The sequence below is a fragment of the Mytilus galloprovincialis genome, chromosome 2 (genome assembly GCF_965363235.1).
Source record: "Mytilus galloprovincialis chromosome 2, xbMytGall1.hap1.1, whole genome shotgun sequence".
Taxonomy (NCBI): Eukaryota; Metazoa; Mollusca; class Bivalvia; order Mytilida; family Mytilidae; genus Mytilus; species Mytilus galloprovincialis.
Window position 1 is genome coordinate 112,360,333 of NC_134839.1, and position 68,854 is coordinate 112,429,186.

The window sequence follows — 68,854 nt, forward strand, 5'->3', positions numbered from 1 at the left end:
TTATTGATTTTCAAATTGATAATACATATATTTTTATGGGCCAGCTAAAACCCGCATCCGTGTATGGGGTTTTCTTTGTTGCTCATTTTTGAAGCCGTACGGTTACCTATAGTTGTTAATTTCTGTGTCATTTTGGTCTCTTGTGGAGAGTTGTCCCTGACAATCATACCACATCTTCTTTTTTATATTTTCAAACCGTTTATGAATACTTACTGGTTGCTTTGTCCTGTTTCTTCTGTTTTTACCGGGTTGTTGTCCCTTAGACACATTCCCCGTTTCCATTCTAAATTGTATTTGGGCCGAACTGACTTCCTATAAGAAATAATATTTTTTTCAAATTTCTGCCTTTATCTATAATCAAAACAACATGAATCTAATTTGGATTTTATGTTTAAATTGAAGTTGAAGCCTCTTTAGTAAAGTTATGACACGAAAATACAATAAAATGTTGAATGCTGTGATCTTCGTTCACTTGTTAATATATATGGCCTTCAAAAGATGGTGATACAGATACAATCAATGCTATATAACAATTCATAACATAATAAAAAAAAACTAAACATTAAAAACTAGAATTGAAGCGTAAAACAAACAAATCAGGTTAATTATTATCTATTGTTTTCTTAATCCATCATTTAACCCTATACTTTTAGGTAATATACAAAAAGAAATATCTGGAAAACAAGTATTTGTATAAAGCGACATCTCCGAGTAGTAACTATCTTCAGATAAGAACAAGAAGTGGAGTAACTGTTCAGGTTCGTTGATGAAAGTCACGTGATAAACGTATACAAGAGTCAGTTTAATTAGATTTGAATATATAGATGCAGTTTTGACTTTATTATGATAAATTAAGTGAATCGCCACCTAAGTAGCAATATTCCAATTTTACCTGCTTTTGGTATATATTTCCCAACTCATTTGGTATTCAAGAGCTTGCAGCTGCTATTTTATAAAATTTACCAGTGTCTAGGCTTAAAGTTGATAAACCAAGGTTTTGTCAAAGAACGTCTCATCCTCATTCCAAAAAAGTTCATCGGAAAATACCAAGACTTTGTTGATAAATATTCCGCAACTCCATAAATAATAAACGATGGACTTGAAATATAGCTTTTATGTACTGACGATGTTTGTCATCTTAATTCAGTGCTATAGTCAGGAACATGACAGTTGTTATCCATTTATTTGATGTGTTTGAGCTTTTAATTTTGCCATTAGGTACTTTGCGTTTTGAATTTCTCGGAGTTCTGCTTTTTTATTATTGTACTTATTTAGGTAGTACTTACATAATTAATTTCAGCTATCCAGATGGATTTACCTTTTTTTTACTTATAAAATCGAAACAAGGTACAATTTATATTATCATTATATTTGTTTTTCAGCCTGGAAGTATTCTACACATTATTATTCAAGTTACAGAGAAAATACATTATTGTAATTACCAGGTAAAAATTATTGTAATAAACAGGTTTCAACAATGCAAAGTTGTGACTCTAGGTCAAATTGCTGTATACCACCATCTTGGATTGTAAAATAGCAGTACATAAACGGTTAAGTTCTTTGCCTAAATCTGCAAATTTTGAAACAAATTTGTAAGTTATGTGTTATACTTTTGAATTGTATAAAGAAGATAACTGATAACTTGCAGTTAGGGATTTGAGGGTAAAGCCCTTATAGTGACAGTTTTATACAGGAATGATAGTGAAATCTTATATTTTTACTTGTATCAAGAAATTGCGTTCGGTGGTACCATTTAATTTTCTTAAAGCACATTATAAATATTACCTTTTCATATTTCATTTTAAAATTCTATCCTATAGAATTTTTTAAGTCCCCAAAAAGTGAGTTGTTTTCTTGAACAATCCTTGCAACTTGTAGCTTGTAAAATAGCAGAGTGACTGACACTTTTTATTATGCATAGTAAAATTTTCATTTAGGAAAAGCATAAGAAAAGTCTATGTACGGAAATATATAACGATAAACCACCTTACAAAGCCATATATAATGCTCTATATCAATTTAAGATGAAACATATCTAGCATGTACTGCAATTAATAATATTACCCACTGAAAAAAAGACAAAAGAAAAACTCTGACGACCTTGCTATATATCTATATAGCTTTTTATGTAAACGATTTTATCGTTTATTAATACAGATTTTTGCAAAAGGGTCACTTGTGGACAGTGGACTTTTTAATATGAAGATGAGGTATTCAAGGAAACACAAGGTTTCTATAACATATGCTATGACACCGACGGCTAAGATGATTGTGTATTACGTTAGAGCAGACGGCGAAATAGTTGCAGATGCCGTTACATTTTCTGTACAGGACGTGTTAAAAAACAAGGTAAATCTTTAAAATGTAAGAATGCTTTCAAAAAATGTTTACAAAATAAAAATTTGATACTGTCACAGTTTACGTATTTTGTTTGAAAACACTTATATTCATCATTTTACTCACAGAGACTTTTTAAAGGTTTCATCAATACTATTGACGTTTCACGTAGTCTTAAATTACAGATATAAAGATATATGCACTTTTAAAACAGCTGTAATTTGAAGTTTTGTGTTTAATTCTCAACAGGTTACGATAAAATTTGACAAAAACATGGCTGAACCTGCTGATCGCGTTGTCCTTCATGTTACTGCAGACCCTGGGTCATTAGTGAATGTTCTGGCGGTTGACAAAAGTATTTTATTATTGAGATCAGCGAATGACATTACTGCAGCAGACGTATGTATTATTCCCTGGCTACTCTTTTCTATATAGCTCTACCCGTCTCAGAGCATTATTGAAAATTTATATCTAATAAAAGCAGGCGTTTGCTGGGAATCAACTGTGAAGAACCTAACTTTGAATAAAAAATTCTACGTGAAAACACTTTTACTGATAACATTTGAAACTCTTGGATTAATATGAAGATTATGTACATTTTCTTTTAAACAAAACATTTGATTCAAAATCTTTTTAAGTTCAAAGGGAAATATTTTGATAATAAACACATAATGAAAAAGAAATTTGTGTGAATAGACTTTTCAATCATCAAAGTATTCTTGTCATATCCTTGGAAGGAAACAATACTCTTTTATTTGTTTATAGGTGCTGTCGGAATTAAAGAAATATGATTATACCTACTCGCCATCGCTCAGTAATTGGGAAACTCTGACAACAATACCTGATAATGGACGAGATTCAAATGCAGTGTTTTCCGTATGTATTACAGTATTCCAATAATTTAAGAAGTAAGAACATAAGATTGAGGTACAGGGGAGGTAATGACTGTGCTAACGTATGATGTTATTTTCGTGACGGGAAATTGCCAAATATCTTGAAAACATGCATTTTTCTAGTCATTTTTACCATTATCTTGAAACAAGTATATGGAAGGCCCTTTAATAATATTTGACTTGATACCGTTGGAAGATGTTCTTCTTGTCATAGAAAGATCACCGATGAGTTTTTTGAATAAGTAGAGTATGCATGTAAATGCCGTTTTTCTTAACTTAAAATCATAATAAAAAATCTTCATGTGTTCATCTTTGGAAACAAGAAAGTTAAGGTGGTATGGGAGTCTTCATTAAAAATGATAGAATTTGTTCATACTTTGTTAAAACGTAGGATATATTCTGATATGTTCAGAAAAGCAAAAGAAGAGATATGATGTCTTTCGCCGATTGTAACATTGTAGAAAAACAAGGTCCAAATTTATAATCAAATCAGTAAAATGTATTCAGTTCAGAAATGCAAATTACTGATTTTCTGAAAGAGTTGTTTAAAAGATATCTAGAAGGATTACCGACAAATAAAGGCAACCGTAGTTTTCCACTGTTTGAAAGTCATAAATTGATTTAAAATAAATCCCAGGTTACTAACTTAAACTGAGGGAAACACATCAAATTTTTTAATAAGTTATTTTGACATGTCCAAAGCTGGAAAAGGGCCTTTTTCAATTCTTACACATATATACCGAATGATATAACCACATTAAGAAAGATAAACAATTGTGAGGACTGATTTACACAAACAGTGAGATTTAAAATAATAATATATTTCTATTTCTGTGCTTTACAGAATAGTGGGATGTATGTTTTAACAGACTGTAACTTAGTCGGAGCGCCACGTAAGTTATTAACTGATGAATAGCGAGTTATTATAATACGATTTAATGAGAAATGTTCAATTTCTGACAATCACGTTATTGATAATGGATAGGGCCACCTTTCGATGTTTATAATTATAGTGACTAATATTGTGATGTGTGAGAACCTAGAGGTAACATGATCATGTGAATGAATGTGTGAGAACCTAGAGGTAACATGAGCATGTGAATGAATGTGTGAGAACTTAGAGGTAACATGAGCATGTTAATGAATGTGTGAGAACTTAGAGGTAACATGAGCATGTTAATGAATGTGTGAGAACCTAGAGGTAACGTGATCATGTGATTGAATGTGTGAAAACTTAGAGGTAACATGAGCATGTTAATGAATGTGTGAGAACCTAGAGGTAACATGATCATGTGAATGAATATGAAAGAATCTAGAATCTAGCAGTATCATGAGCATGTAAATGAATGTGTTAGAACCTAGAGGTAACATGATCATGTGAATGAATGTGTGAGAACCCAGAGGTAACATGAGCATGTGAATGAATATGAAAGAATCAAGAGGTATCGTGAGCATGTGAATGAATATGAAAGAATCTAGAGGTATCGTGAGCATGTGAATGAATATGAAATAATCTAGAAGTATCGTGCGCATGTGAATAAATATGAAATAATCTAGAGGTATCGTGAGCATGTGAATGAATATGAAAGAATCTAGAGGTATCGTGAGGATGTGAATGAATATGAAAGAATCTAGAGGTATCGTGAGCATATGAATAAATATGAAAGAATCTAGAGGTATCGTGAGCATGTGAATGAATATGAAAGAATCTAAAGGTATCGTGAGCATGTGAATGAATATGAAAGAATCTAGAGGTATCGTGAGCATGTGAATAAATATGAAAGAATCTAGAGGTATCGTGAGCATGTGAATAAATATGAAAGAATCAAGAGGTATCGTAAGGATGTGAATGAATATGAAAGAATCTAGGGGTATCGTGAGCATGTGAATGAATATGAAAGAATCTAGAGGTATCGTGAGCATGTGAATAAATATAAAAGAATCTAGAGGTATCGTGAGCATGTGAATGAATATGAAAGAATCTAAAGGTATCGTAAGCATGTGAATGAATATGAAAGAATCTAGAGGTATCGTGAGCATGTGAATGAATGAATAAGTATATTAAGGTGACGTGTGTCTGTTCTTGTAATCTGAGATAGCATGAGCATGTCGATGATGTTTTAACTTTCTGTATATAGTATATATGAATGATGTTGTAATTAATGGAGGTAGCATGAGCATGTCGATGATGTTTTGACTTACTGGATATAAAATTGGTATATGAATGATGTTGTAACTTAAAATAGTTAGAGTTTGTTACAGCTATTCGAACGTCAAGTAATGTCAAGTCCAGGGATTCATTGTAAAAATCAATGCCAAAACTGTGCGCAGTTGGGTTTTTACTTATGAAATGGCTGTGTACGTGTGTGTAAATAGTGTTTAGTTCGTGAGAGAATTCCTTCCCAAATCATATCATTAATTGTGAAATATTTTGAAAAGTATTCAGATTTCCACTCCTTTATATTGTTAATTAGGGTATAAACATGAACTGAAATGATTTGTAACAAATTGTTCTAAAATTGTTCTTTTATAAAAAAAAAAGTAAAAAAAAAAGTTTTAAATCAGGCAATGTAATAATTTTCCTATCCCTTTTTCCCGCATGTGACTTGTATAATTAAATTTATCATCGGGCGTGTACCTAAAAGGGTACCGTGACGGATGTCACATGTCGAGTAGGTTATGTTTATCCTTCTAAAATTCTATATTCCCCCCATTTTTTGGTAGGTTTAGTTTTGCAAATATTTGAGTTTTTAAGTTATTTTTGTACTGTTGTTTTCTGTTTTGCTATTTTCTATTTTATCCATGGCGTTGTCAGTTTATTCTTGCCTTATGAGTTTGAATGTTTCTTTGGTATGTTTCGCCTCTTCTTTGAGAAACTAAGATTTCAACACCCTCGGTCCAAGTTGACTGCACATGAATTCGAATTATATTCTTAGGTCCTGTTTTTATCAGATATCTCTTCATCCATTTCGGTTCTTATTTATCATTGGCTTAATTTCCAATTTTTGGCCTTGTTGAGCGTTACTGAGAAGGTAAATCCAGATAATTTCGGACGAATGGAGTTTATAATGTATTGTTTGAATCGTCAGTGGACGTTTATCGTGAAACATTTTTTTCCTTGAAGTCTTGTCACAAGTAATCAATTTCTTTTGTAATACCAGATCGTCTACCAAATATTTTCTACAAATGAATATATTTCAGTAATAATAAAATTAAACATCATGAATATATTTATATTATTAAAAAGAAACTTTAATTAAATGCATAGTGAATAAAACAATTGAACATATTCGCAGTACTGTTACTTTTTTCCAAAGCACAACGATCTCGAGTAACAGCTCCTCCAAGGCGATTTGGGCGACGCACAACAACAGGAGTGTTATCAACAATGATGATGATGTCAGAGGCAAGCACTATGATGTCAGGTACAACAGTTCCGTCGGTCTCAGGAGACACAGTTACATCAACTCCTTCGTTAACGGAACCTACACGAAAAAGATCAAAGTTCCCAGAGACATGGTTATGGATGAATACCACAACGAGGTTTATAGCAAATTTAAGCGTCTTTTAAGAAATGTGATTAAAACTTAAATTTAAAAAAGATTTTCAGCGGATAAACTTTAAATACGACATAGTTATGATAACTACATTATCGTACATATTTAGGGACCAGCCACCTGGTTTTAAAAGGGTGATTGGAGGGGATAAGATATATATATATATACCCAAGTATTTTTTAGAACTCAGTTCGCAAAACAAATTAGTTTAGTTTTTGCTGCTCACTATTTATTTTTTATTTTTGAAAATACAACTTGTTTAGAATCCTTCCCCAATTAACAATCATTGCCCGTTAAAGCTGCTGTTGGTTAGCACATTATAAATTCCTTGCAATGTTAATAAACTGATCAAGCGCTCAAATGGAATGGATTTAATAAATGTTAACAGCTTTTGCTAATTACAACCTTTAAACTTTTTCGTGAGATATCGAAAACATTTCTGTTTTTTGCTTACTATTCAAATGCCAGTATGAGCTTTTCCAAACAACTTTTCTTGTACATTGTGGTCTGTTAACTTCTACAAAAAGCTTCTTCTCGAAAACTGTAGAACCAATTTGTGCCAAATTTTTTTACAATAAGTACTGTGGTATATTGTTTAAACAATGTGTCCGATGATGTCGCTTGTTAATCAACATGTCCGGCTTGGCTATGTATATTACATATTGGTAAAGTTCAAGTTTTGTATTTAATCTAAAAACCAAATTTAGATGGTAGTAAAACTGACATGGTAGAAGTCCCAAAAAAGTTGAGGTCTGCCTAATACCTATTACGTAAAATTTGCCAAAAAACATCTTATAGAGCACCTGAGATCACCGCTAGTTTTTGGTTGGGTTTGTGTTACTTATTCTTTAGTTTTTTATGTTGTGTCATGTGTACTATTGTTTATCTGTTTGTCCATTTTTTAGCCATGGCGTTGTCAGTTTATTTTCGATTTATGAGTTTGACTGTCCCTCTGGTATCTTTCGTACCTCTTTTATAGGAGTTATTACTCTCACATTTTACCGTTTAAAAGCATGTTTGACTTTAATATTGAAACTATATTGAATGAAGAGGAGATTTTTTAAGAAGCAAAAACACGAACTTCCGATAAGTCAACTTTGTCAAATATTCAGTCTACTCCTTATCAAATTTATTGCACTTTGTGTATATTTTCTTATTTCTCTTTTGTCTTTCATATATAATATTTAGACATATAGAAAATTTTAAGCAAGGCAACGATTTACAAATAAGTAATAATGCTGAAATCGACTCTTGACTCCTCACAAGGGAATACTACACTTTCGGTGTAATACCACAATAACATAGGTTGCATACTAAAAAAGGTCTAAAACAATATTATCTTGAATTTGTCAGTAAACATATATTGATATTAATTTGGTGTTTCTAAAGAATATTTTGGAAACTTGAGGTAACATAGTTACTAAAATTTGTACACAAAAGGGGTGAAAAAGAGGGACGAAATATACCAGAGGGACAATGAACATTTGATAAGATAACTTTTGTCATTTTGTTTTATTTTTCATTTGTTACATCTTCTGACATCGGACTCGGACTTCTCTTGAACTGAATTGTAATGTGCGTATTGTTATGCTTTTACTTTTCTACATTGGCTAGAGGTACAGAGGGAGGGTTGAGATCTAATAAACATGTTTAACCCCGCCGCAATTTTGCGCCTGTCCCAAGTCAGGAGCCTGTGGCCTTTGTTAGTCTTGTATGATTTTTGTTTTAGTTTCTTTTGTATAATTCTGAGTTTAGTATGACGTCTATTATCACTGAAATAGAATACATATTTTTAAGGGGCCAGCTGAAGAACGCCTCCGGGTGCGGGAGTTTCTCGCTACATTGAAAACTCATTGGTGGCCTTAGGCTGTTGTCTGCTCTATGGTCGGGTTGTTGTCGCTTTGACACATTCCCCATTTCCTTTCTCAATTTTATTCCAGTTATGGTTATGTTCTTATATGCAAAGAGAAATGTTATATGAAATTTAGACTTGGACAGGATAAAAACTTAACTAGTGTCAAGTATTTCTTTATTTAAAACAAAGATAACTTCGATATAAAAGACAACATTTTACATCTTATGTCTGTTTGTTTTGTCATACAAGTGAGAGGTTTAGTTAGCTATAAAATCATGTATAATCAACCATTTTCTGCATAAGAAAATGCCTGTACCAAGTCAGGAATATCACAGATGTTATTCATTTGTTTGATGAATTTGAGCTTTTGATTTGGTCAGTTGATTACGAGCTTTCCGTTTTGAATTTTCGTATAAGTTCGGCATTTTCTTATATTACGTTTTTTTTCTGCTCAATTTTTGGACAAAGACTAATAACGGAAAATCAGTATTGGTATTACACCTTTAAATGACTATTTTAAACACTCACATGTGTGTATACCAATTATGTTGAAAACGATAAGAAAAAGTAAATAGAAGATTTCAATAGTAAAAATGATAAGCAAGATTAGGTCTACGAAAAAGCTTTTTTGCTAAAAGTGTTTATAGACTATTTGTAGAAGTTTTTTTCTTAAATGATAAGTTTTGCCATAAATTTGAATATCATTATGAAATCTATAATAGGAAAAAGTTGAACTCTTAGATAACAAACAATGATCAGAGGGGCACATTTGTTAAAATGATTGATACTGCCATTAAACTCTTTATAGAGATACAGTCTTTGCTCGGACTTTTCTTGAACTGAATTTTAATGTGCGTATTGTTATGCGTTTACTTTTCTGCATTGGCTAGAGATATAGGGGGGGGGGTTGAGATCACATAAACATGTTTAACCCCGCCGCATTTTTGCGCCTGTCCAAAGTCAGGAGCCTCTGGCCTTTGTAAGTCTTGTATTATTTTTAAGTTTAGTTTCTTGTGTACAATTTGGAGTTTAGTATGGCGTTCATTAACACTGAACTAGTATATATATATATTTGTTTAGGGGCCAGCTGAAGGATGCCTCCGGGTGCGGGAATTTCTCGCTGCATTGAAGACCTGTTGGTGACCTTCTGTAGTTGTCTTCTCTATGGTCGGTTTGTTGTCTGTTTGACACATTCCCCATTTCCAATCTTAATTTTATTTAAATGATGATCTTTTCCCCACAAAAGTGGCAATTATTGAATATGCAAGTGACCGACACAAGCTCTATAGAGTCTATAATTAACTGTTACATGATTACCCGATAATTCTACTGGTAGCTTCATATGGGGAACTCTGGTTATATAGAAAATTGAACCTTATGTATTATGAACAAACCATATACATAAACAATAGGCTAATTAAATGTTCAATATTGATTTTGTCTAATGCTTGGTCCGTTTCTGTGTGTGTTACATTGTAGTGTTGTTTCCTTGTTCTCCTCTTATATTTAATGCGTTTCCCTCAGTTTTATTTTGTTAACCCGATTTTGTTTTTTCTCCATGGATTTATGAGTTTGAACAGCGGTATACTACTGTTGCCTTTATTTATTGACCAAAACATTTCCTTTTGTCAGTTTGTTTGCTTGCGTTGCATTTTAGAGTTTCTGTGTTGCACTTCGTGTTTCTGTTGTGTCTTTGTTCTCTTATATGTGACATGTTTTCCTCAATTTTAGTTTGTAACCCGAATTTGGTTTTTCCTCAATCGATATAGGAATTTTGAACATCAGTATACTACTGTTGCCTTTATTTATTGAATTTACTATAGAATTCGGTATTTTTGTAATATATTATCTGGTAATGTGCTGTTTTAACTAGAGTTGAATGTTTAAATGAATAATGATGTTGTAAATTACTAGAGATAACATGGGTACTAGTATGTGAATGTTGCCGTGAGTATTTGGAGATGATAAAAGTATGAGCATGCTGATGTAAGTACTAGTGAATGTGGTTTTGACTTACTTGGGGTAAAAGTGATTGTTACTTGAGATACTTAGTGTTAGTGAACGCTGTTATAAACTCAAATCAAAATTTGTTTAGATCGTTTTAAACCATGTACTCTCAAAGTAATGGTACATTGTTTTTAATTCGTCCAAGAGTTTGTGCATGTATGATATGGGTTACGTGTGTATGTGTGTGCGTTTGTGGATTGAGATGGTAGTTGTCCTTTGGGCATATTGTTGACCCCTTTCATTACATTCATCATTAAACAATTCTATTCAGATCTCGACTCCTTTCCACTATTTCTTTTTAATAAAAGTACCGACAGGTCTTTTTCGTAGTGTTTCCATTTTGTATTGTCAGAGTAAACGTTTACCTTAAACATTATGTTTTCCTGGCTGACCAAGTTATTTTAATTTTAGATAATAACGTATCAATTTATTCATAATTCAAAGAGTTTTCTACATCCTTTTGATATTATTAAGCACATTCGCAGTAATTCAACGTTTTTAAAGCACAAAGAAATAGAGTAACTGCTTCAAAGCGATTTGGACCAACCACAACACTACCCCAATCTTTTGCAATTGAGACCCAAAAGGACCACAGAATTAATGGGGATATCAGCAACCCCGTCGGCCTCAGATGACTCACAAACTCCTTCATTAACAGAAGCTTAACGGAAAAGAACAAAGTTCCAAGAGACATGGTTATGGCTGAATAATACAATGAGGTTAATATGAAAATTTAGTGTTCTTTAATTCAATTGATATCATAACTAAAAACATCATTTAGCATACCGTGAAGTACATTGCACTATCTTCAACTTTCCATTCTCAATGTTCTTTACATGCGAAAGTACAAGACTGCTCACTTAAACTTACATTATTTAGATGCAACGCCCGGGCCTGGTGGAATGGGGTGTGGCATTTATATCCAAGTCGTTTTGAAGCGCAGTTCGAAAATAAATGTTTATAATTCTTGCTGAAACAATTTGCTATTTCATGTTTAATGTTTCAATATCACACTTTTAAAAAAATCCTTTCAACAATTACATTTGTTGCTCCATAAAAGTGATGTAGCTTTAAAGATTCTGAACTTTCTGGATTTCAATCACCAGAAGAGAAGGACTCGAGGAAATATATAGTATGATATCGATTGTAGCGGGACCATTAAGGTAATTTTTAAAGGTACTTTTTGCAAAATACAAATCAATGGAATATAGATGATTGTCCTATAACATTTTAGATGAATTACCCGACTGGAGATTGTATCAAATAAATAATAATAAAAGTCAGTTTTTTTGTTGTAAGCAATACATATTTAACTTTAAAGAAAAAGAAGTGATTTTATTGCAGAAACTTTACTTACACATAAATTTGAAACATAAATAATTTTTAAAGAGTAGATATGTATATGCATTGGAAGTAGCTGTATTTTTTTTTAATATGATCCTAAATTTTATTTGGCACCCTTGTTTTGATTGTGTTCGTTTTGTATATTTGCTTTGTACTAGTACTTAATAATTAGTTGACTTGTTTCTGACTGTTTTTTTTCTATTTGTGTTCTGTGTGTTTTGTATTTGAACTCCACTTATTGTCTTGTCATCTTTATGATGTCGATCATGAGGGCGAAAACCCGAATTTTAATGTAAATAGATATAAAATTAGAAAAAGAACACAGAATGAGTCGACAAATTTGCCAATTGACTCACGAGACATGTACATCTATTTATAGCATTGTCTTTACCATATACTGATAGAGCCAGATCGTTTAAAACTGTCATATTGGTTGTTATTGTATTAAATTTCTCTTGGGTTAATAAAGAAAACAATTCAGTATCAAGCACAATTTTATCCAATTATGTATCATATCTAACCTGACTGATATATTTCATTTGATTTTTTCAACACGAATCAGCAATCAAATTATCATTATCTATACCCACCAAATTGTAGTCTCGCATTCAATAAATGTGGAAAGTATTGAATGATAAAATGAGATATGAATGTCATATATCAGTAAAGCCAATAAGATATCAACTAATACATGTATATACAAAGTCTAATATTCGGTTTAATTGTAAAAGTTTTTTTTTAGACAAAACGGTTCCACGAAAGGCCAACTTGAAAAACAATAGGTATATCAGTATGTAAAAACAACGATAACATAGGTGGGTGAATGATGTCGTAACTGGAGATAACAGATATATTGAGTATGATTGAATGGTGTTCTAAATAACTACAGATTATTTGAGTGCGAAAATGCTGCTGTAACTGGAGTTGAACATGTTGAATGTTTAAATGAATAATGTTGCAATTTACTAGAGATAACATGAATAATAGTATGTGAATGTTGTTGTGAGTATTTGGCGATGTATATGCACGCTGTTGTAAGTACTGTTGAATGTGATTTTGACTAATTTGTGGTAAATGTTATTGAAACATGAGATAGCTCGAGTTCGTGAACCTTGTTATAACTTCAGGTAATTGATTTTTTTAATTATAAACCTTGCACTCTCAAGTTTATTGCACTATATTTTTTTATGTGTGTGTGTTTGTGTGTGTCTGTGTGTGTCTGTGTGTGGTTGTCCCTTTGGAACATTGCTGACCCCTTTCAGGTCATTTATTATTAAAAATTTCTGTTCAGTCTAAGTCTTTACCCTATATATTCTTAATAAAGATATTAACAGCTATTTAGTCAGCACTTCCATTATGCCGTGATATATAACAAACGTTTTAAAAATCAACAGTTTATAAATGTTTGAATAATTTAGAAAAAGAAAATCGCTAGGAATGAAATTAATTTATATAGTGTTGTTTTTCATTTCTTAAATTGTGCGAGTAAACATTTACAGTGAACAGTATGTTTATTTGGCAGTACTGCCTCAAGTCATTGTAACTGTAGATAATAACTCCTGTCTTCTTTATACTTATCATCAAAGTTTTTTCTACATGCAAATATTTTCTAGAATAGATTATGTCAAATCAATTACACTACAACATTAGGAATGCATTTATCAAGTACAATGAAACATTGATCAAATGCATTGCTAGTGATACCATAAAATACATTCGATGTAATGTAACTTTTTTAAAGCACCAAAGCGATTTCGAGCTACAACAATACGCAGCCAAACGTTTGCGATGACCACAAGCAACACAGTTTCTCCGGGGATATCAGCAACCCCCGCGGCTGCAGATGACTCACAAACTCCTTCATTAACAGAACCTCAACGGAAAAGATCAAAGTTCCCAGAGACATGGTTATGGCTGAATACTACAACGAGGTTAATATAAAAACTAAGTGCTCTTATATTAATTAATATCATATCAAAATTCACTTAGCACAAAAAGATATACATAGCTTTATCTTCAACGGTATTCCCAAAACAATTACTAGATTTCATATCTTACCCATTTCCATTCTCAATTTTATTGTCGTATTTCTTAATATCTTTACATACGACTGATTACTTAATCATACATAATCAGGGAGCAACCATTGACTTTCAGGGGCTGATCATAGGGGTCGTAGGATTTATAATCCAAGTGTTAGTTAAATGCAAATACGAAAAAAATATGCTTTTAATTCCTGCTGCAAGTAATTTGCTTTCTGTTTTATAAATCATACTTTATAAAAAAATATCTTCATACAGTAACATACATGTACCTGCTCCATAATACTGCTACGGCTTAAATGATTCTGAATTATTGGGATCTCAATCACTTGATGAGAAGAGATCGAGGAGAGGAAACGAAAGTTTCTGTAATAATAATAGCGGGGCGATTTAAACCAAGAAAATTTGTGCGAAACATGATCTATTTATACTTTGTGATATTATAATCATTAATCTTGTTATGTTCGATATCTTAAAATTTCTTCATTTCAGCTTTCCCCCAAAGGACCAGTGAGAGATTTTTCCTATAATGTTTTATCGGTCGTTTTTTGTCGACTGAAGTCGCCAGTAAGCTTTTACAAAAATCTTCTCTTCTAAAACTACTTGGCAAATTGAAATTAAACTTTGCAACTATCATATTTGGGAATTCTTGTTTAAAATATGTGTCAGATGACATCTTTTTTCAACATACATGGTCCACATCGCTATATATTAGGAAAATGAGTAAAATACAAAAAGAGAGGCGAAAGATACCAGAAAGATACAAGAGCGGCAGTCAAGTTTATCTATTATTCTATAATCCATTATCGATAGAAACAAAATGACGATGTAGAAATGATTGATAAGTTAAGACCTACTTAAATGACTATCACATCAATACTGTCAGTCGACTTCTTATAGCTAGTTTTGTCATAGATGACATTTTGTTTGACTATTTAAAAGATGATTTATTAATATCTTTGAAACAAAAATCGTCAATATCGTACCGCGGGTAAATTATGACGTTCTGATTGGTTAAACGGCATTACATGGTGACCCCTTATGAGTAAATTGCATGGGGGGGGGGGGGGGGTTCATGACGTCACTTATATTTCTTAATGGTGACGTAATCTATTAGTGTTGTGTTTTATAGTTTCTTTTTCTACAACCAGTTAAAGTTTGGAACATAAGTCAGACAATAATACATGTACTAAAAGATACCAAAACTATGTTTAATGACCATATTATAAGCTATTTGGAATTGTTTTTAAGGTTATTTGTAAAAAACAGTAATTTTATTGCAGAATGCTTTCTTTATAGATAAATTTGCATCTTATCTGTTTATTTTTAGTATAACATAAATTTATAATAAAGACAACTTTAAATAAGTATACGATTGTTCTGGAATGGGAAGCAGCTGTTTATTTGTTTTGAATATGATTCTGTACATGGACTGCGCACCGTTGGTTTTGTCGTTCAATTTTCTTTTACTAGAATTTGGTGTGTTTTTCTATTTTTTTTTAAATTTGTTTGTCTGTGCTTCATTAACTAGTATATTTAGATCGACCCTTGATATCTTGTTTCAATGCCTCAATACTCTTCAACTTCGTACTTTATTTGGCCTTTTAAACTTTTTTGGATTCGAGCGTCACTGATGAGTCTTTTGTATACGAAACGCGCGTCTGGCGTATTTACTAAATTTAGTCCTGGTATCTATAATGAGTTTATTTTGACCACTTTTTGTTTTCATTTTTTTTCGACTTACATATTTTGTTGAACACTTGCCGTAATTGTCTTGTTTTATCGACTGATAGATGTTGATCTCTGTTGTTATCTCGTTTTATCGATAAATGAATGTTGATCGTCCTTGTTATCTTGTTTTATCGATAAATGAATGTTGATCACTCTTGTCATCTTGTTTTATCGATAAATGAATGTTGATCGTCCTTTTTGTCATGTTTTATCGACAAAAAGATGTTGATCGCCCTTGTCATCTTGTTTTATCGACAAATAGATTGTGATCACACCATGTTATCTTGTCATCTGATTCATTGGTCTAAAGAAGGTGAAAGCTTTTTTTTTGAGAAGGTTACAAAAAGAACTCAGAATGAGTCAACGGGTTTCTTTATGTCAAGCGATGCATGCACTTCATGATTTTTTTTCACAATCTACTACTACATCTAGTTCGTGAATTGATTGTACACCAATTGTTTTTATCTTTATATACTTTTGCGTTTTTAATAAAACAGTTAAAGCCATACATTCGACATATCTGTATTGAAGGTGAGGTTGCGATATTAAGGTCATTTATGAATAATGAGTCCATAAAACTTCAGATAGCACGAGTATGTGAACACTGTTGTAAAGGGAGAAATATGATCAATCGAATACTGTTTTACGTGTAGTGTTCGTTTACTTGTCTCTACTAGTATCGCCATGTAAACTCAATTTGCGACAGTCGAACTACTGATAGACGTTTGCAAAGCTTGAACGCAGAAATCATAACAAAGCAGGCGTAATTGATTTTTTTGGGGAGGGGGGGGGGGGTAATTGAAATTTCATGTGTTTGTTGTTCCTTGAAATAATACAAAAGAGTTTGAACACATATATTCGTATTCTGACTTTTTAAAAGTCTATTTAATTATGTATGTAAAATTTTAAATGAGATTTGAGGCCAAGAATTGTTAACGGGGCAGGAAAATCAAAACTTTGAACATATTCGAAAGCACCGATATTAGAAGGTAGTTTATCAAGTGCTTTCAACGCGTTTTTGACACGCCACAAGTAATTTATTTTACTCATTTGAAAAAAAAGATTATCAGATTTTTGATTGTATAAAGTGCACTAATAAGTACAATAAATTGAACAATATGTTGAAGACGAAATAAAACATTGTTTGTATGTTGTTTTGTGTAAGTTGAGTTTTCATGTTAATCGGTTCTCCTTGATAAGAGGTAGCAGCAGGTTTATGCGGTATCGGTGCCATATTCTATAAATGAGTTTCCGTTTAAATGATGAATTTGTATTTCCTTCAGCTAAATCTCAATATAACATTTTCACAAACAATAAGGATCTATCAGCCGCTTTGTCTTTCTTTTATGTTCGATACGATTAATTTGGCTACATGGTTGTTGTTTTTAGTTAAATGTTATTTAAAATGCTTAATACGAATATTATCTATTTTCATTATTGGATTGAAAAAAAGAGTTTAGGGATTTTTTTGTCAGCTTTTTCTCGTTTTATCCATACAATAAGAATGCAGTGATTCGTCTTACGACACCACTTTGTGTACTAATATGCAATTGAAATGAAATAATAGCTTAAGCAACCAATAAAATACTAGAATAGATCGATTACAAAATATAGCCTTTGACGGACAAGCTTAAACATTAATTAGACGTCTATATGTTAGTACACAAAAAGTTAAATGTCAAAAATACCGAACACCGAGAAAAATTCTAAACAGCATGTTTTTTTTAGCAAATAGCAAAATCGAAAGCTCAAATACAACAAACGAATAAACTGTCATATGAACAAACGATAGATGCCAAAGATACTCACGTTATAGGATTACCTTTTAATTTTTCTGATTTCGTGATATAGGTAACTTTTGTCGCATAGAAACCATTGATTTTCGTGTAGACTTAACACATCATTATTTGAAAATATAGACATAAAGTCGATTTAAAGTGCAATAATGTTTCAAACATATACACTTCTTTAATATACAAATGCGGTACTGTAGTATACAAATTCACTATCTACACAGCTACTTTTGCATAGGTACTATTTCTGTACTAAAAATGTGTAGTACTGGAAATCTACTTTTAATATTCAGTACTATTTTGTTACTCTAAAATTATCGTAATATTTAGGTACCTGTATTTTACAGTACTTTATTTGTACTTGAAATTTAGGTACTACATATTTTTGGTTACATCTGTTACTTTTTCAACATTTTGAAAGTTTTTTCTATTTCAAATCTCTTAAAGTTATGATTTTCAAACATGGAATATTGTATTATTTCTGTACCAAAATATTTAGTACAAATCAAGTACTGTAAAATACAAGTACCTTAATATAACAATAGCTTTAAAGTAAAGAAATAATACTAAATATTAAAAGTAAATTTCTAGTACTACACATTTTTAGTACAGAAATAGTACCTATGCAAAATTAGCTGTGTACAGTATTTTAAAATGTCACTCCTATTAAAGAATTCTTTGTACCATAACAAAGTTGTAATAATGAATTGTTTTATGCTTTGGAAAAAGAAAATCACAAAAATACTGAATTCCGTAGAAAATTCAAAACGGAAAGTCCCTAATCAAATGGCAAAATCAAATGATAAAAAACATCAAACGAATGGACAATAACTGTCTTATACCTGACTTGGTACATGCATTGTCAAATGTAGAAAATTGTGGATTGAATCTGGTTTTATGGCGCTAAACCTCTCACTCGTACGTCAGTCGCATCAAATTTCATTATATTGACAATGATGCGTGAACATTCAGTCCCTTTTAGATATCAATTAGTATATGCAAGATGTTATTATCTTTTAAGTGAAAATGGTCATGCCTCAATAGAGACGATTGTTCCTGATACTATTACACAGTGGATAACATCATCGTTTGCAGTTAACAAAAACACTGGTTTTGGAGTATCAACGAATGCAAATGTAATTATATCATTGTTTCTACAGAATGTTTTATTTCACAGCGCTCCATGTTCACAATCATTATACCTATTGGTCATGGTTATATAGATTAATGTTTCATATCATCAATTACTAAGCTTAAACATATATGATCGTTTAACTGTAAAACTTTTAAGTGAGTGCGCTTATACGGATTAAATTTAACTTTCTATTGTGTTTCAAATAAGTTTTTGATAATATTTGTTGTTTTTTATTTTCTAGAATACATTTTTTAATTGTAAATTTTTTTTCAGATCACAACATTTCAAAGATTCTTCATTCGAATAGAATTGCCGTATTCTGTTATTCGAGGAGAAATTTTAATTCTTCAGACAACAATATTTAACTATATGGAAGAAGATCTTAACGTAAGTCAAAACGTTAAATGCTAATTTGATATTAAATTTGTTATGTGTAATTTTTCCTTTAAGAGGGAAGAGAGGTTACCCTCTACTACATAAAGTATTAGCTGTTTTTATATTGCTGCTCACTGGAAAAAATTAAAAAAACCAGAAATGAATACACTTCTATCTTGTTTCATTAAACATGAAATTTATTTCAAATCAGCAGATTTTATATGAGCGTCACTGATGAGTCTTATGTAGACGAAACGCGCGTCTGGCGTACTAAATTATAATCCTGGTACCTTTGATAACTAGTATCAGATTTCGATTAGCTTTTACAATCGCTAGAACATCGAGAAAAAGAACCATTTAAGTGGAATACCTAGAAATACATTTTCGAACAGTTACTTTATTTTCATTCAGGTACAATTTCATTCTCAAATAAGAAACAGATTATTATTGGGTAAAATCCAGTGGCAAACGTTATTTGATTGGGTTTCTTACTATTTTGATCTGAGCGTCGCTGATGAGTCTTATGCAGACGAAACACGCGTCTGACGAATCAAATTATAATCCTGATACCTTTGATAACTCTATGTTAATTCAGAACGCGAACAAACCAACTATTTATACAATAGGTACGTGTTTTAGCGTCTTTCAAGTAGTTCGGCCTGGATTACAGGTAGGAAGTTTTCAAAGTCTGCATATTGATTACAAGTATACAATTAATGTACATTTCTAATTATTGCAGGTTCACGTCAGCCTGAGTAAAAATGAAAATATAAGTTTTTCGGATAATGACGGACACCTTATGTTCTCACCTGGAAGAGAGTGGACAAAGGTAATAAAATAAAATGCGAAATTAAGAATGTAAATGTTAAATTCTCGAAAAGTATTGTTTGGGCTCGCAAGTGGAAACATAAACGTACCTGTTTTGTGTAATCAGCCCATTAAACATAATTCAGCACATTTATTTATCGTCTGTAGGTTTTAAAAACGAACTAAAATCAGTCAGTATTGATAGCTAAATCTTGGAAAAAAAACCAGATTTATTTATTAGTTTTAAACTGTTTTAAAGTTGTTTACATGGCCTTTTACAATGTTGTTCTCTTCTTTTCTTTTTGCAAAAGCTTTGTCATTCTTTTGTGCTTCGTGCTGATATAATGATATATGCCCTTTCCAACTTATTTAAAAATTTGTTCGTAGGCTATGCTGTTTAATCAATGTAAAGGCTTAGAGAGATTATTGAGCTTTCATAAACGTTTTTAACTCCCCCATATTCTAAGAACGTCTTTCCCATGTAAAGATTCTGCTATTGGTTGATAACGTCATAAATCAGCTGTAATTTTCGTGTTGCCCGAAAATAAGGACTGACAACTTATACTATCATTACTGGATATGTAGGTTTACGTCAATTTGTGTCATAACATATATGTCCAATATTTTTCTAAATTAGGAGCTATTTGTTTTTTATTTTGATAGACAGTTTTAGTTCCGAAGGACACGGTTAGATCCGTTTATTTCCCAATTATCCCAGAACGAATAGGGACATCATTAGTTGATGTTACAGCTAGAACAATAACAGTTGCTGATGCAGTTCAAAGAAAACTTTTAGTGAAGGTACGTATTAGATTTAAATATAATTTCATAGAAGTGCAGCAGTCTCAAAGTTGAAATGTAGAGTTGAAGTAATTTATTTTGTTTTGTTTTTTGAGTTAATTGATATGAATATGTTTGGTATAAGACTGAAATAACGAATCAGGTTTATTAACAACTACTTTCACGGTTTTGTACAACTATCTGAAACCTGATATCACTCGTTTCAAAATTTTCAGTGTTGTTGTTATTTTAGTTTTCACATTCAAAAAGGTACAGTATATAACAATAATGTATAAAAAGTCTATGTCGGATATAGGGTAAAGATCTGGGTGACAGTTACCGAATAAAATAGTCTATAAAATCAAATGCTGAACATGTACATTTACTCCATGTTATGTTGCAAAAGCCTGATAGAAGTAAACCTATGATTAACAACACAAGACAAACATATAAACCCGTGATATGATAAATGGTTTTCTAAGTAGGCATCAATTACTTTAACTAAAAAGGTACAGCAAAATAAGAAAAAATACCTTAAAAAACCCATTAGATTTAACAAATCTGTGATTCTGATTTTCCAATACACTCAATACTCTTATTTGAAACTACATAGTGATATAATTCGTATCCTAACAGGGTTGATGAGCTTAAAGCACATTCAGAAAGATATGTAGTTTAACATTAGTGTCCAAACAAAATTATATAACTCGTAAGAATCAAGGATTCAGTTTTTGTTTTGTTTAAACATACTCTTTCCCTTTATTTTAGCCAGAGGGTATAAAACAGAATTATAATATACCTATACCAGTAGATTTAATTAATGAAAGATCCTATTCGACAGAAGTGGACGTCACATTCCCTCCAAACGTTATCAATGAATCTCAGTTCATCAAGGTTTCTGTAATAGGTAAGAAAAATAATGACAGACACGTATCAAGTTAAAAGATCTATTTTGAGGCAGATGTTGAAGTTTTGTTTTCAATTGAAAAAGTGCTTTTGTAGATGAAACGCGCGTCTGGCGTAAATACAAAATTTCAACATACACAAGAATGAAGGACATTTTCTTTTTTTACATTTATCAGTACACGGGCTATGTCAATGATAAATCTTATACATATTTATCATTGATATAAACGGGTTAGACAACTTCTCAGCATTGTCTTTTCAACTGAACACATTTTTATACATAATTACTCCAACCGTTTACAATCCTATGATGTTCAAACCGTGTCTTATTTGCAAACACAACACTGCGATAACATAATAAGTTCTGTTCGGCAGTTTAAATGGCCAATTTTAACAAGTCTGAGTCTTTGATGACATTTAACAACCCCTTTACTAATTCACAATGTAAACAAAATGAAACAAAAGGCCATTATTTTTATTATTTACTATGAAATGTTTCTGGTTTCTCGCATTGTAATGTCGTTAGGATCTCTTGTATTGAAATACTTTAAAATATCTAAAACATGGACTACATATTTAATAGCTTTATTATTATTAATGTAAACAAATATCTTATCGAAATAATTAGGACGCATGTGAATAAAAATTCTTTAAATTTGCCATCGAGTTTTTTTAACATGTTTTTTGCTAATATAATTAAACAACAATTAATTGTGGTGCTTTACCGAATTGTGTATGTAGCTATTAAATTTCTGTTGCGAAATTATGTATTCATGTTTTACAGGTGACATTATTGGAAAAACGTTATCTGGAATAGAAGATTTACTACAGATGTCATACGGCTGTGGTGAACAAAACCTCGTCAGATTTGTACCGAATGTGTTTGTATCAGCATATCTAAACGTAACCCAGCGACTGACAAATGACATCGTTGCTAAAATAGACAAGTTCCTTACAGCAGGTAAAACTATTTCAGTTAATTTTATATAGTTGTCAAATCAAATTGTACAGAACTTGTGCTTAATAAATGTTGGTTAACAGAATTGTAATATACAAATTATGTATGAAATCGATAATGTATTTAGTGTAGACAAAAAGCATTGACCAGTCCGAGATAGTGTGAAGCCCTAAGACTAGGCATATTTTCACCTAATAATTTATCTTAAAGGAACACTCTTAGGTTGTTTCTACTATTATTTTCTAACCGATCCCTTTTTATAAAAACGCTATTTTTATATTTTCAACTTTATATTTTACATTTGGTCACGATATACATTTATCAGTGGAACTATATGATATTGTAAGGTCGAGACGATTTTCTCTGGTATGCTGCGTTATCCAGTGATATGAATCTTTATGCAATCATCAGTAACATAGATCTTTCCAGTACTACAGATTTTTGGTACAGAAAAAGGAGCTGTGTAACTTACAATTTTGTACTAATAAAGATGCTTAAACATAACACAAATATTTTAAAGGTCTGTATGTTTTCAGCTATAATTCTTGTCATTTAGCAGTTGTAGCTATCAACAGATATTTGAGTACTATATATATGTTTGTTTCGTGACAGGATATCAACGTCAGCTATCTTATGCTCGTCATGATGGATCATTTAGTGCATTTGGTAACTCCGATAGACAGGGTTCTACATGGTAAATTCTACAAATAGTAAAATTGAATTATTAAAAAAATATTTAAGGTAGCACAATACAAAGATTTTTCATCCCCAATCAGACACCTTTAAACTGATGTAATTCCACTCATCTTTCTTTAAATTTTATAATAGAGGTACTAAAAGAAAGAAGAAGGATTAATCTTTCAAATTGTGATAATTTCATTATGACATAATTATTACATAATTAATTGTTATGTAATTAGTTGCCATATTGTGATGTCTATACTTGAATGAATTTAGCTTCTTTGTTATTCAAAGCATCCCAAAATATTTTATAGATTCTTGCAAAACACAGTTTGACCTCCAAAACTGTGTCTCAGATTTTTCCTATTGCATTTCATTCTCTCATAAATCTTCAATGAAGTTTGCAACATCAATTCATAAGAGACCACCAAATTCAATTGGGTATAAAATTTGTTCTATTGATGTTTTTGGAAATATGAGACACAGTTTTGGAGGTCAAGCTGTGTTGTACAAGAATCTGTAAAATATTCTGGAATGCTTTGAAGAACAAAGACGCTAAATTCATTCAAGTGTGGACATCACAATATAGCAACTAATTACATAACAATTAATTATGTAATAATTATGTCATAATGAAATTATCATAATTTGAAAGATTAATCTTTCTTCTTTCTTTTGGTACCTCATTTATAAAATATAAAGAAGGATGAAATGAATTACATCAATTTATAGTTGTCTGATTGGGAGTGAAAAAATCTTTGTATTGTGCTACCTTAAGTCAAATGATAATGTGTTGATTCTTTGAAGGTTTCAAAGTATTTAAATTAATTTAATGAACAATGACAAATGGGTCTGTCATAACTCTCCTTTGAACATGTCAAATCTTGATCCTTTCATTGAAGTTGACATGCATAGATGTACACATTTCCAAAACTAGATCATATGATAAATTAGATGAATTTAACTGTCTGCATGTCAGCTTCCTTTTTCTCAGCAGAAACGTGCACTCTACTCTACCGAATGGGGTTAAAAATTCTCAATAAAGACGTTACGCTGGTGCATCCTCACACTATACACATTTTTATGCAGTTAAGCTGCATTATGCGAGCACCCTAGATTTGTGTTCTACCCAATAAATGCTGAAATACTTGCCATTGTTATTATCTAGCTTGCTACTATGTTATATATAACTAATTGAACACTTTTTTAATACTTTTTATTCTAGATTACAAAAAATATGACCAGAAAAACCATAAATGATTGTCGATTTATCCAAAAGTTTTGAAGTTACACATAGGAAGTAGTGCTTATTAAGAATCCTTGTGTAGTTCATTATGACTTGTGCTTTTAGCTAAGATGTCAAAGAACAATTGTTTGAAATATTTAATCACCGAAAATCTCTTAAGACAAGTAGTTAATATTTCCCAAATGGCAAAAGTCGTAGGAATATTGTTTGTCATCAATACGTAGTACAACTACGTCAGTAGTCTATTATATAATAAGTTCAACTGTTCATGCTGTTGGCGGCAATTTCAAATTAGAAAAAGAAATTTTCATATCTTTTCAATTTGGAGGCAGGTGTGCAAATTAGCGGTGGTCCGAGGTCCGCAACCTTCCACTTTTACAAGCGGAATTTCGACTAGGATAGTTGGTTTCTAGCTACGCCCGACGTAGTCACCTTCCACTTGAAAGAAAATGAGAATTAACTTTGCAAACCTTTTCACCATGTTCTCCAAAGTCTCCAATTGAACGAGCTAAAAACTTATTTTTATCATTATTTTTCATGACAGCGATGTTCATTTTGTTCAACCGCTAGCTTTATACAGAAAATCGCCGACAAATAATGTATAAATTCGAGTAAAATCGTATCTGATTGACAAAAACAACATTGTAAACACATAACAATGGCGGCCGTGAAGACAAAATTTAACAATATCGGTTCCGATTCCGGAAGCGGATAAGGGTAATTCCGGGTTTGGCGATCAATTGCCAAATAAATCCAAACAGGTGAAAAAATACATCTATGCATGGTAAATGAATATAAACACTAGAATTGTAAACCAAAAGATATATGTTAAAGAAAGAAAAAGCAGAAAAATATTTTATACAGAAACTCAAAATTCTTTTTGACAAATTTTAATTTAAAAATCCAATACAACGTTACAGCTGGGAATAGTATATCTAATAAAATTGAGAATGAAAATGGGGAATGTGCCAAAGAGACAACAACCCGACCATAGAAAAAAACAACAGCAGAAGGTCACCAACAGGTCTTCAATGTAGCGAGAAATTCCCGCACCCGGAGGCGTCCTTCAGCTGGCCCCTAAACAAATATATACATGTTCATGGTCACAGTCTAAATTTTCTTAATCAGTGATGAATGATGATAATGCATGTGAGATGCTTTTAAAGTGTAAACATATTACTGCAATTTCAAAGGGTTATTTTTTTATCTCAATTTTGAAGGGTCAATTAAAGTAGCTGAAAGTTTCTTTCTTTATTTTCACAAATAATGCAACTATATTATATATACCTGAATGTAAGTAAATCATAAGATATATAGGTGGCATCCTTTGGGCCACTTTACCCCCTCCTGTTTAATAACTTGGAAACGGTCTAGCTCCCAACCCCTAAACCATATGAGGGACAGATCCAGGATTTTAGGTTAGGAGGGCGGCAAACTTAAATTTTCTCCAAGCAGAGCGAGGCTAAAAAAAATTTGAGGTAAAATTATCGGAATATTCTTTATTAAGCTGAGAACAACCCATGCTTTGCAAATTTAAGGGGGTGCACGCCCGCCCCCCTCCGACTGAATCCGCCCCTGCAAATATTCAAGTAAGGACAATATAATAAATAAAATGAAATATAGGGGGAGTCCCTGGAGTTACCCCACCCCTCCTGTTTGAGAACTTGGAAACGGTCGAGATCCACACCCCTTAACCATATATATTCATGTTTGTGACAATATGAAAAATCAATGAAATATAGGCAAAAATGATATAGGAGAGTCGCTGGGGGTCACCCAAACCCTCCTGTTTATGAATTTAAAAATTGTTGAGATCCCCATCCCTAAACCATGTATATTCATGTATGGGACAATATAACAAATCAGATGAAAAATAGGGGGAGTCCTTTGGGTCACCCCACCCCCTCCTATTTGAGAATTTGAAACCCGTTGAGATCCCCACCACTTAACCATATATATTCATGTACGGGACAATATAACAATTCAAATGAAAGATAGGGGAGTCACTTGGGTCACTGTACACCCTCCTGTTTGAGAACTTGGAAATGGTCAAGATCCTCACCCTTAAACCATATATACTCATGTATGGGACAATATAACAAATCAAATGAAATATAAGGGAAGTCCCTGTGGTCACCCCAACCCTCCTGTTTGAGAACTTCGAAACGGTCGAGATCCCACACCAAAACAATATATATTCATATATGGGCCAATATAACTAATTAAAGGAAATATAGGGGGAGTCCCTGGGGTCACCCTACCCCTCCTAAATCCTCTGCCTACCCCTACCTGTTTGAGAACTTGAAAACCGTTGAGATCCCCACCCCTAAATTATATATATTCATAGGTATGGGACAAAGTAACAAATCATTTACATTTACTATGGACAAGTCAGTCAGACCTCACCTTTGATCCCTGTTGTAGTGAACATTTGTCTGATTCGTGTCTCATAACTTTTGTACTATAGAAAACAAATTCAGTTTTCTTTCCAGGGAAACCAGTCCATTCATACTATTACATGTTCATACTAAGTCAACTTGAACTTCTAGCATTCAAATAAAACCAAGGTTAACTACCAAGTAGAACAACTGCAATCATTGGGAACTTGTACCACTGCAGACTCACCATAAAAATATGCATTGCTTTTGAAACCTTGATAACATATAAATTATTTTTGTCTTAATAAATAAATCATTAGATAAACATAAATGTACTATATATGAATGTTTAATGTTGAGGCAACTTTGCCACAGTTTTCATAATAACGGTTGCCTTGGTTTTTGGTTAACTGCCTTCAGCGCTTACAGCGCTTTGATTATTACAGGGAGTGTGCAGGACATAAATAATGTCCTAAACAGTTAATACTTTATAAGTGTACCGGTCATCATTACAAATTGGTTGATTAAATAGGTTTGTCCGTATCTCAACTCAATTGTTATGATATTGTAATTATTATGTTTATTTATGTTGGCCTAATTTGTGTTGTATGGCCTGCTAGTTGTTTACCAAATAATCTTATAACTGTGCAGTTTAGGAATCACTGGAACAATCACAGAATGATTGGAACTTTCTAGAATGATCCTTATAAAAGATGCGTAATTTAAACTTCTACGTTATTCCAGAAACTTCCGTTGTAACTTTCCAGGATTTTCCACAATGTTCCATTATAGAGTGTTCCAGAATTTTCCATGACAACACTATATATACAGACACTAAAGTTAAACTCTCAGAATTAAACTTGGACATAGACATTGATAGACATTAGTATTCACAGCATTTGGATTGACACTTTTATTCTACAAACAACATCATACTGGATTGTGACATTAGTAGTGAACATAATATTCAGATTGGATTCCGAAAGATTTCCGGATACAGATAAAGATAACAGATTGGACTCATATTTTGACAGTTAAGTTAACAGTAATATTTGTGTAATACCTTTTGTAAACTTTTGTATAATAAATATTGTTAAATTTTACTATTGATTTGTGTCTTTTGTTGGCTACAATTTAAAGGCGATTTCTGGCCGTAACAGAAATTGGGGGCTCGTCCGGGATACTGAATTATATTATTCAAAATTTGTTTAGTAATTTGTATTATAACTAGCCAACAAAATTCTACAAAATGGCATTTGATGCCGGTAAATTTTTGAAAACGCCTGACCTGGAGGGGTTTGATAATTTAAAGAAAGAGGAATTAGTGTTGCTTGCTAAACATCTGAAATTAGATTTTAAAGTATCTATGAGAAAACAAATTATAAAAAATTTGGTTATAGACAGATTAGTTGACGCAGAAATTTTAGGTGAAGAGGCTCTTGAACTTAAGGTCGAAAATATTGACGCCTTTAAATTTAAACAGCTTGAATTAGAACATGAACTCAAATTAAAAGAACTTGAGATAAGAAAAGAAGATGAATTTAAATTAAAAGAAGATGAACTTAAATTAAAACAAGATGAATTAAAGTTAAAACAGGCAGAACTTGAAATGAGGGAAAGACTAGAGATGGAGAAACTAAAACTTGAAATGGTCAAAGAAGAAAGCAACACTAAAGTCCAGTCAAAATCAGAATATTTTGATGCAGCAAAAAATATACGTTTGGTTCCCAGATTTTGTGAAAAAACAGTCGATAAATATTTTCCACAGTTTGAGAAAATTGCTCATAATTTGAATTGGCCAAAGCCATATTGGACTACAATGCTACAAAGTGTTTTGGAGGGCAAGGCCGCTGAAATATACTCCGCACTTCCATCAGAAAAAAGTTCTGATTATGACACGGTGAAACAGGAAGTTTTGAAAGCTTATGAGCTAGTACCAGAAGCATATAGACAGAAATTTAGATCTTATAAAAAGTTTGATTCGCAAACCTATGTGGAATTTGCTCGGGAAAAAGAAGATCTATTTGATAAATGGCTTACTTCAAAGAAAACAGATAACAATTTTGATAACCTAAGACAATTGATGTTATTAGAAGAGTTCAAACAATGTGTTCATTTAGACTTAAAAACACATTTAGACGACAAAACTGTTGGGACAATACATGATGCAGCTGTAATTTCAGATAATTATACCCTTTCACATAAAAGAAGTTTCAAGGGTCAAAATGTTAATACTCCAAGTGGAAATTACAAAAACCAAAGCACTGAGCGTACTGATAGTAAGCCTGTTCCACAGAATAAGAGTCAGTCCAGTTATAATATGTCTAGTCCAAAATTTGATACTTTTGAGAAGAAGTCACTGACTTGTGCTTATTGTAAGAAGATTGGTCACCTGATGGCTGATTGTTTTAGACTCCAGAAGAAGAATGAACGAGATAATAAGCCGAAGACCAGTGCTTGTACGACACCTTATATTACCAGTACATTGGAATGTCCTGCGAGTCAGGCTTTTAAGTCCAGTTTTTGTGATTATATGGAGGAATATAAACCCTTTATGTCTGATGGGTTTGTTGCTATTGTTGATGATACCACTCTTCAGCCTATTAAAATTTTACGGGACACTGGAGCTTCTCAGTCTTTATTGTTAGAAGGTGTGTTGCCTTTGTCCGAGAAGACTTCTGTTGGTGCCTCCGTTTTGTTACAAGGTGTAGAGTTAGGTTGTATAGATGTTCCTCTCCATCGTATTTATCTGAAGTCAGATTTGATAACTGGACCAGTTATTGTGGGTGTTCGTCCTAATCTCCCTGTTGAGGGTGTTACATTATTGCTAGGAAATGATCTAGCTAGGAACAAAGTGGTTGCTGAACCAATTGTTACCAGTGAACCGGTGGTGGATGTTAAATCACCTGAAGATGATGCTGAATTCTATCCAGCTTGTGTTGTTACTAGGGCGATGGCCAGAAAACAACAAAATGAGAATTTGCAAGAAGACAAGTTTGATTACATGGACCTTTCTGACACTTTTATAGCTGATATTGAAGATCCTGGTAACTCAGAAAAGGCTATTATAAAACCACCTAGTGTTAACAAAAATGTTATTATGCCATGGCCAGATGTAAACAGCCATTCATTAGACCGAAATAATTTACTCGAAGAACAACATAAAGACCCTGAGGTTCTTCAGCTCAACCAGCGGGCTCAACCACAGGAGGAAGCAGACAAAGTGGCCGAATGCTTTTACCATCAGGACGGCATTTTAATGAGGAAGTGGAGGCCTCCTGATGCTACCCCAGAGGAGGAATGGAGAGTGGTGTACCAAGTGGTGGTGCCTAAAGTTTATAGGCAAGAAATTATTGGTCTTGCCCATGACACCCCCTTGGCTGGACACTTAGGTATAAGGAAGACTTGCCTTAAGATCTTGCAGCATTTCTACTGGCCCAGACTTCGAAATGATGTCGCAGAATACTGCAAATCATGCCATATATGCCAGGTTGTTGGTAAGCCTAACCAGAAAATACCACCAGCACCACTTCTGCCTATTCCAGCCTTTGACGAACCTTTCAGCAGAATTCTAATTGACTGCGTTGGACCTTTACCAAAGACCAAAACTGGAAATGCATATTTATTGACAATCATGTGTACATCTACCCGCTTTCCTGAAGCTATTCCGCTCAGAAATATCAAGACACCTACTATCGTCAAAGCTTTGATCAAATTTTTCACATTAGTAGGACTTCCTAAGTCTATACAGTCCGACCAGGGATCAAATTTCATGTCAGGTTTATTTCAGCAAGTCGTATACCAGTTAGGGATTGCTCAGTACAGATCAAGTGCTTATCATCCAGAATCTCAAGGTGCCTTAGCACGTTTTCATCAAACATTGAAGAACATGATTAGAACTTTTTGTCTTCAATTTGACAGAGACTGGGATGATGGAGTTCACTTTCTACTTTTTGCGGTTCGAGAGGCTGTTCAAGAATCCCTTGGATTTAGTCCCTTTGAGTTGGTATTTGGTCATACTGTAAGGGGACCGTTAAAATTGATTAAGGAAAAGTGGCTTACTGAACATACTGACTTGAATCTTTTAGACTATGTATCTAGATTTAAAGAAAAATTGTATACTGCTTGTCAAATTGCTCAGAAAAACTTAAAAAATGTACAGAACAAGATGAAAATATGGTATGATAAAGATGCCAGGGACAGAGTTTTTGAGCCTGGTGATAGGGTACTTGTATTTTTGCCAGTCCCTGGACATCCTTTACAGGCTAAATATTGTGGTCCTTATACAATAGAGAGTAAAATCAATGATTTGAATTATATTGTAAAAACTCCAGGTCGGCGTAAACAAAACAGAGTGTGTCATATTAATATGTTAAAACCATATTTTGAGCGTACTAATGAATGTGAGAGTAAACCAGTTGCCACTTTAGGCATGGTTAAATTTGAGAACAATCATGGCAAACCAGATGTAATTGAACCACCTTTTAGTTCTAAAACTATGGAAGAGACAGTTAGATTGAAAAATTCAGAAATTTTGTCAAATTAAGACTCAAAACTTGCACATCTGTCTTTTGATCGTAGAGAAGAAATAAAAACTTTGGTATTTTCTTTTACAAATCTTTTTCCAGATGTGCCAAACAAAACCACTGCTGTTTGTTATGATGTTGATGTAGGAGATGCTTCTCCAATTAAGCAACATCCTTACCGGCTTAATCCACTCAAACTTGAAGCTATGAGAAAAGAAATTAAATATATGCTTGACAATGATATTATTGAGCCGAGTAACAGTGAATGGAGCTCTCCTTGTCTCCTTGTGCCAAAACCAGATAAAACCTTTCGTTTCGTTACTGATTTCAGAAAAGTAAATTCAGTCTCAAAATCTGATTCCTATCCGATTCCAAGGATAGACGATTGTATTGACAACATTGGTCAAGCAAAATTTGTGAGCAAATTTGATTTGTTGAAAGGTTATTGGCAAGTTCCACTGACACAGAGAGCTCGTGAAATATCAGCTTTTGTTACACCAGATGGCTTATTTCAATATACTGTAATGCCATTTGGCATGAAAAGTGCTCCAGCTACATTTCAAAGAATGATCAATAATGTTATAAAAGATTTAGACTGTTGTTATGCTTATATTGATGATCTTATTGTATGTAGTGATAGCTGGGAACAACATTTAACACATTTGTATGATACTTTTGATAGATTGTCACATTCAAATTTGACTGTTAATCTTGGTAAAAGTGAATTTTGTCAGGCCACTGTTGATTATTTAGGGCATACAGTTGGCCAAGGTCAAGTAAAACCTATTATGGCTAAAGTGGAAGCTATTTCCAAATTTCCACCTCCTACAAATAGAAAACAACTTATGAGATATTTAGGCATGATAGGATTTTACAGGAAATTCTGTTCAAATTTTGCTACTGTTGTTCAACCATTGACTCATCTTTTACGAAAAGATTCTAAATTTATCTGGAGTGAAAATTGTCAAAAAGCTTTTGAAAATAGCAAATCACTTTTAATTAATAGTCCAGTTCTGATTACTCCAGACTTTGAAAAACAATTTAAACTTGCCGTTGATGCAAGCGATGTAGGAATAGGAGCTGTTTTATATCAAGAGACAGATGATAATGTTGAAAAACCTATATCATATTTTTCTAAGAAATTAGATAAACATCAGAAAAATTATTCAACTATTGAAAAAGAGTGTTTTGCAATGTTGTCAGCACTTCAACATTTTGATGTATATTTGAATCCCACTGTATATCCTATTCTTGTTTATACTGATCATAATCCTCTCACCTTCATGCATAAAATGAGAAACAAGAATCAGAGGTTGACTAGGTGGAGTTTATTGTTACAGGAATATGATGTAATTGTAAAACATATTAAGGGTAAAGATAATGTAATAGCTGATGCTTTATCTAGAGCTTATTAAATCACTTTGTATATATTATGTATTTTTGTTCATATTATTCATGAAAAGTTTTTGTTACACTAAAACTTCTTTTAAGGGGGGAGGTGTTATGATATTGTAATTATTATGTTTATTTATGTTGGCCTAATTTGTGTTGTATGGCCTGCTAGTTGTTTACCAAATAATCTTATAACTGTGCAGTTTAGGAATCACTGGAACAATCACAGAATGATTGGAACTTTCTAGAATGATCCTTATAAAAGATGCGTAATTTAAACTTCTACGTTATTCCAGAAACTTCCGTTGTAACTTTCCAGGATTTTCCACAATGTTCCATTATAGAGTGTTCCAGAATTTTCCATGACAACACTATATATACAGACACTAAAGTTAAACTCTCAGAATTAAACTTGGACATAGACATTGATAGACATTAGTATTCACAGCATTTGGATTGACACTTTTATTCTACAAACAACATCATACTGGATTGTGACATTAGTAGTGAACATAATATTCAGATTGGATTCCGAAAGATTTCCGGATACAGATAAAGATAACAGATTGGACTCATATTTTGACAGTTAAGTTAACAGTAGTATTTGTGTAATACCTTTTGTAAACTTTTGTATAATAAATATTGTTAAATTTTACTATTGATTTGTGTCTTTTGTTGGCTACAATTTAAAGGCGATTTCTGGCCGTAACACAATAGAGACATGTTTTTGCAATCGTAGATTTCTAGAAAACAAAATAGTCATATCATATTTTGAATTTGTTTGGAATCAAAATAACGGTGGTGCTTGCATAGTAAGGTACGATACCAATCTTACTGCGTTTTGGAGTTCCTTTGGTTCTCTAAAAGATTTGCTTTTTGAATTGATTTGTATCTTACTGATAGAATCATGAAATGTTTACATTGTAAAACTGTGTATCCTGTTATTACTTTCAGGTTAACCGCGTTTGTGTTAAAATCATTTGCACAAGCGGCAGAATCTACTTACATTGATCCAGAGGTGATTAGAAAAGCAGCATATTTTCTTCTAAGGAGACAATCATCTTCCGGGGAATTCAAAGAGTACGGCACGGTGTACAGTAAAGCATTACAGGTATTATCTTATCGAATTATTTAACATGACGTAAAAACTGTGTACTTGCTTTGCAAAATAATAAAATCTGTATGCTTTCATTTGATTCATGCTTTATTATTTTAAGTTGAGTTTACTAATAAAATTGAGAATGGAAATGGGGAATGTTTCAAAGAGACAACAACCCGACCAAATAAAAAACAACAGCAGAGGGTCACCAACAGGTCTTCAATGTAGCGAGAAATTCCCGCACTCGGAGGCGTCCTTCAGCTGGCCCCTAAACAAATATAAACTTACAATACAGAATTGGAACGGGAATATGTCAAAGAGAGAACAACCCGACCAAAGAGCAGAAAACAGCACAAGGCCATCAATGTGTCTTCAAATCAGCATGAAAGTGAATACTATGGAAAATAAAGCTAATATTGTAGACTAAATTAAAAAATCTCCTGAAAAATTACACAGAAATCTATAAACCTGAAAACAAAAATCAAAAAGACATCTAATCAATTAATATGGTAGCAGGACATTTAATGTTGTTATTTTAATGTACCAATACAAAAAAAAATGCTTGAAGTTTCTGAAAACTATCTATGAAGGAATTTCTTATTGTTAATTCATTTCGTTCATCGTTGAATAATCGAATTTCAAGATCATGATAGATTTGATACGGTACATATAAGTTGATGTAAATAAAACTCAAATATGGTCTCTTATCTCTGTTTCCAATGTGTATCTGAAAATTTGAATCAGCTCGTACATATATATATCTATACAACCCCGTTTTAAGTACAACTGACTATTCTTAACAAACAGTAAAACAGAATAAAAATGATTTGTGAATAGATATAGGAAGATGTGGTGTGAGTGCCAATGAGACAACTCTCCATCCAAATAACAATTTATAAAAGTAAACCATTATAGGTCAATGTACAGCCTTCAACACGGAGCATTGGCTCACACCGAACAACAAGCTATAAAGGGCCCCAAAATTACTAGTGTAAAATAATTCAAACGGGAAAACCAACGGTCTAATCTATAGAAAAAACGAGAAACGAGAAACACGTATAAATTACATAAACAAACGACAACTACTGCACATCAGATTCATATGCTTGGCTTTTACACTATTGTCCAAGGTACGGGCAGGATTTGGTGCCCAGAAAATTGTTTAACCCCGCCTTATTATGTATGTTGTCGCTTGTTGCTGTTTATCATATTTGGTTTTCGTTCATTATTTTATACATATAGCAGGCCGTAAATATTCTCGTTTGAATTGTTTAAATCTCTCATTTCGGGCTATTCATATTGACTATGCGTTTTGCTCTTTATTTCAAAACGTGCAGGTACCTTTAGTTGTAAACCTCTGTGCATTTGGTCTTACATAGAGTGTTGTTTTATTTGCATTTATACATCATCTTCTTAATTTTATATAAATAAAAATAGAGAGACAACTAATGTGACAAAAAAGAACATATTACAACCACCATACAGAAAATCCGAAAAAAAATAAAAATATAAGAAATCGCTTCATCAGAAGTATGTTTCACTCATGGTATTTGGCAATTATTTTTATATACAGGGCGGATCAGCATCAAGCTCTGCTAGTTTAACAGCGTATGTTATTATTGCATTTGAAGAGGCAAAATCTAACAATCAGATACCTAGTAATGTAAGTTATTTCAATGTATATCTTTACTGTATTTCAATGTACATGTATTTGTTCTCCACTGCACGTCTTATTTTCACTGGAAAAAGACATATATCGATTATTTAATACCAAAAAGATTTGTTAAAATGGCATTTCTATAATCAGGTAAAATAATTAGATCATGTTTTTGATAACGATATTTTACAAGACAAATAAAAATAATGTTAAATCAACTAATCGTCCATGAATATTATAATATAGACAAAAATCAGCAAGTCTTACAATGTGGAATAAAAAAAAAGAATCAAGAGTTTATAGTTTCATTTTTTATGTGTCGTAATATGTATATGAATAACACATTCACCAAAAATATCTTATTCATCATTAGCGCTCAAATAGAAATAATTGGACAGTCTAATAACTTACGCATCTCCAGGTTAATAACTTATTACATAAGAACCAAAAGAATTTTCACAAAATATCCAAAATTTCTATTTTTGATTTACAAATATACTTTGAAAAATTGTAGATGTGGATATTCTACTTTAATCACTGATTGATACATATAGGATAAGATTAAGTAAAATATTTGTATGTCACGAAACATTTGAATGATATAAATGTTCCTGTATGTCAGTAAGATTTGCATCGTTGCAATTAAGATTACCGTATTGTAAACATTAACATATTTAACACGTGTATAAGTACTTTTTCTCCAAAAATTTCCACAAATTAGTACGATTGTTAACCGCTCTCTTGTTTCAGAAATCTTATATATATATATAGCTATCATCAGTTTCATTTTGTGGTTAAGCAAACAAACTTTGTTTGATTAGCACGAACATGTTTCAATCGTTTTATGACTTGTCTATTTTCTGTTTTCTTTTTTAAATTCCAGATGGTCAGAGAAGTAAATTCAACTATACGCAGGGGTACTATTCATATTGCTAAGTCTTTAAAGCAACACCAGAATGTTTCTTCCAGTTACCAATACGAATTGATTATTTGTACGTACGCCTTAGCCTTAACCAAAACACCGCTGTCAGATGCACTGTTGGAAAAAATCGAAATATTAGCTAATACAACGAGTAAGCATTGAATAGAAACTTGCAAAAAGTTCAATGGTATCATAAAAAAAATCAGTTTTAACACATATGATTGCCGAACGTTTAATATGAACTAGAGACATTTGAAATGCATCATATATAATGTTGAACATTTCAATTCAACATTTCTTTAATAAAAAGAATCTGGTTTAAAATGTTTTTAAAGATATTCAATTTAATATGACAGAATCGTTTTTAAATTTCATACGCAAAAACTCGCTGAATCTTTGTTTTGTGATATAAGGCGTATACATTTCTTTTATCATATGGTAGCATCAATAAGATGAAATTTTTGTTTCAATGCGAGACACAAATACACTCAGGCACAAACACGTGAATTCTATGCAGACAGAGATCACCTGTTGTACACAACTATGTTAGCGAACACTGCAGGCGAAGTCAAATGATTTTACTCAACATTGAAATGAAACTTTTTTCAACAGGATGAATACTTGATGTTATATCTATGAGCTAAAAGTGTTAACCTCATTTATAATGATAGGGATTTTAAATTTCAATATTATTATTATAGATGCATTTTCAGATGATTAAATACATGTATATATTTATATAAAAAGAAGATGTGGTATGATTGCCAATGAGACAAATGTCCATTAAAAACCTAATGACAAAGAAATTAACAAATATAGGTCAACGTACGACCTTTAACAATGACTGAAACCCGAACCGCATAGTCATTAGAAAATGCCCCAACTGTATAACAATTTTAGGAAAACTACCTGCTTGATTTATTTACAAACAAATAAAGATACTAGACGTACGTAAAATGTTACATACCTATATAAACTGAAAACCCCTTTAAAAGACTTTAAATTGTTGAAACCTATTACTACGATGCGAAAAAAATTACGATTTCCACTTTGAAATTGAGGTTTGAATTTTTATAAAACAAATCGCCTAATTGACAAGACGAGACAATATAGTTTGCCATAGTCAATTTAAATTAAGACATGTTTTCTTTAATTCATAGACGGCGACAAATTCTGGCAGTTATCTGATATGGAAGCAGCATCAATTCAACCATACAGTCACTGGAAACCACCTCATACCCAAGTCAGAGCACTTGATATTGAAATAACATCATATGTATTGTTAATATATAACTTAAAAAACGACACAGTAAATGGAATAAAAGTAGTAAGATGGTTAAACAAGCAGAGAAATCCTTTTGGCGGGTTCATTTCTACACAGGTAAATGCAAAAAACCCACATAACACCAAATTGAGAACAGCAATTAAATGCAACCACAGAGTATTAAACCTGGTCATATAATAATCATGCTGCCCAAAGCTCAAATATTATTAGATGTACACGAAAAGCATTCTAGAAAAAAATATTTCAACAAATAATATGTGTTTTTTTCTCAATCGATTTATGAATTTCGAACAGTGGTATACTAAGATTAATCTCAACCTCTTTTTACTTGCTGTATAGGTTTTATGTCATTTGTTATGATGTTGTTATTTCACTTTAAGCAGTTTCTTTTTGAAACAAGTTTTGAAAATGTTACTTATACAATCTCCATGAAATAGTTGTTTTGTAAACTTTTAAAGTTATATTGTTATATTTTGTTAATGAATAAGTGATGCTGTTTATAGAAGTTGTTAATGGATAAGTGAAGATATTTATAGAAAAGTTTATTCGTGTGTTTCTCTGTTCTATATGTTCTCCCATTTATTTGTATTGTAGTCCTATCATGAAATGCTGTCATTTTAATGTTATATTTAACATTGTCATAAATATGGGAGGTTTGGCAAGCCACAAAACCAGGTTCAATCCACCCTTTTTTTCTTAAAATGTCCTGTACCAAGTCAGGAATATGGCCATTGTTATATTGTATTTCATTTCGGAGTGTGTTTTATTGTAATGTTGTGTTTCTGTTGTGTCGTAGTTCTCCTCTTATATCTGATGCGTTTCCCTCAGTTTTAGTTTGTAACCCGGAGTTGTTTTTTTCTCAATCGATTTATGAACTTCGAACAGCGGTATACTACTGTTGCCTTTATTTATTGGCACACAATTATGATATGGCATAGTATTTTTTCTTCTGAAATAACTTTCCCAGTTACTGAAGTACCCCGCAGAAAATTCAATGTTCAGGAATCAACAATTTGTCTTAGGACACCACAATATCGACTGCTGTCATGCATTTTGAATGAGCATCGCCAAATGTACGCCAGTTGAATGTTCACACAGTACTCGAAACCCATTTGTGTAACTGAGGTGGTTTTGCTTCAGCATACTATTTAGATCTTGAGTTGGATTTAAGATAATTTCTCTTAAACAAAGGTGTACCTTAAATGAGTATGTATTTACAGGATACTGTTATAACATTACAAGCCATCACAGGACTGGCTGAACAGGTTTATACACCACAGTTTAGAGCATCTCTGACTGTAACGGGGAATGATGGGAATGTTTATAGGTTTAATGTTGACAACAGTAATTCACTCGTTCTACAGATAGAAGATGTGAGTATTATAAAGTCTATTCTTACATATTGTCATGATATTATGACTCGGACTTCTCTTGAACCGAATTTTAATGTGCGTCTTGTTATGCGTTTACTTTTCTACATTGGCTGGAGGTATAGGGGAGGGTTGAGATCTCATAAACATGTTTAACCCCGCCGCAAGTTTGCGCCTGTCCTAAGTCAGGAGCCTCTGGCCTTTGTTAGTCTTGTATGATTTTTAATGTTAGTTTCTTGTGTATAATTCGGAGTTTAGTATGACGTCCATTATCACTGTACTAGTAAACATATTTTTTAAGGGGCCAACTGAAGGACACCTACGGGTGCGGGAGTTTCTCGCTACATTGAAGACCCATTGGTGGCCTTCGACTGTTGACCGCTCGGGTCGGGTTGTTGTCGCTTTGACACATTCCCCATTTCCTTTCTCAATTTTAACCATAATTATGTGGCAGTTAGGATTATTATGTCATTATTATTTCCCTTGTTTAAAACTATAAATTTCATATTTCTTTATTTAAGGATTTACATGAAGCTTATTCAGTACATATTTGTTAAATTGTATAGATATTGATATTTTGAATTCATTGGTTAAAGATATTTATTCATATTCTAAAGTCGAATATTTGCATCGTCTCAAAACCTTTGATTACCTTCTGCGAGAAACTTATATATTTTATATAACTGATTTGATATTATTATGTTGGATGCTATGAGGACTGACTTTCAGTCCAACCAAGGAAAGCCAAGCTATCCAACCATCGTTTAGGTTAGTGCATTAGCTACATGCCTCCTTAGTACGGGTAATTTGAAGTCATTGAATGCTCCATTTCTATTCACCTTTGGCTCTTCATGATAAAAGTTGTACTTTGTTGATTGATTATATATTGTTTACAGTTTTTGGTTTTCATTTACTTAGATATATTATAGCGCATTACATTTGGCATCAGTCGTTTCCGTTCACATTAGTTACAAACTAGAATTAGCTGTGGTCCGCATTCCCGAATCTTCAGCAGAATTGTTCCTGCTACAATTACTCAAAATAATAACAGCAACAACAATGTTAAATCCACAAATTTGCGGAATCAAATGTTGTTCTTCTCTCGCCGAGATTCGAACTCACACTATAAGGATATCAGGGATATCGAGACAGCACTACCTACACTTTGACCAGCGTCCTAGACCAGTCGACCACCTAGACCGAACTGAAAACTCAACTTTCGGTGGCCTAGTGTTACCTTTGCGTGTCAGTAGAATCTATAGTTGGAACATATATATTAACAAATGTTAAATGTCTGAATAGAAGTCAACGATATAAAATATGTCAGCACTGTTTACATTTGTACAGTGTACTGTAAACTGCAAATACAATGTGCTATTTATTATTTATTTGTTTCTTCATAGAAATGAATTACAAACTATTCATCAAGTAAAGCTTCATCATTTGGACCATAAAAAGTATATTTATCTTTAAAATAAGTTTATCGTTATATCGAGTCTTAGTAATATTAAATATATGTTTCGGTTATAGACAACATTATGGGTGATGAGTATATGAATGATGATAGAAATAACCACTTTGATAAAGAGCGGCTAATGCATTGTCAGCTTGAAGATTTGATTTTTGAGAGAAAGACTAAATGATATGTATTCTATATTCAGACGCCTCTAGACTGTTGCTTCGAAAACAATGTATTGTATCAAGAATCGCTCCCATTGTGTGATTAAATATTTCTTTTTGTGGACTGATTTTACAAAGGTGCATAAGATGAACAAAATTTTGTGATCATTACAGACTGATGACTGCATATCTATTAAAAAAAAACAAGCAATCCTTGTGTTGTTTTTATTCTTTTTTTTTTTTTTTTTTTTTTTAAATATATTATGGTTTCATTCCAGATGCCTATATCAACCAGACGAGTGCGCGTTGAAGCACGAGGCTATGGTTTTACGATGGTAGAGGTGTGTGTTGACTTTATTTTAGAAATTATTAAGAAAAGTATTTAATGCCAAAATAGTTTTAATGGGTTCCCTATAATTCTTTAAGGCACAAACTTCGGAAATATTTGCTTGAAAAATATTTATGCAATGTAACAGAGTTGTATCTGTTGTGAGGGAACAAAAGTTATAAGATGCATCGTTGTGTTATGTTAGCCCCATGAGGTTAAGTGTATCAACCACATAAAGTATGACGCCAAACATGACTTCTGTATATTTGGTTAATATGTAAGAAATACAATAAAACCTAAAAGGAAGAAGTATATTGATGTTTCTACCTTTTTGCATTTATAATTACATTTCGTGAGGTAAAAGTCCACATACAAGTTCAATAATGAATTTGTCTTGTTTAATGGAATTTATGATCAAGGATCAAAATTAAGAATATCCCTTTAATATTTGACAAGGTTATAAGGAAAGAAGAACACATTTGATAAGGATATATGACGGTTTTCCAGATAATGTTATTACAATTTGGTAAAAGTTGAACAATGGGGGAGGGGGAGGGTATATTTTTACCAACAACAAAACATTTGATATTTCATCTACATGCTACTTTGTGTCATTTCAAATCAAAACTTTAGATTGAGTCGACGAGAAAATACATCTCCTGTTTAATGAAAACCATATTGTTTTACAGCTTGGTTAAGAGATCAGTTAACTACAATGGATCAAAAGTAAAATCACAAAAAAACTGAACTCAGAGAAAAATCAAATCGGAAAGTCCCTAATCACATGGCAAAATCAAATGACAAAACACAAAAAAAAACGAATGGACAAGAACTGTCAGATATGTGTCCATAGTACACAGATGCCCCACTCGCACTATTGCTTTTTTATTTTCAGTGGAAAACTTTTTTTGGCGTTATAAGCAGAAAGATCATATCATAGGGAACATGTGTACTTAGTTGCAAGTTGATTGGAATTAAACTTCATCAAAAACTACCTTTGCTAAAAAAAGTAAAATAACAAAAATATCAAACTCCGGGGAAATTCAACACAGAAAGTCCCAAACTAAATGGCAACATCACAATCTCTAACTCATCAAATAATACCATTGTCATATTCCTGACTGGTACAAGCATTCCTTTGTGTAGATTTGTGGATTAGACCTGGTTTTATAGCTAGCTTGTATGACTGTCAAATAATGTGTGACAACTGAGATTGTATTGTAAGAATAGCTATGTTTTAACTGTCTCATTACTATTGACATTTCTCACTGGTATATATACATGTTGATAAATTGGTGGCAAATTATTAATTCGGATAGTGTTATTTTGATAGCAATTTATTATACTGTTATTTATTTTAGGTGTCCGTATTTTTCAATGTCCCAGAGGAGCTCCGAAAACCAGCGTTTGCATTAGATATAAACATTTTAAATGATTCAGTTCTAGGGTTTAGGCTTCAAATATGCTTCAGGTAAATCAATACTTATCAAAGGTACCAGGATTATAATTAAATACGCCAGACGCGCGTTCGTCTACATAAGACTCATCAGTGACGCTCAAATCAAAAAAGTTATAAAGCCAAACAAGTCCAAAGTTAAAGAGCATTAATGACCCAAAATACCAAAAGGTTGTGCCACATACGGCTAAGGTAATCTATTCCTGGAATAAGAAAATCCTTAGTTTTTCAAAGAATGAAAATAGTGCTTTTGGATAAAAGCAAAGTGTCCATTAACTTAATATCCAGTGATTTAAATTTGCAATGTTCTATAAAAAGTCAACAGCAGTATACCGGTGTTCAAAAGTCATAAATCAATTGATGAAAAACAAAACTAAAGCGACGGAAATACATCAACTATAAAAGGAAAACAGCGAAACAACAAAAAATAAAAACAAAAAACAAAAAATCGCCAATACACATAGAAACTAACTATTTAATAACCACTGTCATATTCCTAACACGGAACAGGACATTTTAAGAAAAAAACCGGTGGGTTGAACCTAGTTTTATAGAATGCCAATAGTTATCACAGGTACCAGACTTATAATTTGATACGCCAGACGCTCGTTTCGTCTACATAAGACTCACCATTGACGCTCAGATTAAAATAAATAGCAAGCCAAAATAAGTACAAAGTTGAAGAGCATTGATTATCCAAAAATTCCAAAACGTTATGCCAAATATGGTTCAGATAATCTATGCATGATATAAGAAAATTCTTAGTATTTCGAATAATTCATACCAAACCATGAATGGCGTGACAAAAATATATCGCATGCAAGAACATCACACAGTTAAATAATAGAACAGTCCACACAACAAGCAAACCGCAGAATAACAACGAACATATTTCATCAACAAACACAAGATTTTACAAACCCATGCTCGTTTCTAGTAGATTTTTCTTTTACTTATAATTTATGAAGAAAATAATACCACGAGCTTTATAGTAGTAAGGGCTAGGCTAAAATTGTACGTAATACATACGTATAAGTTGTATCGAAATTTGGCCGTTTGAATTCTACAATTTAGTTATTATTATGTGTAATTCAGTATATGTGAAAAAAAATTGTTTTGCAGTTGGTTAAGAGGGAACAGCAGTACAATGGGATATATTGAAATTACCAAACCAACTGGAATGGAAACCGATATTGGCTCATTGAATACAAGCAGTACATATGGTCTCTTTAAGAAAAAAGAAATAACTGCAGATCAATTGAATCTTTATTTTGACTGGGTAAGAAACAAATCTTCTATTTTGATATAACTATAGTGTTTCAATTCTTTGAAATAACACACATAAACTACGTACACAACACTGAATTACAATCGCACTTATATCGTGAAGTATGAGGATATTTTACATATATATATATATATATATATATATATATATATATATATATATATATATATATATATATGTTAGACTCAGATCGACGTCCGGCCTCTAATCGACGTCCGTTTGTCAAATCGACGACCAAATTTGATGTTACATTCTCAAATCTACGTACGATATTTTTGATACTCTTTTCGACGTCCAATGTGACGTCATGTATTGCAAAGACGACGTCCGGTTGATTGTAATCGTCTTTAATCGATGTAATAAATTACTGGACTTACACTTATACATGAACAAGCTTTGTATGGTTCTTATGACAACCACATTTTCAAACATTCATACATACTTTCCATAGAGATTTTTGCAACTGGAAATAGATATTGATTGATTGATTGTTGGTTGCTTAACGTCCAGTGGCAAATATTTCATGCATATTCAGGACGAGAACAAGTTCACAATAAATACAATAGGTAAGTTGATACAATAGAGGCCATCTGGGATAATGGTCGGAGAAATTTAGACTGCCACTGGAAAATGAGGGTATATTTGATAGGGACAGAAATTTTGCCTTGCAACAGGCCACCTACGGACCCCTCAAAGAGTTGTTACAAGGGTTCTTAACGTTCAAAGAGCGTGGCACTCTCTTTACACGAGGCATCTGATTTAACGTCCCCTTCTGACGGACGTGACTGCGAACTTGATACATCCCGCACAGCCAAACGGACGCCCCACTTCAGCAAGCGTTTTACTGCCGGTCGGGAGAAGACCAAGTGACCATATTTCTATACCCCAGTCACCCTTGGGGTATGGAAATAGATAACATGCATATTAAAATGTTTATCTTGATAAAAAGTTAATCCTATCGATCTACATAATAGTGTGTTCATTCCTATTTGGCATACATGTAAGTGTCAATGAGGAAGCAACCAAACAACAAGACAAACCAAACGACATCTAGGAGCATTATGCAGTCTTCAACAATAGATAAAATGAAGAAGTACAGCCAATAGTTTTGAGAGTATTATAATATGGATTCTGTAAGATATATTTCCACAAATTCAGTTTTACACCTGGAGTGAAACATTCACGCAAGGAATTGGCATTGTTTTATGGTGTGCTGCTACACCACTGTTCTTGGTTAAGTGCTCACACACATGTTTAAATCCGACATATTCTTTATGGGCCTGTAGTGCAGTGGTTTTCGATGTTTTATGTCTGTGATACTTGTTTTTCGGATTATTTTTTTTTTTATAAATAAGACCGTTAATTTCTAATTTAAATTGTTTACATTATTCATGTCGTGGCATTTTATAGGAGGGTCGTGATGGGGTACCCTCATGACAAATAACGGTTAAAAACCTTGCCATATGACGTTAATGGTAATTTTGGTGCATGACAATACGATGTAGACTTTTTTATAAGTTTACTGGTTTTTTTTTTATCATTGTTGAAAGCCGAACAGTTGCCTATAATTACTGACATTAACTTTATGTGAACGCTGGTGGATAGTTGTACCATTGGAAATCATATCACATCTCCTTATATTTATGTAATCTCTAAAATTTAAAAATTGATACCATAACCTATTTACATACCTAGTTTAGTATGTAATAGATTAAAAAAAAAACTTTTTCTTAAATTCTTAAGGGTACAGCTGATTTAAGTTCTTGTCAATTTAAATTTTGTGTCAAATACGGACGTAGATTAGAGAAGCCGAAAATTAGAAAGTAAAATCACAAAAAATACTGAACTAAGAGGAAAACCTAATCGGAAAGTCCATAATCACATGGCAAAATCAAATAACAAAACACATAAAAAACGAATGGACAAGAACTGTCATATTCCTGACTTCGTACAGGCATTTTTCAAATGTAGAAAATGGTGGATTAAACCTGCTGTTATAGCACTAATGCTCTTACTCTGGTGACAGTCTCGTCTAATTCTGTTATATTTGCAATGATGCGTAAACTAAACAGACATAATAAATAAAATAGTCAAAATATGGGTACAGCAGTCATCATCGTGGAACAATTTTAAAAGGAACAATTTAACAGAACACAAAAACATCTATCCACAAACACATTCATTGATTCACCTGTCTGACGTCAGAAAATTTTATACGTCACATAAATTTGTCGTTCAATGTATATACAAACAATTTAAAAATTTCACATAGGCAATGTTAGCATACAGGGTTAAAAAATCAAAAGTATGTAAGAATCAGTTTCAGAAATAGACCAAGATTTAAATTAGTCCAAAAGTTATATAGAATTTATAAGAATCCACAAATAGATAATTCCACTACGCGATTGAATAATTTTGACGTTTGTGGTTCAAGGTTGATTAGATAGGCGTAGATTAGATAAGCATAAAATTGGCTGTCAATTTCGAATGTTATTTTATTGTTACGTCAGATTTGGACGTAATTTTGAGAAATGGACGTCGATTAGAGACCGGATGACGATCTGAATCGTACATATATATATATATATATAATTACAAAATCAAATATTTAACTAATCTTCCATTTTGATACAAATATAGTGTTCCAAATAATTGAAATATAACACAAAACAACTATGACACAACACCTCATTACATTCGCACTTATATCGTGATCAGACTTCTAATGAGGATATGTATATATAAATAATAATTAGCAAAACATAAATATTAAACAAATTGATTGATAATTGACCAAAGTATGTACAAATTGTAGTTTGAAATAGAATATTTCAGTACTGTTTATATCTGAACATTTTTGTTGTTTTAAATTGGTTGATATGTCAAACTATATTTAAACCATAAAAACGTCACGGACTAGCTTAAGTTGCAATTTTCATTGTCTTTGATTTTTTCATTATTTAGATTACCAGTAAAAAAATGTGTATTGATATAAACATAGATAGAGTGAGTCTTGTGGCTAAGCAGAAACCCGTTCCATGTAGAATTTCTGAATATTATGAACAAAGTAAGATTTTTAAGCAATAAGTAATGCTGTATACTTGATTCAACACATAGAATATATCACGTTTGAAACATGATGACTTTACAAATCAAATAACGTTTAATACTGTCTAAATAATTTGTATATATACTAGTACGACTATCTCACCAACAGAGCGCAAGCATACAATTGTATCTTTTTATTGTACCAGTAGCATTACCGACCTAGTGATAGTACTTATCGACTTATTGTGTGGGACTTGTTATTTTTATGACACAAACATTAACTAGTACTTAAAAACATACAGAAGTTGCATGCAAAATATATCTTAAAGAAATACATAAATCAACATTTACAAGAACCTAAAAGAACTAGTTAGTTTTCGACATTCTTATGTGTATTTGATGGGGAAATCAATATGGCTCTTTAATTTTGACATTTGTGTAGGAAATGCAATGTTATATAAGTCAATATGTCACTTTGATATCTTAGATAACCATTTTCAAACGTTTTTACAGTCTAGACACAATACAAAAGTGTACATAATTCGACTTATAGTTATTACTAGCACCATCTAAACATAGCAGTCAACTTAAATGTTTTTACTCGTGAATAGTTTTGTTCTGTTCATGTATTGACTCATTAATCAAGAACGACAGTTGTTATTCATTGTTTGGTGGGTTTTGGCATTGGATAAGTGACTTTCATTTTTGAATTTAACCCCGGAAATCAGTATTTTTGTCATTTTTCCTTTTATTTGACAGGTCATAAATATAATATAATAACGACTACGCAACACACTATTCATGCATAAAATCATTTAGCACTACATGTACAACGGTTGAATTAATATCAAAAATCAAACGTGCATTATGTTTAATTTAATATTTGTTTACGTTTATACTATTTAGAAAATAAGACGTATGTTTGTTGTGTATCGTTAAACATTATTTTGCAATGAGATAAGTTTAACAAAATTTATGCTTATACTTGAAAGATCATGGAAGGTATGCACATTTTGTTTCAAATGGCTTATATTTTTGCAGGTAATGAAGTGATAAAGATGTACCAATCTAAAGTATTATCTAGTTCGTCTATATCAGATGTTTGTGGATCAACCAATTGTCAATAACAGACTTATTAAGTTTGAATGCCTCAGTGTAATACTCGGCCAAATTAACAAAACAAAAATTAAATAGATAACTCAAATGATTTATTGTTACTGCTAATAGAATGATATCCTTTAATGAAGTAATAAGGGAGTAAGATAAATGTTAAATCCGATTGAAAAAGACAAATGTAATTACAGACTGACGGAACGAGTGCATCGACAAGGTGAGCATAACTAAGCATTGAAACAAGACTAATGCATTTTTCATTTTTGCTTTGTTTGTCTTTATGGAAAATGTACAAAGCAAAAATAAATCTTCCTTTATATATCATGATATAATAGTCCGGTTGCCAATAACCCATTTGATTCGGTTATTATCCTGTTTTAAAACACAGTTTTCCACTTTGTAAAATCGTAGACTGGTTCTTCACCAGATAAAATTGGCTTTTGCATACACAAAACATGATAAGTTAAAGTACGATATCAGTGGATTGTAGTTATTTGTAAACCCAACTTCAGTTATCAAAAATATTTAGCTTTACAACAAATAAAATGTAAATTAAAGATATAAAAATAAGAAAGGTTAAACACATTACACACAGATAAATTTGTCTTTCCGATAACTCTCCATTGTCAATAAAAATTGACCTCTCTCATAAGGAAGACAACTAAAGAAATAGAAAACGTTTTGCTAGGTCAGTTACTGAAGTTTGCTAACAGGCTATTGAGTGTTGCAAGAAATAAGAAACACAAATGTAGTTCCCAAAGTTGTCTCTCTTTTATCAATGAATTTGATTTTATCGACACTATCTAATAACTGTATTAAAGACTTATGTGCATTTTAAAATCAAAATATTCATTATCCTAAGCTAATACATAAGAAACTGATGTTTGAAATGGAATTACTTTTCTACTTGGAATACAAGACTCTTATTTCGTTCAAATTAAACTCACCAGCAGAACGCAATCAAAACTGTTAGAATACCAGATCGAAAACGAACTTATAGAGAATCAACAACTGAAATTCTAATAGTTTTTCCAAATACGACAAAGGCAATAAATCCCTCAGAATTGACATACCTGTGTTTTGATTCATTTGACATTTCATAAACTGTTTATTTATAAAAAAAGGAACATATCAATTCATGTTAACACTAAAATGGTAGCTACCGAGCTGGTACTTCCCTCGGGAACGAAAATCGTGTTGCTTTCAAATGCGTATTTTGAAAGTGTATCATAAAATAAGATTAACACTAATACCGAACTCCAAGGTGAATTTAAAGAGATACATTCAAAAAGGATTAACTCATCCATCTGATGAGTTAAGCCTTTTTCAACTGATTTTTATAGTTCGCTCTTATGTTGTACTGTTAAACCACTGTCCAAGGTTATGGGGAGGGCTGGAATCCCACTAACATGTTTAACCCCACCATATTATGTATGTATGTGCCTGTCCCAAGTTAGGAGCCTCTAATTCAGTGGTTGTCGTTTGTTTATGTGTTACATCTTTGTTTTTTGTTCACTATTTTATCGAAACAAGGCCATTAGTTTTCTAGTTTGAACTGTTTTACCTTGTCATTTTCGGGCCTTTTATAGCTGACTATGCGGTATGGGCTTTACTCATTCATTGTTGAAGGCCGTACGGTGACTTATAGTTGTTAATTTCTGATTCATTTTGGTCTCTTGTGGACGGTTGTCACATTGGCAATCATATCACATCTTCTTTTTTAAATTTCATAAAAACTGAAATCATCAAACGTGAGACTCTTTTATCATCATTTTCTATCATTGCGTCACCAGTGTCTAAGCAGAAAGTTGAAGAACCAGAGGGTCTGCCAAAGAAAGTCTCTTCCGTTTTAAAAAAAAATCATCGGAAGGCACCAAGACCTTGTTGATAAATATTTCGTACACAGAAAAAATATGTTTTCATATGTTTTTTCATGTGTTTTTCATACGTTCAAAAACATATGTTAAGCTACCTATAAAACAAGGTTTTATCCACCCTTTTCTTATGAAGAAAATTACTGTACCAAGTAAGCTTTTTATTTTTTCATTTGATCAGTGGCTTTTCCATTATAATTTTCCTCGGTATTTTGTTTATATTACCTTTTGGTAACTTCTATTATCTTTTGGTTTGTTGTGAATTCTGTAAACAAGTGAAAATGAATTTGTAATAAAAGAATACTACTATAATATCAATTTATGGACTTTTTATATTAGCCCCGATATATCAATAATGACCAAGTATGGTAATAGTAACGCTTAGTGCCATTTCAAATGTCCGAGGCTATTATTATTTCCCAAACCATGGTCAATATGGAAAGTTCATATACTGTTTTGTTTTTATTAACCAACTTCATTCTTCGAACATCGGGCCAAAATACAGCTAACTATGAATCTATAACAGGCCCAATACAGAAACAGTCAGTTCATAACACTTATTTATTGGTTTTAATTCTTTGAATGAACTAAGAGTAAGACACTTAGCGTGAAGAAGATACAGGAATTCAGAGCTCAACTTGAACGGGTGGGATTTCGTAATGCATGACTGAGATTTCGTAATGAGTGGCTGTAGCAACTTTTCCGTTCATTATGACCGGCTGTCGAAATTTCCCACTAATAAAGCATGGGCATTACATATTGTAGTAAGTTGATTACTAAATGTTAAAAATAGACGTTTGAACAATAACGCCTATGTTTGCCCAAGGAAATAATAGAGTATTCAACTAATGCAGACAATTATTAAGAATTCTGAATTATTAAAAACTCGGATAGAGACGATGGACGTAATAATGGGTTCATTTGCCACTAAATCATGTAATTGTGATCTCTGTTTTTCATTGAGCTCCGCAAATCAAGGAAAGCAAAACATATCATCTATTACAGAAAAAAAAAAACATTAAAGGTTATAGGGCTCAATCATATGTAATTGCATTCTTAATGGTTTATATCTAGTCCCACGTTGATTTGTTCCATTCGATGTAAACATGTTTTATAAGAGACTTCGATATGTATTGTTGCAAGAGTAAATAAATAGAAGTAATTAAAAAAAATGGGGATCGGCAGACAAGAGTAGTGCTGTTATATAAGTCCATCTACCTATTCTGTGTAGATAAGAACCCCGAAATTATCATCATTACATGGTGAAAAGTATTAAGTATAGGAATATTCATTAAATATATTTTCAAATTAAAAAGAAATTTATCAAATGCCAGACTCAAATTTAAAGCTGAAAGTTGAAGGACAGTCCTGCAGTAACAATACAATAGGTAGACTACTAGTATGTAATAATATAGTGTTATTAACTGGCTGTTTCTGTGTTGGCACTGGTATAGATTCAAGGCCCGAAGGGTCGAGGGCCAATACAGCTGACCGAGAATCTATACCAGTGCCAATACAGAAACAGCCAGTTCATAACACTGCTTTTTTTCTGTATTGGCTTTGTTTTTCATAAAAAAACTGTGATCAATACAGGATCAATACGGCTTTTTTCCCGCCTTTTTCTGTATTAGCCCTGTTTTTTCCATATTGGCACTGTTCGAAGAGCAATGTTGAATCTTGATTTATAATTGACAGTGAAACGTTTTCAGTATTGCACATTTATCCGTATTAGGGCTTATTTGCTCATATCATTTAATAATAGCCTGTAATTATATCGTAAATAGCACATAGTTGAACTCCTTTATATCAGTTATTATATATAATCAGTGCACACACTTAAACAACCATATAGAGTCTATTGAAAAGATCAGGACAATTTGAATTAAATTGATTGAAATACTTAAGGATGATTTCGGCACGTAAATCTTGATTGACGCTGCCTACTGTCTAGCACGAAATATTACACGCTGATTCCAGACAGAATCATTATGGCGTCAACTTTGAATACGCTGCTTTGTGTAAGTCTTACAAGCTTAACTAGTGATTTTTTTTGTACGGTTTCAAAATTAAAGCAAATATTGTATCTCTTTATTTTGATTCTTTATATGTTGTTAACGTAGTCTTCTGCTATAAAAGTTATATATATATATATATATATATATATATATATATATATATATATATATATATATATATATATATATTAATCTTAAATCTAGACGTTTTAACGAAATTTTCGAATCGTTCGGTGTTATCGAATGACATGTTAATTTTGAATGTTTTGAAGTATTTATTTTCATAAAAAAATCTAAACAGGAGGTACAAAATGACTCATACGGAATCTACTCAAGTACAAACTAATAAAAATATATGCTGCAAGATGACAATTTTAAACGGAGACCCCCCACCATAGTTTATGACCAGGAGACCTTAAGGTGACCAATAGTTACTCACATCCAAGTCCCATAGTATCTTATAGACAGTTATCTTGAGCATTTCATTAATTATATAAAAAGAAAATCACAAAAAGACTAAAGTCCGAAGAACATTTAAAACGGAAAGTTCCTAATCAAATGGCAAAATTAAAAGCTCAATACTCAAACACGTACAACGAATGAGTTACAACTGTCATATTCCTGACTTGGTACAGGCATTTTCTTTTGTAGTAAATTGTGTATAAAGCCTTGTTTTATAGCTATCTAAACCTCTCACTTGTACGACAGTCGCATACAATTTCATTATAATGACAATGAAGTGTGAAAAAAAACAAAAAACTGACAAAAAATGTAAAAATGTCAGGAATACAGCAGTCAACATTGTGTTATAAACTTAAACCAAGTAAATAGTTATTAAACATGTTAAAGGTACCAGGATTATAATTTAAACGCCAGACCCATATTTCGTCTACACAGGACTCATCCGTGGCGCTCAAATCAAAAATGTTATAAAGCCAAAGAAGTTCAAAGTTGAAGAGCATCAATGACCCAAAATTCCAAAAGGTTGTGCCAAATACGGCTAAGGTAATCTATTCATAGGATTAGAAAATCCTTAGTTTTTAATTATAAAGCCAAAAAGTACAAAATTGAAGAGCATTGAGGATTCAAAATTTCAAAAAAGTTGTCTATTTCTTGGCTAAGAAAATCCTAAGTTGTTCGAAAAGTTAGTAAACGATGAGATCGTGTATTATAAAGTTGAGAAGTGGTAAATAGTGTGCAATATATATAAGGGAAACAAATATTGGTCAATTCTCAATCAAACTCGGTAAAAATCCATCTAAATTCCATTTAATTATAGAAACACTCAACGTTTCCTTGCTAATGGTTTTCTTTAAACAAAACAAGTTGTTTTAATTATTTTGCTGAAATCTACACAAGGGAATTTTAGATAAATATAATGTTAACAGCAATTATTGTCCTTTTTATAGATAAGGATTTAAAATTTTTCACACGTGAAAATCTTAACCAAAATTTACATCAAAAGAGAGGTTATCTATTGGTGATTTCCTTTTTGTGACTGTGATGTGTGTATATTGGCCCTTCTAACAGTATTATCATCGACATAACTAAGGAATACAATATTGTGACGTAGGTTTATTCTGACCAGCAGCAAAACCATTTTTCCAGGTAAAAGGAGGTATGAACCCTCTCAAACATATTTAACCCCGCCACACATTCTGTTATATATATTTTTTTGTTTATTGATTGTTATAAAGCAGACTGTTGTTTTTTTGTATGAATCGTTTCACTTTTTGTCATGCCGGGTCCTTTCGTAGCTGACTGTGCACGATATGGGTTTTGCTCATTGTTGTAGTCATTTCATTTCCAATATATTTGCTTAAGTTTGTGTCATGTTGGAATCTGTTGGATAGTTGTTTAATTTGCAGTTCTACCCCATCTTCTCTTTGTATATCTTTGAGGAGATGTCAGTGTAAATAATTATACCAGAGGGACAGTCAAACTCATAAATCGAAAATAAACTGACAACGCCATGGCTAAAAAAGAAAAGGGACAAATAGAAAAACAATAGTACACATGATACAACATAGAAAGTTAAAGAATAAGCAACACGAACCTCACTAAAAACTAACCTGTTATACATAAATGCCGATGTTTCTTGTTTGATTGAAAAAAGTGTAGCATTGTTGTTATTGTTTTCATTTAAATAAAAAATCACAATTGTATGAGAAAAGTATAGCAGTAATAAGCTTTTCATAATAAAAACATACTTCTATTTTATTAGAAAAATATCGCACTCATCTTAGAAAAATATAGCATAATCAAAGTATTACACGTCAAGGTTGCTTAAAATCCAATCGAATTTCAAATTGAAAGTATTGAAACTTCTTTGCTATATTTTTGTCTTAATATTTGTACACTTGAAAACTATAGATCGTATAAATATGTTTGACTTTATAATCGAGTATGCCTATTTTCTATGTAGTTTTCTAATTTGAACACGGTTTTAAACTTTAAACTTGAGGTATAAATCTAGTAATGGAACAAGTTGGTACTAAATAACTCATCACAGATACCGGTACCGAAATTCCATGACGATTACTGGGCTTGTGATACAATCGGGAATAAAACTCCACCAGCAGTTGAATCGACCCAGTAGTTGTGAATGAACTCATCATAGATACCAGGACTGCAATTATATATTTGTGCCAGACGCGCGTTTCGTCTACAAAGGATTCATCAGTGACGTTCGAATAAAAAAAAAGTTAAAAAGGCCAAATAAATCACGAAGCCTATGAGCATCGAGGACCAAGCATCCCTAAATGTTTTGCCAAATACAACGAAAGTCATCTGTTTCGGAGTAAGAAAAAGTTTACTTTTTGAAAATTTAAAGTTTGGTAAACAGTTAATATATAATTATGCTGACTACTGGACTGGCGATACTTTAATAATTACATTACTACAGTTGTTATATTGTAAAAGTATATTATTTGTACATTATGACACACTCCTTATTAGTCACGAAGTGTTATCATAAAGATCATTGCATTAAACATAATTATACATTATAACGTTCATTATATTATGGACTGAATTTGAGTATTATCAATTAAGACATGTATTTCAGACATAATTTAACATTTGATCTAGGCTATTACCAGAACAAGATACTCGTGTCAGTATCGTTACTCGAACTATGAGATACAAAACAGATCACCAAAAATAAATTTGCATGATCGAAATAGCACTTTTCTATATAGGGGAGAAAGGTGGACATTCTAGCAATAGCGATAGTAAGTGGCTTTTAATCAAATATCATATATTGGAGAGTTGCACTGATAGGCAATGCATAGCGCAGTCTTAATAACATTTAACACATAAAACTGATTTGTATAGGCTCTAAGAACCACTTTGAAATATATTAAAGATATTTTCAATGACCACTTGTTACCACGAAGCTAAAATGGCACTTTTTAAAGTACAAGTTTTTATTATGAAACAAGGAAGTGTTCTAGTTAATAAAGTACGAATAAGAGGATCCGGTAAATTAACCATACCTCAGAAACTTATAAATAAGATTTTCTTTGACACTTATGATTTATGTAAGACGTGGTTGAGGAACAAAGACATTTCTACTGTAATGACAGGATGTTCAAATTCTGATAAGGAAATATAAAAATAGATTTATAGATTTATTCATCAATAAATAAAAGATAATATCAAAGTTAATAAATTCAAGGGAAGAACTAAACAAAACAAGGTGCAGTGTTCTTTTGATAATCGTCTTTGCGTAAAATTACAAAAGGAAATATAAAAAAAGGAAATTAAAAAAAGTACAAACTCTTTTAATTCGACTTGTAAACTATACCCTAAAAATATATGATATACATCTTTTAAAAAAAATAATTCCCGTAAATTTAAAACAGCTTATACAAGAAGATGTACTTTTATTTTATTTTGAAGATTTTTTTGTTTGATTTTGAATGACGGCTATTAACAGTGTTATCCAAATTAATTCAGCACGGAAGTGTTTGTGCAATCACTGTCATAGTTGAACAGTTTAGATATTTGATCAATTGGCAATGCTGAATACTGTCATTTACACCATGCATACCCAAATTCAAACAAGTATACTACATCCTCGCCTCTTTTTTAATTTCTCATTGGAACAGATATATAAATTATGAATTCATTAACATTGCATTCCTATTAAATCTAATCTAAATCCTAGTCTGAAAGAAAACAATATCGCAGAAGAAAGATACTTTTCAATATAAAAATATGAAAATTTGATTTGAGTGCTAAAACAATCTTTAACAATTCAAACGAGAAAACTGACAGCCTGATTTATTAACAAAACAAATATGATATACAGCGACACACGACAACCTATGAATTACAGGATCTTGACTTGGGACATATATACAATATTTCAGGGTTAATAATGTAGCCTCAACCATACCCTTACCTGTAAGTGTAGTAACAGTTTAACAATTGGATAATCTCAAAACGCAGCTTACAAAGGCGTTCCTCATCAGATCGATAAAAACCCCCAAAAACTTCCCTAAAAACACAAAAGACACCTGGTAACAATCGGAGTTTCTTAAGTCTACAGCATCTAATAAAAAGTCATGTGTCTAAGACTCAAATACCAATCCGGGAAAAATAGACGTCAGTGACCTTGTGCAATGCCAAATTCATAGAAGAGGGGAGAAAGATTCCAGAGGGACAGACAAACTCATAGATCGAAAATAAACTGACAACGCCATTGCTAAAAATGAAAAAAAGACAAACAGACAAATTGTATTACAAATGACACAGCATAAAACATTAAACATGTTAAAGACTAAGCAACACGAAAGTCACCAAAAATAGGGGGTGATTTCAGCTGCTCAAGAAAAGTAGGCAGATCCTGATCTACATGTGGCACCCATCGTGTTACTCATGTTATAACAAACTCGGTAAATAGTATAATTCGATAGGTCACATTCATGTAAAGGGAAGGGGATTGTAGTTACGACCTAAGGAACATATCCGATATCAACTGTGAAACAGTTATTCCATATCGGTCAACCAACTCGTGATGGCGTCCGTAAAATTTACGAAGGGATGATTTCAACATCCCTATTTGTAACTCTTGTTTTAATAGCTTCCTGGTGAAAAGCAACCCTCTATTAAGGTAATCGTGATGGGATCAACCCTCTAATGTATCTACACCGTGCATGTATGTCATATTCTCCGGCCAAGGGTTACGATCCACTTCCATCCTCTCCATCCTTGCGGATTGAGACAGAATCTCGGAGAAACAAGGTAATGATTTTCATTGGTTGCAGTCGAAACTCGTTGCATCCAATCAAAAGCACCTATAACATAATCACGTGTAAATGTAGAAAATGTATGTAAATAGTTATCAAAGGTACCAGGATTATAATTACGTACGCCAGACGCGCGTTTCGTCTACATAAGACTCATCAGTGATGCTTAAATCAAAATATTTATGAAGCCAAACAAGTACAAAGTTTAGCATTGAGGACCCAAAATTCAAAAAGTTGTGTCAAATACGGCTAAGGTAATCTATGCCTGGGATAAGAAAATCCTTAGTTTTTCTAACATTCCAATTTTTGTAAACATTTCCAACGTGCCTATTGTGCAACAAGTCTTTACATCCCTAAACATACGACTATATTTAGTGACAAATTGAATGTTTTTAATCAACAAATAGAAGTTCCTGTGTATGGTTCTTGCACAAATGCATGATTGTCAACCTATATTTTTGTTTCCTGCTTTACCAAGTGTGTACAATCTAGACGCTACCGTGTTTTATCTCCAAATTGAAAAGTTTGAGTGCTACCATTGGGAAAAATAATGTGTTCGGAATGGGCGCGACTTCAATCTACCTATAGATGGCACAACATTGTTTTCACAAATGTAGTATTAATCTGCCAAGGGTGCAAAGAGGAGAAGTGGATTGTAACCCTTTGCTAGCGAAGATGGAAAGTATGTATGTGTATATCAATAATCCTGATTGAAATTTTATGATAACAAAACAATATTTTTACCAATAAAAACAAAATTACAAAATCAAATTGCTGTGTTGAGTCTTTAATCCTAATTTAATCCTTTATTTATTTGAAGAGGATTACCAACAGCCAGAAGCTACATCTTGGTTTCCTCAACATAGATATATACATATTCACAATTAACAAAAATGCTGATCACATGACAAGACAATATGTACAGGACAAGACAAACAAATGTAATTTGACTACACGCCATTCTAATCTTACTCGCATGCACACGACGTTACAATTGTGTAAGATTCAGTGATATAAAATAATGATTACTGAAAGACTATTTGTAATACAATCAAGTCACATGAAAAAAAAGAGAAAACAAAGAATGATAAATTGGTTATCTTTTAGAATAAGTTACCCAGATAATATAAATTTTTGAAATTTATTTGTTTTTTTTCTCAATCGATTGATGACTTTCGAACAGCGTGTACTACTGTTGCTTTTATATACCGTTTGTAATAGGTTTTGTATAGGAACAGCCAATATTTCAAACAAAAATGTGTAACTATCAAAGAATTTGGTAATGATGTTAAGTAATATGTGGTTACGAATAAACTCATCATAGATACCAGGACTAAATTTTTTATGTACGCCAGACGCGCGTTTCGTCAACCAAAAAGACTCATCAGTGACGCTAATCATTGACTTAATAATCTACAACTAATTCAAAGATTATTTTCATCGCAATGCAAATGGTATTAAATACACGGGAATATTGCAGTTTATAATAAAGACTTAAAACAACAAATAATAAAAAATGTCTATAATCGCTTTTGTCCCTTCGATATTTAACATAATAATGGGAACTTATCCATTATAGAACACCGCAGTGGTTTAGTATTGAAGTAAACACAAATATGAAATCGGCATCCCTCTAGGAGGAACAAACTTTTGAATTCATGATCTTAAACAGTGTAAATGTAATCAATTTCAAGTTCTGTATATTTATATGTTCATCGATCCAAATCTCCTATTGTTAATCTGATGTTAGAACATATTTTGTCCTTTTTATGTCCATGTCACTTGCAAGAGGATTGCTGCTAACAAGGAAGATATTAAACCAAGAGTTCCAAATGGGGAAATTGAAATCGCTGCGTAAATTGTTTGGACGCCATCACGAGTTGGTTGACCGCTTTGAAATAACCGTTTCACAGATGATATCTGATATGTTCCTAATGTCGTAACTACAATATCCTTCCCTTTTCACGATCATGACCTACCATTCTATGTTTTGTCTAGATCTTCTGTACTATTATTTGTCTGTTGGTCTTTTTATTTTTAGCCATGGCTTTGTCAGTTTTTTTTTTTCAATCTATGAGTTTGACTGTCCCTCTTGTAACTTTCGTGCCTCTTTTGCAATTGATTTGAAATGAAAAGACTGAATGACCGATGATATTTCATAAAACATCGTTAACATAACCGTTAACGATATCTTAGGGTTGATTACTCAAAAAATGCTTTTACATGTTAAGTTACATTCTTTTTTACATTTAAACATTACAAACACAGACACACTAATTGCCAAAAGGTAATCAGTCAATCATGAGTGGTCTCAGCCACGTGTAAGAAAAAAAAACACGCGACTTAAACTATATCAAGTGCTTTTACTTTTGTTTGCAGCACTTAGTCGAAACCGCTGGTAGAAGGTATCATCAGCTCAGTTTTCATTTACTGACATATTTCATAGCAAATATGTCTATATTGTCCGTTTTTTAAATTCTGATATTATATAAAAACTAAGTTTCAAGTCCCTCAGGCAAAGTTGATCATTGATGGGTTTGTCTATTTTTATGGTCTATTTTTGTCTTATTCGGTTCTGATACATCCTTGATTCTCAACATCGGCTTTGAGCGTTCCTGGTGAGTTAAGCGCTTCGGATATGTGCCATTTGTAACTTTTTTTTTCTCACATTCAACAGAAATGCTCGGACAGTTTAAAAAGACAAACATTATCTAACTATATTAGATTAAGTTATGAAGGAGTAGATCCTTGTAGACCGTAATCTGTCCTCGAATTCCTAGAATTAAACGAACACTGTTTTATATGTATTCCAGATTCAACGTGTATTCCGAAGTAATTCTTTTTTTAACATTCATAAATTCTTTATTGCACTCTTTGCTGTTTTAACAAATTACTTAATATACAGCATTCCATCAAGTATCCCTGTTACATACAATTATAACTGATATCCAGGGAGAATATACAGTAAAACTTATCTTATGTTATACATAGTCATTTAATACATTTCTATTTTCTATAATTACTTTATAAATAAACATAATATCAAATAAAATTCTTTATTTACTTTTCTATAATTTTTTTTAATATAATGTGGAATAAATCAATTTCCATTTAATTAGTTTTACATTTATTTTGATATATGTTTGGATGTTAAAAAAATACTCCAACAGTAATAAACATTGCATTAATTTCTAAACAATTGTGTAATTGAAATAAAAAAGAACGATAAATAATTTGAATCTTCAATTATATTGCACAAGTTTATTTTTCATGTAATGGGGAATTCTTACAGAAATTATTTAGTTCCATTCAGTTATAAATTTATCAACCAATGTTTTTTATTTTTCATTTTCCAAACATATTGAAGAGTTTGAGATAACACTTAATATGCAGAGATTACATAAAAGCATCTGAATAATCGATAATCGTTCCGGAAAAAAGTAGTTGCCGGATTTAAGACTATTCAATGTTAAAACCGTCCAGCATAGTTTGTATTTATAAAACCAGCAAACATGATTTTCTTTGCTACTTTATTAATAATTTTTTTTTAAGTGATTCAGATTATAACACAATATTGACTGCTGTACCTCTTTTTGGCATTTATACCTATTGTGTCTGTTTGTTTTGGTCACGCATCGTTGTCAATATAATGGAATTTGATGCGACTGTCATAAAAGTGAGAGGTTTAGCTAGCTATAAAACAAGGTTTAATCCGCAATTTTCTACATAAAAAAATTTCTATGCCAAGTCAGGAATGTAGCAGTTGTTATCCATTCGTTTGATGAGTTTGTGTCTGTGATTTTGACATTTGATAAGGAGCTTTCCGTTTTGAACTTTCATCGGATTTTTTTGTGATTTTACTTTTCAACAATGCAGACACGCTTATGAACATTACAAACTATTTAAATGATTAAATTCTACCTATTATTTTTCGACTTCAAGATTGTCCACTGTACTTTATTTTTGAAAATAATATAGGATATCGAACAGATTTAGTTAAGACAAAATTAAAAGCTACCGAGAAAATATCTCTACCACGAATACTGTACTCAAACGTTTGAACGAGGAAATTTAAAGGGAAAACGGTAGTATTACATTTTCCTAGCATTAGGTTGGCCTTTTGTGTACCCAAGACAGGTGAAGGAAGTCAACTTAGGAGCGCCGTGATTGGATGTAAGGGTACAATATATTTTTTTATTTATCTATGAATAACTGCAGTGTTTATATTTACAATATAAATTTTAAAACCTATTGAAATATTTTCTAGAGAACTATTCGAAAAGGCTTTTAAAATTTTATAAATTTACTGCAAAATGACGGTGGGCATGGATAACATAAACAAGTTCCGTTGGAAATTGGTCATGATACTATTTGGCTTCAATTTTTAAAATAGAGTAATAACGTACTAACACCACACATGACTGTTTTATCCAGGTTTTTATTATAAAAAGTGGTAAAATTAAAAAATGTTAGTATTGTCGCCTATGGCAGAATAAATAATACCGTTTTCCCTATTAGGCTTTATTAAATACACATATAATAACCCATTTTCTCAGAAAGAAACGGAATTTATTGTACTCTAGTCGTAACAAAACCATTTAGTTCACGTTATACAATGATGTATCTTTTTATCCATTATAAGTACACAACATGGGAATAGTTCTATTCTGTATGTGACATTCAGACGCTTTAATCGCGACGACAAGCTATATATAATATATCTGTCAGGATTACATAAGTGAAACTCCTTTTCCAATAGTTAGAGTAACAAAACAATTATTTACGTGACAGAAAAACAAATCAATATAAATTTGTAGATGACAGATCCATAAGGTGAAACTAGTTCAGGGGACAGTAATGTGTTTGGTACAATGGCATGACCTGACTTCTTCCCGATTTTCATATGAAACTTACTGTCAGGGGACTTCTAAACCAATGCAATGTATAATCTTTATCTTTTGTAAAGCCATTTTATATCAATTTCATCTCTTTTTCATGTCTTTATATGATATAGGTATTTTAATTCTCACCATTGGGAGGTTGTCTAGTTGTCATGGTAGGTATCCTTTTCTTTATTAAGCTATTATTTACATAAGAAAAACATCAATATGTATATTTAATGCCCTTTCAAGTAATGCATACTGATGCATATTGTTTGTAAGACGGTATGTTCATTTCTTCATTCACACACTTGTTGAATGCATATTAATTTGGGAACACGTTCCAAAAAAGTCATTCGCATAGTTCAAATCATTTCATTATAATACAGTTGACAACATATCTTACATTAAAAAAGATACGATTGAAGCTATGACTGAGACTAACGTGTTTAACACATAAGTGTTATCATTGCAACTGTGATACAATATTTTAAAAAGCTCATACAAGTCTAGCTCACGCCTAAGTTTGTCAAGAAATTTGCACGTTTTGGAAGCTGAAGTATTAGAAGTCACAGGAATCAGTACTAACCGAAACATTTAAACACATATAAATCAATTCCACTTTCAAAACAGATGATCTTCTGACATTTATAACGAATTTTCTTAAAATTTCCGTTAAAGATACTGAAGTTTCAACTTCCTCAGGAAAAGTTACCTTAGATAAATTTAGTTATTTTTTAGGTACTTTTGGTCCGTTAGCTATTCAACTATTTTGGATCTTATACATCATATGCTTTCAAATGTTCGGCTTTGAAAGTTCTTGATGAAGGTAAATCTAGAAAAGCGTTGGGTTTATAACAATTAGTTATCTGTTTAATGTTTAAGTATTTTCATTAATAGACTTATGGAAGCGCTTTGCATGCATTTAATTAATAGCGTATTGATTTTTTTTTCTATGATTATCGGGAAAAGTTGAATTGGGGATGGTATTAATTTTTATTGTTTTCATATCTTAATGTATTCAATTTCGTTAATCAGTATTCTTCTTAACGGTATTATTAGTTACAGAATGAAAAAAAATATGGCTCTTTAAGATGTTTAAGAAAAAAGTTAAATATCACAATAAGTGGGCAGACGAAACCTTTACAAGGAATGATTTCACTAGTATATTGATTTTGACACTGTTATGAGGACATCGTTATTAATAAAAGATGGAGGTACTGTTTTGATTTTCAAAATAATTTTGATGCACCATAGGAACATTTTGATAACATCTTAGGGATTTACGTTTACGTTATCATAGTGATAACAAAGAATTGGCTTTATTTGTATATTCTTAATTTGAATCCCATCAAGTTTTGATATAGTGATCCATGTACCATTCATTATACTCTCACGAACGATATTGTGAAAAACTATTCAATATTCGGTATTCTCTGAATTTAAATTACTTTAAACATAGTTCATGAACCTATTTAACACGCAACCAAACCATTACAGTTTGTTTTTGATATTTTAGCTATTAGTCACAGATTCATGTTCGAAAAACAGCAAAATGTGTGGCATGAAGAAAAAAGAAATCAGTCATTAGGAAATTTTATATATATGTAGTAGGTGGTTTTCAATGCCAAGAAATACACCAACGAGAGCTTAAGGTTCTGATGATTTATTGTACCAGTATATAAAACAAGTCTGAAATAGCAATGCAACATATATAAATAACAAGCTATTTCATATAACATAAATATATATACTTTTATGAATATCACAGTTATATAGTACAGAAATATAATAAATAATACCTTTAACTGTTATTAACTAAGTAGCAAGTAAAATGTATTGCAAGTTGAAAATGTTCAATGTTTACATTCTATGAAATTATCATCGGGTTTCACGTGTACTATTACAACTGCTTGACCTTTTTTTTTTTTTTATCTTTATTCAATTCTTCAACATATATATATATACAACAGATATATTACATATTACACAAAAATATCACAAGGCAATGTTTTTAAGTATAATGAGATATATAATCAGCATAATTAGAAATTAAATGTTATTACACCTTCGGTTTCTTGTACCAAAATATTATTCTTTAAAAAGTTTCTCATACATCTTGCACCACACAAATATTCATACAGGTAAGTTATATAATATTTTACAGTGTATTTAAATAGTCTAATAAGATCAACATTACTGTTTAAATTTTTAAGTAAATTCCTTCTTCTGAAGGTACAATATCTCGCTATAGATAACAGGAAATTGACAAAACTTACATTTACGCCTTTGATAGATCCAAATAAACCAACCATAAATACCTCTTCATACACTAAATTTCCAATTTTGTCAGAATCAACATTATCAAATAAAACTGACAACTTTTGTTGCATAAACAGATGAAATTCTACTAATTCAGAACATAATAGAAATAAATGAGTGATATTTTCTTCTTCCTTTTCACATACATCACATACATTGTAATTTATAAAAGAGGGACGAAAGATACCAAAGGGACAGTCAAACTCATAAATCTAAAACAAACTGACAACGCCATGGCTTAAAATGAAAAAGACAAACAAACAGCAGCACACACGACACAACATAGAAAACTAAAGAATAAACAACACGAACCCCACCAAAAAACTAGGGGTGATCTCAGGTGCTCCGGAAAGGTAAGCAGATCCTGCTCCACATGCGGCACCCGTCGTGTTGCTTATGTGATAACAAATCCGGTAAATGGTCTAATTCGGTAGGTCACATTCATGAAAGGGAAGGGGATTGTAGTTACGACGTAAGGAACATATCCGATATCATTTGTGAAACGGTTATTCCATAACGGTCAACCAACTCGTGATGGCGTCCGTAAAATTTACGAAGGGATGATTTCATCTTCACCATTTGGGAACTCTTGGTTTAATAGCTTCCTTGTGAGCAGCAACCCTCTATCGAGAAAATCATGATAGGAAATGCAAGCATAGGAATATCGTATCAATTGGGAGATATATATCCCGTATGCAGGTGCTGCTGGAATGTTGCTACTTAGAAATGGAAAGTTCATAATTGGAAAGCTGAAATCATCTCTTTTGTCGTAAAATTTTGTTTTCAACCGACCCTCATTGTCAATTTCTAGATGTAAGTCAAGATATGAGGCCGACTTAACTGTATCTGTAGTATCCTTTATCTCTAGCTCGATTGGATAGATGCGTTCCACATAGTCACCAAATTTTGAATTATTTAGTAAAAGAACATCATCTATATAGCGAAAAGTAGAGTTAAAGGATATTGCTAACTTCTTATCTTTCTTCCTAAGAAGTTCCTGCATGAAGTCAGCCTTATAATAATAAAGAAACAAGTCGACAAGTAGAGGGGCACAGTTTGTTCCCATTGGAATGCCGACAGTCTGTTGAAAAACACGTCACCCGAACGTAACAAATATGTTGTCAATCAAGAAATCAAGCATTTTGATGATATCAGTTTCAGAGAACTTTTTGTTTCAATCAAAGTGATCCTTTACAAAGTAGGATTTATCCCTCCCCAAGACAAGATACTTGTATCTACGTTGGCCATTCTTTTTTACGAAACAAAGAAATACCAACTCTTTCAATTTGTCTTTTAGTTTGGAATGTGGAATACTAGTGTACAGAGTAGAAAAGTCAAATGTTTTAATACTGTTACAAGATGAAAGAGAGTTAGATTGTATGTACTCTAAAAGATCTTTGGAATTTTTAAGTATCCACATCTGATTCACGCCCCTCTAGAATAGGTAGTTTCACAATAACTCAGAAGCCCGTCTTTGATTGCTGATAAATAGATGCTAATAATTTAGAAAGAGGTTTCGTGGAGCACTTGGAAGACCCAGCAATATACCGTTGTTTGTGAGGACACTTATGTAGTTTAGGTATTTAATACAGTGATGGCAGATCCAGTTCTTCATCTTCATAAGTTTTATAGTCATAAGTTTAGAATTTGTGAAAATACAATAATGTGCTATTTTGAAATCCAGATCCATTAATATAGATGGTTTCCAATAAAAAATTACGTTTTTCCATACTTTACAAAGATCATTCTCTTCAATCTCAAAGTCTTCCGTCCACTTTTTATAGCAAATAGGATGCTGACATAGTTTGCTAGTAAGTAAAAAATACAATTCTTTTGTCGAACACATAGAAAACTCTGACAATTTGTCTTTGAAAATGACATTAATATTTATAGAGCTAGAAACATTTCTCCTATGAATATTTTTATATCCACCATTTTCTACATTAGAAAATGCCTGTACCAAGTCAGGAATATGACAGTTGTTATCCATTCGTTTGATGTGCTTGGACTTTTGATTTTGCCTTTTGATTTTTGATTTTCCTTTTTGAATTTTCCTCGGAGTTCAGTATTTTTGTGTTTTTACTTTTTATGAATAATTTCTGTCCATTCTTTAGGTAATACAACTTTTAAAGTATTATATCTTTTTACAATACTGTTAATATCACAATGATTAGTTACATTTTGAATCATCTCAACTATAGCCATTTCTGGTAAAAAAAAACCCTCTATAACTTCATAACATATATCTTTTACTTGAACAATTCCAGCATTTATAAAATCATACCATATAACAGTTTTTCCATCGAACAACACATTTGGATTACAAAATAAGGGTTGATCGTATACATTTTCAGTGCTAAGATCAAATTCAATATCATCTCTTAAGAGATCAAAACCTTTAAACATTTCTTTGTAATCATTAGGAATACACTTCAAGTTTTCTGGTAAAGACATGAATAATATTTCTTCTGATAAGTTCATATTTAATTTTGAAATAAAATATTTAAATGTAGACTTCCATAGCACTTTATAATTCTTGTCTAAAAACCTGGCCAAAAATTTTAATCTAAATGCATACATCTTTGATTCAATATCAGGTAACTGTAAACCTCCATTACACTTTTGATCAATGATGGTGTTATATTTTACTAAGTGTGCGCCATTATTCCACACAAAACTAACACATGCAGTTTTAATATCTCGTAAAACATGATCTGGCATCGATGTTACAAACAAAGAATACCATAATCTTGACATAAATAATGAGGAAATAACATTCACTCTACCCTGTATTGTCAATTGCCTCTGCATCCACATATTTAATAAGGACTTAATTTTACTAACTTTGCCACTCCAATTTAAATGATCACAAACAGTTTTGTCTTTGCCAACATACACTCCTAACAATAAAATATAGTTTTCGCAAACTTGCAAATTATATTTGTTTTTTCCATTATCAGTTATTCTACCTTTGCCAATTGGCAATATCTCTGATTTTTGCCTATTTATTTTGGCGCCTGAACTGGCTTCATACATTTCAAAAACTTTAAAAATTTCATCAATAGAACTTTTGTCAGACACAGTTAAAGTAGTGTCATCTGCGTGCTGAAAAATAAGAGCTTCATCAGTGGTATTTGGAAATTTAATACCAGATATATTCACATTTTTTCTAATATTACATTGTAAAGTTTCAGTTGCTAAAACATAGAGAAGGGCACTTATTGGACACCCTTGTCTTATCCCATTATCAACGCAAAAATAGGGTGTAAAAAATCCATTGCATTTTACACATCTATTAATTCTTGTATAGAAAATCTCTATCCACTTGATAAATACATCACCAAACCAAAATTGTTTTAATGTTTTAAAAATAAACTCATGACTTTCTCTGTCAAAAGCTTTCTCTTGGTCAATTTTAACAATATAGCCTTCACTACAAACCATTAAAAGTCTGAAATGGCCTATATCTGTACTCGACTGTACTGATTTTTACTCGACCAGTCTGACTTCGTCTGAGATTTACTTGATAATACTCGACTGTAGTCTGAACCATACTTAACAGTCTGAATGTGTACTTGACCTGTACTTAACCGTTTTATACGAGTCTGAACCGTACTCGACCTAGTCTGAACCGTTCTCGACCTAGTCTGAACCATACTCGACCTAGTCTGAACCATACTCGACCAAGTCTTAACCAAACTAGACATATTCTTTGTATCTATCAACTGAATTTTATCAATTTTGGAATTGTTTTAATAAAAATGAAATTTGAACAACAACTTGAAATTAAAAATGTATTCAATACAGCATTGAAATTAAAATTTCACAATAATCAATCATAATATAACTTCAACTCAATATTAATCAACACTTACATAATCATATATATCAACTTTTAAAATATAGATAAAACAAGCTGATCAAATAATCTAAAATAATGAATTGTGACTAATATTTTCAATATTATTCAAACTTTTATGAATATTTTGGTAGTATTTGATGGTAACTGGACTTTGTTCACCATTAACTTAAGCCTAGTATAGATTTATGGTGTCAGTTGAATTCAGGTAATAATGCAGTGAATGTTTTTTTTATTAAGATATATATAAAATAGTATATAAAACAACTTAATAAATTTTAAAAAAATGAGAGCTTAATTGTTTTGTTTTATTAAACCAAGAATTTAATATAATCATTATAATAGAATTTCCATTGCAATCCTCGATAACCTTATTAAAAAGGGAATGTATTCCAAAGTAATAGTAAAATTTTTTTTCAATTAATTTATGTATTTTTTGTCAAATTAACATGGCATACATACAACACTTTAATATGTTCTAATTACCTCAGTACATGTGTGTTTTACAGGTAAAAAGAAAGCCATATTCTCTTAAATTCGTGTATTACTTATCTAGTACATAAATGTATATTCGAAAGGCCTTGTTATTTAATTTAAACAGGATGTTGCAATTTTGAATCAATGTTATTTAGAATTAAATGCCTCTGACCAGGTATGATCTTATTCATGAGTTTGTCCCCAAGCAGAGGTTATATATCACCACTAATCATAACAACAATT

At 31.9% G+C, this 68,854-nt stretch overlaps 1 protein-coding gene across 1 annotated transcript; it reads left to right on the plus strand.

Moving 5' to 3' along the window:
- The first annotated feature begins 685 nt into the window (after nt 1-685).
- Nucleotides 686-48,023, plus strand: LOC143065408 (CD109 antigen-like). Its single transcript, XM_076238962.1, has 24 exons — nt 686-758; nt 1,383-1,445; nt 2,158-2,349; nt 2,587-2,736; nt 3,103-3,213; nt 4,075-4,123; nt 13,735-13,924; nt 18,581-18,695; nt 18,968-19,081; nt 19,809-19,898; nt 20,540-20,677; nt 21,425-21,563; nt 22,347-22,523; nt 23,133-23,214; nt 33,698-33,854; nt 35,416-35,505; nt 36,383-36,572; nt 37,582-37,802; nt 38,927-39,079; nt 40,975-41,037; nt 42,386-42,495; nt 43,603-43,759; nt 46,733-46,835; nt 47,858-48,023. Exons 3-24 carry the CDS (start codon nt 2,200-2,202, stop codon nt 47,941-47,943), a joined length of 2,835 nt encoding a protein of 944 aa, XP_076095077.1. The 5' UTR covers nt 686-758; nt 1,383-1,445; nt 2,158-2,199; the 3' UTR covers nt 47,944-48,023.
- Nucleotides 48,024-68,854: the final 20,831 nt, after the last annotated feature.

Coding starts and splice junctions, on each gene's coding strand:
- LOC143065408 (XM_076238962.1), top strand. CDS start 2,200: ATGAAGATGAGGTATTCAAGGAAACACAAGGTTTCTATAACATATGCT. Junction 22,524..23,132: donor AGACAAGTTCCTTACAGCAG/GTAAAACTATTT, acceptor GTTTCGTGACAG/GATATCAACGTCAGCTATCT. Junction 42,496..43,602: donor AGGCTTCAAATATGCTTCAG/GTAAATCAATAC, acceptor ATTGTTTTGCAG/TTGGTTAAGAGGGAACAGCA.